Source organism: Hemiscyllium ocellatum, chromosome 4 (genome assembly GCF_020745735.1).
Source record: "Hemiscyllium ocellatum isolate sHemOce1 chromosome 4, sHemOce1.pat.X.cur, whole genome shotgun sequence".
In the NCBI taxonomy this organism is placed as follows: Eukaryota; Metazoa; Chordata; class Chondrichthyes; order Orectolobiformes; family Hemiscylliidae; genus Hemiscyllium; species Hemiscyllium ocellatum.
In genome coordinates this window covers 101,755,237-101,827,325 of record NC_083404.1, presented here as the reverse complement: position 1 = coordinate 101,827,325, position 72,089 = coordinate 101,755,237, and the positions used below count along the sequence as shown (strand labels likewise).

Sequence of the window (72,089 nt, the reverse complement as noted above, 5' to 3'; positions counted from 1 at the left end):
TCAGACGATGACATAGTCTAGCACAGAGGTGGGGAACCTTTTCATGTTGGAAGGCCACATTATGTTAGTTGTAATCTAATAAGGCCGCATCCAAGAAACTTCAATTATATATTCTTCAAAATTCACATTATTTTAAATTGTAGCAGTCAGTCTGTGAGGATTATTTTGTTGAATTTTCTTTTACTCACTGGTATTTTAAATATTTCAATTTAAGATTAAAATAAAAATAATAAAGGATGAAAAAAAAATAAAAGATTTGTTCCACAAAATTTGGATTTATTCAAAAGGCCACACACAATGGCCTAGAAGGTTGCAGGTTCCCCACCCCTGGTCTAGCACATGTTGCCATGGTTTTATTTCTAATAAAATGTTTTTTTCAAAATGACCGAACTCTCCCCCTTAGCAGTTTTGCCTAGAGGTGTCCATTGGTGTTTGCCTTCCCTAAGCCCTTATGCCAGTAGCATTTTTCTGATGCTTGTGTCCTTCCCAACTCTGGCATTCCCATCACCAAGGAGAACCAAATTGTCTCCCTTTAGGATACTGGGGAATGACTCATCAGGACTGCAGAAGGGTTCTTCTTCAACCTTATCTATTGTTTCTGGGATTGGGGCATATGCATTGATGACTATGGTGTACTGCTTATAGGTAAGTGTGAACAAAATGGTCATGAGGTGTTTCTTTATCTCACAACGAGGCTTACGGAGATAGTCAACAAGTTCATTCTTGTGACAAAGCCAACCCCATAGAGTTAGTATTCTTCTTCTGTATTATCTTTTCAGAAGATGGTGTGTCCATTACCTTGTCCTTTGAGCTGACCTGTTCCTGGCCACCACGTTTCACTTGGGGCAGCATTGCTCATGTTGGAAGTCCTAGGTTATGACAGCAGAGAATGATATTCAGCTCCACCACTGTTGGGGCTGTCCATGTGGTTCCTAAAATTCTAGATCACAGACATCATGAAAGAGGTTGGATTCTTCCAATGTTGGGTGGTCAATATGTGCAAATGACTAAATTTTCCTCGTGAGCAAATTAATCCAATTGTTGGATATCCAAGACAATTGGAGACCGGGCCTCACTGCAGAGACTTCAACTAACATGTAATGTTGCTGCCTCCAACCCCAACCCCTGCCTGGTACTTGATAATAGTAGTAAAGACTCAGCAATAGGCTGCACATTTCACAAAAGACCCAGCAGATCATGCCCCTGCCCAGATGCTACTTTTGGTTCCTAAGTGATGCTTCAAGCTCTGGGCCTGGAACGTCACTCCCCTCCTACACTGCATGAACTGACGAGCTCTGACTCTTCCCAGTGCTCCTGAGATTCAAGCAGACTGGAAGGAATGTAATGTAACATCTCAATTCATTAAAGTAGGGAGAGAGAAAAAGAATCTCAAACGATAGGCCCACTATTCTGACTTTGGTTGAGAAATTTTAAATTCATTGTCTAGTAATAAGAGACCACACCCATATTACTGTGCACACTTTTGGCTTCCTCAGTTAAGGCAAGATACAATTGAAATGGAGTTAGTACAACAAAAGGTTTACCGATTTAATTGTTGAGTCGTGCAGAACGTCAGCATTGCTAAAAACGTCAATCTCATGTCTCCTTTAATCTAGCACTCATCAAGACAAAAAAAACCACACAGAAAGGAAGTAGTCTTGCTGTGGCTTTCCAAATACTTTATTAGAGTTAGGTTTTATTGTCAGGTACTCAAGTACAGGGATACAGGATTACAGTGAAGAGCTTACAATATCACCAATATGATTTTATACTTATTTATTTTTATAGAAAAATAAAGAAAGTACAAAATCATAGATACAACGTAGAAAACTAAAGAAACAAGTTGAAAGTTCAACATTACAGTTCTCCTCGGTATAAAGTACTAAATCAAGTTAAAAGTTTCAGAATTACAGGCCTTACTTCCTCTAATTCAGGAGGCTGTTGCATGGTTCCTATACCATCAAGTGTCAATGTTATACAACTCAAATGTGCAGAACTCAGTGCTCACTTACAAACAGAGTTATTTTCAATACATTTATACTTCTTTAACAGTTCATTCAAAATATTTTACTTGGTTTGCATGACCTGTTGTGGAGATAATGGTTTTCCCAAATCAGCTTATCAACAGTGAAATATTAGTCAGATTATCTGCCTGTTTGGTTACTTGGTTGATCTATTAGTTTTTCCTAACTTCAAGGAGATTTCTTTTTGCCCTTAAAAGGTGTTTCTTAATAAGCACATACTAAAAGTCAGAAATATTCAAGACAGACATGATTTTAAAGATGTTAATATGGCCTAGTGAATGAACACTGCAACTTGTTCTCTGGATGTCAATGATGCATTGATTCCTTGTTGGACCAAAGCAACAAGCTGTCTTCTGCGCTTAGAAAACTAGAATCAATTAGACAATATTACACACAAACATAAGAGAGATATGGCCCAGATTCTATTCTCAGAGGAGTCACTGTGGCCATGGCAGTAATATCACTAGACTAGTAATCTAATGTTCTGGAAGTGTATTCAAACTCCATGATAACTGGTAAAATTGGAATGCAATAAAATCTGGAATTAAAGTCTAACCATGTCAATTGTCATCAGCAGCAATTACTGCAGCCCCCCCACCTCCCCCGCCCATATACCTGGTATAAACTCCAAACCCACAGCACTACGTTTGACCCTGAAGCAGCCAAGAAAGCCATTCAGCTTCAAACTGCTACAAAACAAAGGGTAGTGGCGATCTGCAGTGCACTGCCTGGCAGAGTAGCTGAGATGAGAAATCTCAAAACCTTTAAAAATCATGTAGAATAGCACTTAAAATGTCATAACATTCACAGCCGTGACTCAAGTACTGGAAAGTAGACTAGTGTAAATTTAGTTGTTTTTGACAGTGCAGATTCAATGGGCCTCTTCCTTATACTGATTCTATGATCTTCAGTTCACATCACTAACTCTGCTCCCTTCTCATTCTCCCTATTTGCCACCAATAGTACATTAGTGAGAAAGTGCTGTTGTGTTTCAGTTGAGATAGTAAATTGATATTTGTTACCCGCTCAGATGTGGAAAAGCTCAAGATGACCTAATCAATACTGATCAATCAAGTAACCAAAAAAGGCATACAATCTAATATTTCCACTTTGTGGTATCTTGCTGTGTATAAATATGCAGCCACATTGCAAAATATGTGCAACAATGACTAAACTTCAATGTCTGCAAAATGTGAGGACATTAACAATGCTACATAACTAGGAAGAAGTGAGGACTGCAAATGCTGAAGTATCAGAGCGAAAAGTGTAGCGCTGGAACAGCACAGCAGGTCAGGCAGCATCCGAGGAGCAGGAGAGTCGCATTTCGGGCAAAAACCCTTCATCAGGACTTTGCAAAAACATTGATTCTCCTGCTCCTACTGTGCTTTTCCAGCTCCACATTCTCAACATTTACCTTGAAGCCCCTCTCTCGGTAACTTCTCTATTAACATACTGGGTTTTTTTTAAACCATTGAAATACTGCACTTCTTACTGACTTTACTGAACCCCATTTCTGAACTGAATCGTTTGCTCGCAAACATTTCATCCATTGCCTCCTCTCGACACGGTTAGCTTACATACAATTTAACTTGCCCAAAATTCTTTGTATCTAATACTCAACAGGTCTACTTGCCATAACCAATATTTTCCCACACCTGCATTCACTGTCCATCATCTAACATACCAATGTTGTGGCATTTTCTCAGTGTCTCAATTCTACACTGCCTTTGCAAGGGAGTCCAACTATATATTTCTTTAAGGCTAGGTTCCTCTGATCCCAGCCTTCTGTACTTAATGTTCAGAGTAGAGCATTCAGCTTTGATTTACTTTCGACCATTTCCTTTTTGGTAAGTTGAAAATTTTGGTATTGCTAATATTTCACATTGATTGAAAACTTTTACAGAATCCAATTTATTTTTCTATGCAGAAAACCAGGCACCAACTGCACAAAAGCACGGTCCTTTGTTTCAGTATGATCAAGTATCCAATTATCCACGAAAACTCATTTAATTATCGAAAGCTTACAAGCATCAACTTAACAGTGTATACCAATCAAATTCATTATCTGGTTTTCACAAATTTTAAACTTTGTTTTTAAAAGTTCTTCTGAAATTGGATTCTACAGTAATTAGTACAATTTAAAAAGATACAACCTTTTCCTTTGGCACAAACTGAATTTTAAATGCAGCCCATTGAATGTACCATGCCTTTGCTTTATTCATAGACCAGCCAAAAATTTACTTATTAATAAAAACATTTATATCTGGATTATTCAGTCAACTTTACTCACTTTAACGCACTTCAGAAATGCAGAGCTTGGCGGCAAAGACAATGGTGTAGATCATAGCTACAATATGCTGTACACAAAATAATAGGATACAGGCCTAATCCCTATGAGTCATGACTTGTTCAAATTCTCAATTTCAACTAAGTGGTGGTTAAAGATGCCAAGGAAGAACCACGTACTTGGTTCCTACCAAAAAAGGGAAGGAAAATATGACTAAACATCTCAGCCCACACTTGCAGAGGTTAGCTATTATGCTATTTTGGTGGAGCTTTGAGTGTATATGCCCAAACACACACACACACAATTAGGTGATAAATGACTTGAATACATAGAAGTGAAGGCATTAACTTATTTTTATATTCAAAACTGGATGAAAATAAAACAGTTAATAACTTGGAACCAGATTTGAATTTGAGTCCATCACTGCCTGATCCAATTCTGTTTCTCAAAATAGACATTGTACTGTACCATTACAACAATCCCTTTCCAATTCATTCACGGGATTGGCATCTCTCTAGCAAGACTAATATTTATAACTCAAACAGTTAGCCTCAAGCAAGGTAACTTTCTGAAGTGCTGTAGTTCATACAGTGAAAATAATTTCTTAGTGCTGTTAGGAAGGCCATTCCTGAATTTTGACCCAATTACAAAGGAACAGCAATATAGCTGCAAGTCAGGATAATAAGTGACTCGGAACTGACTTTGTGGCCCTGTGCTCACGGTCCTTGCTCTTCTTTGTACAATTTGAACTTGCATTGCACCTTTATCATGAAAGAAAGGGGATCATGGCTACTGCTAATCTGTGCTGCCTTCCCATGGCAACATCCTGAACAGAGGTTGCCTGGTTAGTCGGAGCACCAACAATAACTCAACCAATCATAATGTAGAATTTGGTGACCCTTTCTTCAAGTTTGTCTCTTGGCATCATTGTTCAAATCATAGCTCTTGCCTCCTTTTTGCAACTATAGCTCTACTAACCAGGCAATTATTTAAAATAATAAATTTAAATAGGATGCAGCAGTAAAAGAATACTATAATTAACACACAACACAAAGTTGTGAGGCAGGTCAGTAAGGCCATTCACAGAAAGCAAATCCATTAGTGGGGTTCTGGAGGGATCAAATTCAACAGTCAAAAAGTTATGTTGAACTTGCAACATAGCTTAAACACTAACTCAGCGTAGTTCTGGTCAGCATATTATAACAATAACACTGCAGAGGGTGCAGAAAAGACTTCTCTGCCACAAAACTACTGATTACCTCGATATCTTTGTTCAAGTGCACAGATATAATTTCTTTATTAGTTAATTCTAAAGCCATCCCATGGACAAACATCAAGCTAACTGGCCTACAGATTACTATTTTCTACCTCCCTCCTTTCTTGAATTGAGGGGTTAGATGTACTCTCTCTGTTCGATGAAAACTTTCCAGAATCTAGAGAATTTTGCAAAATTAACCTCAACGCATTTATGACCTCATTAGAAACCTCTAGTGAAATATTAGGATAAAGTCATCTGGAGTCAGAATTTTCAGCCGGCAGCTCCTAAAGTTTGTTTGGTAATATCTTCCTCGATATGATTTTGGTAATTTTCTCTCCGTCTTTCACCTTCTAATTCACAACTATTATTGGAACTCTTGTATCCTTTAGTGAATTCAAAATCAAAATAGATGTTTATTTCATCTCCCATTTTCTTATTATCTATTAACTCCATTCTTATTTTCAAATGACCAACACTCACTTTATTGAATTCTTTTTTAAATACCTGTACAAACTCTGGCTATCCATTTTTACATTTTAATGAGCTTGTCCTTATTCTTTAATTTCTTTCTCCTATTTAACCATTTAGTCATTCTTTGCCACTTTTTTTAATATCGTTACCAATTGCCTGACTTGCTACCCCTTGCTGATTTGCAGTCATTAAAATGATAGATGTGAAGTTATCACTTTGATAACAAAAGCAGGAAGGTAAATTATCTGAATGGTGCAGAGTGACTTAGGTACGATCATGCACTATTCACTGAAACCAAGCTTGCAGGTGACAGAGGCAATGATATTATACTCTTCAGTGAGGATTTGAATACAGGGTTGCCTTGCTGCAATTGACAGGGTCTTGGTTAGAGTACCCAAAATATTATGTGCAGTTTTGGTCTCCTTATCAGAAGAAGGATGTTCCAGTTATAGTTGGAGTACAGCAAAGGTTTACCAGACTGATTCATGGGATAGCAGGACTGACATATGAGGAGACTCCATCAGTAAGTTTAGAAAAAGGGAATTCCCAAAAAATTCCAATAGGAACAAGGAAAATGGAGGAAGAATTTTCCTGTTGACCAGCAAGTCCAGAAACAGAGGTCAGTCCAAAGACACTAAGTAAATTATTTAGGACCAAGATGAGACATTTCTTCACCCAAAGAGTGGCAAGTCTATGGAACGATCTACAGTTGAAGCCAAATCATGTCTTCAAGGTGACATTAGGATATAGTTCACCTCTCCCCATTTTTTGATTCTATATTTCAATGTCACACCCTCCTTGAGTTACACTTTTTCCTTAAGTTCGCTTTCTCTAGCTTTAATTTTTCATGGATTGTGGGTTCTCGCTTTAGAATTTAAAGTGGCAATGTTCTTACTGAACATTCTAAACTTTGCCCTTAAAATGTGTGCCACTGTGTCATTATTGACCATTCATTTGGACTTGCACACCAGTTCACATCAGCTAGCTCACCTTCATGCTCATAAATTGTCCTTATTGATGTTCTCCTTTCCAAAATGGATGCTAAAAATCAATCATGTCATTGCTACCTCGGGATGTCTTAACTCTGAGGTCGTCAATTAATTCTGTCATATCACACACATCAAATCTAATATAGTCTGCTCTTTCATTAGTTCCAAGTGTGCCAGTCTAAAGAACTCTCTTCAAAGCATTTGATGAGCTGCTCACCCAGACCAATTTAATCTTTCCAATTTCTATGCAGGTTCTTGTTTGACCACTGATCAATTCAGAAGACTTTATCCAAAGGGGTACAAGAATACATTTGGATACATCTCCCCCCCAGTCATCTTGCAGAATCTGTAGATTGGCCTCCAGTTCATACTCAGAGCTGTTCAAGCTGCAAACACTTACTGAAGAGCTGTTTCACCTAGATCACAATGAGCCTCTATCTGGCATTAGTTGTTCAATTGTGCACACTCTGCAGATCTTCGACCCAATCTGTTGGTTAGGAATTACCCTGGCACAGTTTATTGCATGCTGTCTCCACTTTGGTTGTAGGTCTGTGCTGTATCTCCGTTTCACGTGAGACATGGCTAGGTTGGTCAATAGTATTTTACTGAGCCACTCGTGGTGGTGAATAATAAAGTACCTCACTCAGAGTGCCGTATAAGCCCCTGCTACCTCGGGTGCTTTTGTCAACTGCTGTTCAACATAGGGATGTGGACTCGTTAACTGAAAAGAGGCAGTTCTTTGCCTCAACTTGACCCTATCCTCATGAAGTCGACAGTCAATGTTGAAGAGTCATAGGGGAATTCCTTCCTGACTGTAGTGTACTGTTCTTCAACCTCTGCTGGATCTGTTCTGTGAGATGATAGCATCTGGGATATAATCATACTCAACAAATTTTACAATCCAGTTTAATTCCTTTGTTTCAACTCTGTAGCAGTTAACTAAATGATTTGATATGTCATTTCAGAGGGTAGTTAAGAGACAACCAACTGGAGTCACATGTAGGACAGACCAAAGATTGATGGAATTTAAACTCAAATATAAATCTATATCGTGAAAGACAGGCTGAAGTTGATGTCTAGGTTACCCTGCTAGTCACTACCTTCCACTCTATAAAAGACCCATTTGTTCCTACTGTTTCCTATCTGCTAATCAATGCTCAATCCATGCCAGTACATTAGCCACAATCCCCAAGTGCTTTAAGACTGTATACTAATATCTGGCAAGACGTTATCAAAAGCTTTCTGAAAATCCAAATACACTACCATTCAACTGTTCTCCCTAGTCTGTTCTACAAATTTCATCATTAAAAAGCTTCACTTTGTTCAATTTTGTTCATTACATAATTTCCGTGTTGGTTGTGTGGATTTAGAAAATATCAACCGATTTTACAAAATGCCCTGTAATCCTTTGTAATAGGCTCTAGTATAACCTACTGGTAATATTGGACTACCCAGTCTGCAATTCCCCCATTTGCTCGCTCCTCATTCTGGTAGTGGGGTTACATTTGCTAACCTTTAAATCTGCTATTGTTCCAGAGTCTCTGGAATTTTGCAAGGTCGTCTCCTGGCTATCTCCTTTAGAACGTAGGTCTTCACATGCCATAGATTTCAGTTTTCAGTCCCATTAATTTCTCCAGCTCATTTATTTTTAAATGAACACTAATTCTTTCAATTTCTCCTCCCCAATAGGCTCTTCTTTCACTAGCATTTCTAAAGAAGTTCTTTGTGTCCTCTTCTCTGGGGACAGCACTAAATTAAAAAGCAAAATTATAGATGCTGAAAACCTGAAATAAAAACACATGCACTCAAAAAGCTCAGCAGGTCTGATAGTGGGGTGAGAAACAGGAGTTAACGTTGAGTCTGATGGGACGCTGCTCAAGTTCTGAACAGCTGCATCAAGCTTGAAATCTTAACTTACCACTCTCCTCTCTCCACAGATGCTGCCACACCAGGTAAGATCCTCTACCATTTTGTGGAATAAAGTAGCAGTTGGTTTGCTCTAAAATATCTTTCCTCTCCATTAACACCTCTGCTATTTCAGATTATAAAGAACTTATATTTGTCTTCACTTTTGTTCTTTTTACATTCTTCTGGAAGCTTTTATACTCCATTTTCTGTACCTTGCAAGGTTATTCTTTTATTTTATTTCTCCCTTTTTAATCAACCTCTTCGGTCCTCTTCTGTTTAATTTTAAACTGCCAGGAGAAAGTGAGGACCGCAGATGCTGGAGACCAGAGTTTAAAAATGTGATGCTGGAAAAACACAGCAGGCCAGGCAGCATCCGAGGAGCAGGAGAATCGACGTTTCACGCATAAGCCCTTCTTCAGGAATGAGGCTGGTGTGTCAGGCGGGCTGAGATAAAAGGTGGGGGGAGGAGGGACGCTGGGAATACGATAGATGGAAGGAGGCGAGGGTGATAGGCCAGGGGTGGGGTCGGGACAGAGGGGTCGGGAAGATGATTGCAGGTCAAGAGGATGGTGCTGAATCCGGGTGTTAGGACAGAGAAAAGGTGGGGGGAGGGGAAATGAGGAAGCTGGAGAAATCTACATTCATCCTGTGTGGTTAGAGGGTTCCGAGGTGGAAGACGAGGCGCTCTTCCTCCAGGCATCGTGTGGTCAGGGTCTGGCGATGGAGGCGGCCAAGGACCTGCATGTCCTTGGCAGAGTGGGAGGGGGAGTTAAAGTGTTCAGCCATGGGACGGTTGAGTTGATTGGTGCGGGTGTCCCAGATGTGTTCTCTGAAACGTTCCGCAAGTAGGCGGCCTGTCTCCCTAATGTAGAGGAGACCACATCGGGTGCAACGGATACAGTAAATGATGTGTGTGGAGGTGCATTTGCAACGGATATGGAAGGATGCATTGGGGCCTTGGAGGGAGGTGAGGGGGGAGGTGTGGGCGTAAGTTTTGCACTTCTTGCGGTTGCAGGGGTAAGTGCCGGGAGTGGAGGTTGGGTTGGTGGACCTGACGAGGGAGTCGTGGAGGGAGTGGTCTCTCCGGAACGCTGATAGGGGTGGGGAGGGGAAATATATCCCTGGTGGTGGGGTCTGTTTGGAGGTGGCGGAAATGACAGCGGATGATACTATGTATCTGGAGGTTGGTGGGGTGGAAGGGGAGGACCAGTGGGGTTCTGACCTGGTGGCGATTGGAGGGGCGGGGCTCAAGGCCAGAGGTGCAGGAAGTGGAGGAGATGCGGTGGAGAGCATCGTCGACCCCCCAATCCTGAGGCTTGTAACTTTTTCTCGCAAGTTTTTTTGGATCTAAAACTATTCTTAATTTCCTTTGTTAACCAGGGTTGGTCACATTTCCTATTGTTGGAACTAGAATGGTATATACAACTATTGTCATGTATGCATTCATTCCTTAAATATTTGCCATTTCCTATCCACCATCGAGTAACGAACATTTGAGGACTCAGGGACTTTACTCAATGAACTTTAGAATAGTCAGGGGAAGACCATTTAGAACAAGGTAAGGAGCAACTTCTTCAGCCAGAGTGGTGAATCTGAGGAATTGATTGCCACAGAAGGCTATGGATGCCAAGTTATTCGGTCCATTTAAGATAAATAATTTCTTGATTGCCAAGGAGATCAAAGATTACGGGGAGAAAGTAGGAAAATGGGGTTGAAAAGCTCGGAGTCAGGATTGAATGGCACAGTAAACTCAATGGGCTGAATGGCCTAATTTCCACTCATGTCTTATAAAGTTACCCAATTTATCACAGCCGATTCATACCTCATACTTTCATAGTTTCCTTTACTTGTATTTAGGACCCTAGCATCAGACTGGATTACTTCATTTTCTATCTCAAATGAAGTTATGATAACTCTTTCCTGAAAGAACACACAAGATTAATTCCTTCCATTGCACAATACCAAATCTAGGATTGCCATTTCCCTAGTTGGTTTCTCAATATACTCATTTTAAAAAGCATCTTGTAAACACTCCAGGAATTCATCTGCCACCATATTATTACATAGTTTTGTCCAGTTTGTGTGTAATTTGTAAAGCCACCCATGATCATTGCATCACTTGTTAAGTGTATCTGTAATTTCCTGTTGAATGCCATCCCCTACCTTACTTCATTTTAGCCAGACCAATTCCACGTTCAGATATTGAGCCAATATCTTTTCTCAGCAATGTCCTTTGGTTAAGCTGGCCTGTATGAAACTCCAGACCTACAGCAATGAAATAAGGGATTCTCAGCTGCCCTCAAAACAACCAATTTAGTTCAAGGCCTGTAGTGATGGGTAATAAAGATGGTCATTGCACTTTCCATGAAAGATTATATAAAAAACAGAAGGATAGCAGATTTCCTTCTGTAAAGAGCATTAGAGAATCAGATAGGATTTTTAACATTAAAAAATGGTTACAAAGTCATCATTAGGCTAGCTGTTTTAAATTCTTGATTCTATTGCATTCAAATTCATCTACCATGGTGGCATTCAAATATTTCTCCAGATCATTAGCTTAGGGCTCCATCCAATGACATTATCTCCAAGCCAAGACTCCCCCAACATATGGTTGACAGCACTGTGAAACCTAACTCTGTATGCAGTTTACCATAACTCGTCATAAATTCACTTTAACTAGACGTTCCACTAACAAACTTAACAGGCAAGTAAACAATGGTCCCATTGTATAATTACTTCATGCTCATGCAATTATTCCATCAGATCAACTGACTGAAGCATTTTCAATTTCCCACAAGAACATAATAGCAAAACAGCAGTTTGTTTAAACATTTTCAATAAGGAAAGTAGTAGTGTTCTAATATTAAACTTATCCTACAGCCTAACAACACAAAGAATATTAATAAAACAAAACTCCACCTGACAAAAATATTTTCTTCCATACAGCTTTAAATGTTCTTAGTGATCGTATAGTCTCAATCCAATTCAGAATGTCCCAAGCTTGTCCTAAATTTGCTTGCTAAGGCCAAAAGGATGAATGATATGGGAAAAGCTATCCCAATGGAACTAAGATCACTCATACAAAAGGTGTTATTACTGGACAAGTCAGAACCAAATTGAAATCTGGTTTGATAGGTCAGATTTGGTTTTCTTTCAAATTAATGTGGCAATCTTTCACGAAATATAGGAATAGTTTAGATGGACTATTGCTGGTAAATGGGACTAGATTAGTCATAGAGATGCACAGCATGGAAACAGACCCTTCCAGTCCAAATCATCTATGCCGATCAGATATCCTAACCTAATCTAGTCCCATTTGCCAGCTCTTGGCCCATATCCCTCTAAATCCTTCCTATTCATATACCCATCCAGATGCCTTTTAAATGCTGTAATAGTACCAGTCTCCACCACTTCCTCTGGCATTTATTCCATACACGCCCACCCTCTGAAAAAGTTGCCCCTTCTTTATCTTTCTCCTCTCACCCTAAACCTATGCCCTCTAGTTCTGGACTCCCCCACCCCACTCTTCATTACTTCTTCCAAAAACTTTATCAAGTTAGTGAGACATGATTTCCCACACACAAAGTCATGTTGACTATCTTTAAGCAGTCCATGCTTTTCCAGATTAATTTAGGATATCTGGTTGGCATGGACAAGTTGGACCAAAGGGTCTGTTTCTGTGCTGTACATTTGTGACTCTAAGACACAAAGCTGCAGATTCCATTTCAACAATAAAACAAGTTTATTATGTAAAATCAAATCTAAACTAACCTAAATACAAGTTTGAAGGATTTCTAAACATATAGCAAAACAAAATACCAACTTACTTCCCAATACTATGACTACAGTTAATGATAATTCAGGGAAATTTTCCTTCCTTGTCCAATCTGTAGAGTTGACTTACCCACTTTGTCTCCAGTTCGTCTACCGTGAGCTGCGAGTTCTTTTCCATTGAATGTAGTCACAATTTTTAACAATCTACAGAATTCAAACCAAACACCTCTAGTCTGGAGCTCACCTTTCAGATTGCTCTCAACAATCTCCATTTTCTCAGAGAAAATATACTCATTTCTGACTCAGTTGGATTTCCTTAAAACTAAACAAAAAGAATACTGAACCAAATCAAAAAATAAAACCCGTTCATCCTAAACTTTTATTCAGTTAATGGCTTCATATTTTCTCTCCTACCCCCAACAATACAAACAGCTTCTATTAATACTCCAGGGGTCCCCTCAATTATATACGCTGTCTAACACATTTGTTTTAAGTTGAGTACTTCAGCAGAAAGGCTAACCTAATGATTTTGAAAATAACTTCACAAAAATAAACCAACACCTTATTCCACTAATTTAATATCAAAATATAGCACTGTGGTTTGTTACACTAATTTGGAGGAGAATGTTGGTGACACGATTCGTAAGTTTGCGGATAACACAGATTGGGGAGCTGCAGAGAGTGAGGATTACCCGAGGGTACAGCAGGATACAGATAGGCTGGATGCTTTTGTGGAAAAAAATCACAGATGGAGTTTAATCTGGACAATTGTATTGATGCATTTTGGAAGATCTAATGCAAGAGGCAAGTACACAGGAAATGGCAGAAACTTTAGCAGCATCAACATGCAGAGGGATCGCGGCGTTTCGGGAAATGCGGTTGTGTAAGCGGCTACACAAGTGGATAAGATGGTTAAAGCGATATATGGCATGCTTATCTTCATTGGTCCAGGCATAGAGTATAAAAATTGACGAGTCATATTGCAGTACATACAACTTTAATTAGGCCATATTTGAAAAATTATACACAGTTCTGGTCACCACCCTAACAGAAGGATGTGCAGGCTTTGGACAGGGTACAGAAATGGTCTACCAGGATGTTGCCTGGTTTGGACGGTATGATTTATGAGGAGAAACGTGTAAACATACCAAATACGTCCATTGAACAAAGTGAGGGGTGACCCGATAAAGGTTTCCAAAATTATGAGGGGCATGGATAGAATAAATAGTGCCTTTATCCCAGGGTGGAAATGTCAATTACTGAGGATCATAGCTTAAAGTGAAAGAAGGAAAGTTTTAAAGATTTGAGGGGCAAATTTTTCTTTAAACACAGCAGATGTTAAGTGCCTGAAATGCATTATGAGAGGTGATGATGTAAACCAATACAATAGCAATGTTTAAACAGCATCTTGACTGACATATGAATAGGCACAGAATAGAGCACTATGGACCATGTAGAGGAAAAAGGTTTTTAGTTTGGAAAGGCATTGTATCATTGCAGTCTTGGTGGGTTGAAGGGCATGTTTCTGCACTGTTCTCTTTGTTTGTTGAAACTCAAGATAATGATGCACACATTCACTCAAATTTTTCATTTTTCATCACAAAGACTGAAAGTAAAAGCAATTAGAAAAGTAGCAGGAATGGTTTTTTTTGCATATAATCTGAAAGTGACAATACCGACAAAAAAAGTTTAAAAAACTCGAACACCCTAAATCCAAGGTCGCTTTCACTGACATTAACATTTTAAAAGGATAATAGCTGACAGAAATGGCTCCAACAGTCAAATGGACATTTTTTCAACATTGTAACTAGAAAGCACAATTGCTGTGCACACCTGTTGCTTATTCCAATAACTACAAACTAATCTCAGGCTGAAGAACATTCACCATCTGTTTCCCGTCTTAGCCATGAAATGAATGCTTCCTTCACAAGCAAAAACAACCTCTATGCAGAAGCAATGACTAGCCACAGAACCAATGTCCAGTATGTACTGAATCACATTTATGACTCATATTTCCACTAGTACTTTCTCTTGAATTCACTTCTGGGATGTGGACATTGCTGGCTAGGCCAGCATTTACTGCCGATTCACAAGTGCCCTGTACGAGGCAACACTGAGTTGCCATCCTGGACCGCTGCAGTGAGTCTTTTTATTGCTATGTTAGGTGTCATTTTTGCCAAAGAAAATCGAATACAAAATATTTTTAACAATTAAACTTGTCGGTCTAAAATCGGACAAATATAAAAATCAACCCATCCATTTCACCATGTTAGCTTTGGCAATTCAAATCAGAGGACTTTTATGCTTGCTGTTGGATTGCAAAAAATTTATTACTCAAACCTCAGAAAATTGAATGTTTGAAGATACTAAAACATACTAATTTTATAATGTCTTTGAAGTCTTATTTTAGACTTGGAGCTGCTACATTTTTAATGTTTCCAAATGGACTACATAAAGCACGTTTAAGTTGTATTAAAATAAACTTTTCTTTTTTAAAAAGAATGAAATGTTATTATTGACATTTGTAAAATATTTATATTCTAGAAATTTTATATCCTGATTCACACTTCAGGACTGTGGCTTATTTCGAATCCAATCATGCATTTGACATCTTATCTCTAAATTTAATGATAATTAAATTTGCCGACTTAATTTCATATTAGTCTTCAAAATATCAGTAAAGTACGAATAATTCATACACAACATAACAATGTAATGCTACTGTGTCCTCTTAAAAGCAGTGGGATTTTTTTCAAATTAAAGGCTCTATACAAATGTTAGCAGTGTGAAGTATTACTTTGTTGGTAATACTTCACAGAAGGTGCAACATCAATGATTCTTCAGGTCTTTACTATGAAAGCATGTTAAATTTTACTAACTCTTCCAACCCCACCATAATGAAGAGCATTACGAATGACAAGGTTAACTTGATATGTAACATTTTATCCTGTGGGGTCTTTACTGAAGTGCGTTCTGTCAACAGAGAAGCATCAGAATAAATGTTGCATTCTGATCCACAAATACTCCCTGGGCTGTTGAGTATTTCCAGCACTTCTCATTCACCTGAGTTCACAACTATTAACCTGAACACGAACGTGTGAATTACAGGACTCTAATTGTTTTAAAGTTAAATCTAAATTTCACCATTTTAAACAATTTCTAGTTTTTCACACAGCGTGCACATAGTAAAATAATTAGATTAAGGATATGCCCTGGTGAAACCCAAATGATTTGATTAGATTAAATTACTTAGTGTGGAAATAGGTCCTTCAGCCCAACAAGTCCACACCAACCCTCCGAAGAGCAACCCACCCAGACCTATTCCCCTACACTTACCCCTTCAACTAACACTACGGGCAATTTAGCATGGCCAATTCACCTAACCTGCACGTCATTGTGACTATGGGAAGAAACCGGAGCATCTGGAGGAGACTCATGTGACACAGGGCGAATGTGCAAACTCCACACAGACAGTAGCCCGAGGCGGGAATTGAACCCAGGTCTCTCACACAGGCAGCAGTGCTAACCACTGTGCCACCGTGCTGCCCGTAATGGTTGTGTTCTTGAGGATTAAAAATGACAAATGTTTCAAACGTTTTACAGCACCACTGCACTTTGAAAATTGCAGTCCAATGGACAGTAGAGTGATCAGTTTGCTTCAAATGACAAGTTTATAATTACAAACATCGTATCTTCCCCGCACAACGTGGGATAAAGCGTTTTGTAGACAAACCATACTGAAGAAATGTTTCACTCACCTTACAAAAATGTTACACAAAATGTGAACTGGCAATTTATGTGTAGGTACCACTTTCCTTGCTGAATAGAAATTGGCCTGATAAAGAAACCACCGATAATCACAGGAACACAACTATTTACTTTGAAAAACTGAGATGCCAGAAAAAATGTGCATCAAGATCTGAACAATTGCAAACAGTTAAGAGAGTTTATTTTTAAAGACAATTTTAGTTGTATTTCATTACATAATCTGCCCTAAATCATCACTTCATAACTTGGTATTAGTGTCAGATATCCACTAAAAGTATTTTAAGTAATGTAATACTTAACAAAATACATCCGTTACAAAGTACTAAGCCCTTTCAAAAAAGATTAAAGTTTACACATTAATAGTCAACACCAAAACAAAAATCTACACCTCAGACTTAAAAATGAACTGAAGGAATTCTACACCAACATATACAAAAGGAACAGCTTGCACAAATATTTTAATCATTAACTGCAGATAATATACATTTAACCATGTTTAATTCAGACATTTCACCATCAAATCAGTGCAATATAGTGCAAGATTCTACATTTGCAAGGAAAAGCCTGAATGTAAAAGATAATATCACATTTATACTTTTTGGAAAATTCTTATGAAGCAACATACTTTGTCAGCAAAATAAAGTGCCAATTCTGAAAAAGTACATTTTATAGAAAAATGGTACATCTTAACAAAAGAACTGTAGATAAAGTTTTTTTTAAAAAAAGCCATTCCTTTATATTACAGAATACCTGTAGGATGCAAGCCAAAGGACAGGATAGTAATCTAACTCCTTTTGAAAATCTTACTTAAATTTATGTACCCTTTGTACACTGATCTTTCCTGAGGGAGAGTTTGGAAAGATTAGATTTTCAAACTGTAGACATCTTATTATTTTGCATAAGTGGAAGTAAAATGACTTCCTTGGGCAACTCAAACAGATCTAGCATAAAGAAAATTAAAAACTTAATTTCTCTTGGGTGCAAGTTGCTTTCTTTCTCTCTACTTCAACAGCTGAATGCACAAGAATGAGCATGGAAAATTGCATAGATTTTCTATTGACATTCCATATAATTCAGCTGATAAGCAACTGAAAAGTTTGAATTGAGAAAAGTTGTTTCTTAGGATTCTAAATCAATACAAACTTCAAAAAGGTCAGCTGGCTTCATGACCTCATGCTCTCATATTTCATATATGAAGGACTCAAAATACAACAGCTCCATCAAAAATTTAATCCTCAATGTAACTGCTGAACAACTTAAGTCTAGAAACCTCCATAAATCAGAACAGGACCTTAATAAAAGTTGCATATCCTAAATGCAATATTCAACTGAAGTTGGGGTGAGGGGTCATATCAATTTGATTTAACGGATCTGGTCACAGAATCAATAATCTAAACAAAAACCCTCTCACAGATAGATTAACACCATTCACAAGGTCACTGCATACAAGCACAGTTGAGACATTGACAAGCTCAATTACAGCCCATTAGGAATATCAGCCAAATGGAACTCAGCAACTTTCATCAAAACTTGTTTTGTATTTACATGGGTGTCAAACTGGAGACAATAAGTAAAATTCCTGCTACTTTAAAAAAGTTACATCAAAGCTGAATAAATATAGTGATTACAAATGAAAAGAGGTTAAACAGTGCAGTTAAGTATTAAAATGATTATATTTCACGCTACTCCACATTACTAATTAACCAACCAAGGAGAATAAAACATACTCCACCAAAAACAAGACAAAGGAACAGAAGGATCTAAAGTCACTCTTATCAAAAAAGAACCACCAATTTAGCAGAGCTCAGCTTCCTCCAAAAATGTTGCAATAAAAATTTGGATTTTGCAAAGTGTCACAGCTGTCTGTTTTTCTTTTAATACTCATTTCTCAGTTTAAAATACAATTTGGTGCAGCAGATGGAAACCCATAATACTGCCCATCAACCCCATTTTTACTGATATTTTGTATAAACAAAAGTGGTTTCTAAGCAGGTCAGATGTAAGACACAGTAACAGAGTATGGTTAAAGCTGTGGCTTTAAGGACAAGATAAGATCTGAACAAATCTAATGTGATTTGTTGCTGCACCTTTGATATTACCACAAAATGAACCACACTACGAGAGTGGATAATTTCAGTTTCCTGGCACTGGACACCACTACAAAAGTGTAAGCTTATTCACGATAATTAGCATTTAGGAAATAATGGAATATGGCTTCTGCTTATGTTTGCTTTTACAAATGCTTTACATCATGAAGATAGCTGCTTCATATCAAAGTTAGTAAAAAAAAAATCATAAGCCAAAGGTCAACAACCTTTCCAATACACACTCACCACAAACTTGCATCCTGCACCATAGATGGCAGTACAGCTATTACGGTATTATTCAAATTTAATTTAAATACGCTGATCGAATCAGGTTTACAAAAGGGAAAGCCAAAGATGAACGGTTTTGTACAGGACTATGCCCCTGTTACCAGAAAAATTACACTTACCTAGATAGCAATAAAACTTTAAAATTTAACCAGTGTACAAAGGGTTTGCTTTCTTGTAACACACTTTTGTCAAGGCACTACATGGTCTAAGGAATTCTCATTTCCAATTTGCTGCCTCCTCTCCTCCAAATTCCCCTGCCAACTTGCTCGCATTCATGAATTTGTTAACAAATAATCAGCTAATTACATTTATTCACTGCTTCTGGAATATAAAACAAACCCGAATGCCAGGTTTCAGTGACCTTATAGTACAACCCAACTAAATAAGTGTTTCAGTAACTGAAGTAATGCGTGCCTCATTTTAAAAAAAAGTTTTACCAAATTTAATTACACCACAGAAAATAATACGTAACACGGTATTTAGTCTTACCTCTGCTTTACTACAAAAGTTGGAATAGAAATTTCTCAGCCAAACTGATAAGAAAATTGTTACCATACCAGTCACTGGAAATCACAGTACTCCAAATGTGATCATGCAATTCAGATTTTCAAATGGCAATAACGGTCTTATTGGCCATATATACTGACAAATGGTTTGTACTTGACCACGTGAGAAAGCAAATAAATTAATTTCTCCAATCATGCTTTCCAGTCAGTTAATATACTGAGACTTTGTTGTTAATTCTATGAAAGTCAATAACTACTTCACTCTACAGATGCTACCTGAATTAATTATTTCCACAATGGTCCACTTTATTTCAAATTTCTAGCAAGTGCGGCACTTTGCTTTCCATAAATCGTTTTTGTATTCAATGTGCTGCGCAAATAAAAGATTAATATCAAGACAAGTTCCAGCTCTTTTTCCTAAAGAGTTAATAATTTGGTAGCGAAGCTGGAACAGGCTATGTAAAGAAGAGAGGAAATTACCTTTTAAATGTAACCTGGACTATCTAAATTGCATTAAAGAAACACAATTCATAAAGTACTCTAGAATAAGAGAGATTTCTCTACAACGTATTAACTGATATTTGGTCAGGAATAAAACTGCTTCCCAAAATAATCTTTAGTAAGCTCAATACTATTTGAAAGAATGACTTCAGACTTATTTATGAAACATACTATCTTACCACCTGAGGGAAAGCTTCATATCATGTGATTTGATTTTTGAAATTAAACAAGATATTCAGGACATGACAAGAGATTGGAAAGGAAATCTACAAATTTGCAACATAAAACATTTCCTTCATTCAGGTCCCACCTAGATGTGCAAGATTAAATTCAACTTGTCTGTATTATTTAGGTCAGACATTTAGTTTTGATTACGTACAAGCCACTGTCCTAATTACAAAACTTCAAGATTTTTTTAAAATCTGGCCAATATTGACATTTGACAGTAACATACAACTGAACTTTTCATCTGGCCCAATCAGAATATTCTTTCCCCACTTTTAAATCAAAATTACTGCATCCATCATGAACATTTTTAGTAATAAATGAAATTTCTAATTTAAAATATTTGGGTGAACAGACAGAATAATGTAAATGGAACACAGCAATATTTATTTATTTTTGTGCAGTCAGGAAGCAAATCAGTTAAAAATTATGATTACAAACAGTCAAGAATTATATTTTTCAACCAGCATGTGTTTCAGCAAAAGACAGAGTACGAACCAGGAGTACATCCAATATTTAGGCACAAGTTTTGTATTAAGGTTTGTCGGTATAACTTATGGCTAATTGTCATGGGAGGACATTTAGATAAAGTTAATTCATCTCAAAAGCAGTTCTACCCCAATTATTTAAATACCAAAGCTGATATTTCACTTCTTAATCACTGCTGTCTTCATCATCATCTTCATCTGATAAATTTCTAGGGGACTGGAGGGAGCCACGGTAAAACTCAGAACGATTTGGCAGAGTTGCAGTCAGCTGGCCAGTAGAGAGCAGATCATAGCAGAAGGAGCAGACACGTACTGGTTTGGAGGATTGGCTGGGAAGAAGAAATCGTTTTTCTGAACAAGGCCCACAAACGACAAATCCACATTTTCGGCAATGATGTCGGCGGCTGACTGGTGTGAATTTGACTTTCTGGCAACGCATGCATATATTTGCCTCTGAATCAGGCACCCAAACAGCAGCGTGCTCATTACTGGGTACTTTCCCACTTTTTGACAACAAATCAGTAACACACTTGTTAATATGATTCATCCATTCAGATTTCTCAGTGGCAGTAGCAGCATAAACAGCAAAAGATTTAGTTGGTGTCTTAATAAGCCAGCCATTACGCAACTCACCATCATCTTCAATGGAATCAATTGTAACGTTCTCCAATGGAATTATATGCTGTTTGTTGTATTTTTTCTTTTGGATGACAATATTACCATAAACAAGAATGTCATTGAATAGGAAAAATTGCCTTGCTTTCGGCTTCTTTCGACAAAGCTTTGTAAGAACACCCTCGCCTATAAGTACACGACCTGGAATAGTTAGAGGTTGGCCAGCTGCTCCAAAACAACTCTCAACCATGCCAATGCGGCGAGCATTTGCCTCACTGTTTGCTAAACGGTCCACCATCTTGCTCTCTGTAAGGGAGAAAGACATGAATTACATGGTATATTTAGATAGAACTAACATTTGGCTAGGGAAAAAAAACTGATCTCTACCAGAGACAAAACGATTAAAAAATAATTACAATCTATAGCATCCACTTCTCAGCCTAGGCATGTACCTATATTACAAGACAAGACAGCAGGAATAAGTATTATAATGCAGATGAATGAAAAAGCTACTGGAGTATATCTGGGCAGTATACAACTCATTTGCCATTCTTTCATTAAATTCAAAGATTGTTAGACAATTAAACACAACTAGAAACATGATGGAATCAGAACTCTTAGTGTTTAAAACTAGAGAAATATCTGTGGAAGAAAGAATAGAAAGGGAACAAGTGGATAGCTCTTTTAGCAAGTTGGCATGTTTGACAGTTTAAATTATCTCCTTCTACTCTATAACTGGAACAACTGAATACCAACCATACATTCATAACCATTAGTTATTTGATTTACACAATCAATTAAGCTTTGGATCCTTAATTAGCAGTAATGTACAAACTTGATAGTTTCAAAGTCTTCATCTAATCTTACATATGATTTGGTAGCATTTAAAATACATTATCTGTCCAAATTCTTAGCCTTCCTTTCAAATATAATAGTGGACTCAAAAATCTGCTTCAAAAGCTGTGTTCAAAATTTTAATCTGTGCATTCCAGTCACAGCTTATATTTACATCTGTGCTATCAAGTGTAGTTAGACATCAAACCATTAAAAACTATTAAGGGCATTTGGTCAAATGTTTTGTCAGAGGGGCAGAAGTTAAGGAGCATCTTAAACAGGAACAATGAGGTACAAAGGAGATATTTAGCATGGAACAAATATTTTAAACAACTCAGTATGAGCGTTGGTGGCTAGGCCAGCATTTATTGTTCATTCCTAATTATGCAGAGGCCAGCTCAGAGTTAACTACATTGTTGGGTGTCTGGAGTCACATTTAAACCAATTGCTTACTCCAACTGATAAAAGTGAACTATTGTGCAAATGGTTGTGCTCATGTGGGCTTTCCTTAATCAGAGGGTAAAGTCCCTGCTTCTGACTAGAAATTCAAATTCTTCTTTTCCTCTTTCACACATTTATCTTATCTCTTTAAAAGTTATTATTCAATCTGCTAATGTTTCCCCTTTAAAGAATGCATTTCTCTGCTGATAACTCATTTCACCACTTGTCTGCTACTAACAGAAGGCTTCATGACACTTTCACTTTAAACTCCATTTCTCTCTACAGACAAATCTGAACCATTGAGTATTTCCAGAATTTTGTTTCTTTTCAACAATTCACTTCAGCTTAGCTGCTGGATTCCAGTTAAGCATATGCATTCCATTTTGCTCCAATCATCTGCAACACCTGTAACTTATCACAAGTGGGATGTGAGTTTTCTACAGCAGCTAGGATTGACAATGAGGACATTGATAAAATATCAGCAAGCACTGTATTTCAAATAAGCAATTACTTTATGACAGAATTAATTTGATGCGACTCTTTGAAAACGCCAACTCTCAACAAACGGATGCATTTTTCAATTAAAATACAAAAGTACAGCACATAAATCCTTCAAACTCACCATATCTGCACTGACCATAATGCCAATTTAACCTCAATTGCCTGTGCATGGTCCATAACCCTCTAACTTCATGTGTCTAAATGCTTCAACTTTGCTAATATCTTCTTTCCTGGTAATATGCTCCAGGCACCTATGACCCCAAGTATTTGACATTTTTGCTTGCTCCCCATCCATGCCTCCTTTTATATACTTCTATCAGGGTCACCCCTCAGCCTCCTAAACTCTAACAAAAACAATCCAAGTTTGTCCAACCTTTCCTTGTAGCCAATGGGCTCCAATCTAGGCAACTTCCTGGCAAACTGCCTTTGCACTCTCTCCAAAGGTAATTCCCTTACTGATTAATAATTCTAAACCTAACGTTTAGTTATGATCTCAACAGCCCTGTGCAGTAAAGAATTCCAGCATTAAATTAACCTCAGAGATACAAGTGAGACAGAATTACATATTAAATGTGTAATCCCTTATTTTGAGATTACATCGTTTGGTTAAACAACCTCTCTGCATCTACTCTGTCAAGTCACCTAATAATCTTTTATATTTCAATGAGGTCACATCTCATTCTTCTAAATTCCAACAAGTAAAAGCCTAACTTATTCAACCTCATTGTAAAATCTCTTCATACATGAAATCAACCTAATGAACCTTCTCTAGACTCTCTCCAATCCCAGTACATCTTTCCTTCAAGAAACTGTTTACAGTACTTCAGCTGTGGTCCAACTTCAGCATAATTTTAGCAAGACCTCATTTTTATACACCATTCCATTTGAAATAAAGGCCAACAATCCACATATACTCCCCAATACTGATTCAACTTGGATGCAACCTTCTGATTCACACACAAGGTTCTCCCACATGTGTGCAGCTTTCTGCAGTGTTTCACCACTTCAATAATATTCAGCTTTTCTGTTCTTCCTGCAAAAGTGGACAGCCTCACTTTGCCACATTATTTTCTGCCATGCTCTTGCTCACAACCTTTATATCTCTCTCTAGACTTCTGGATCACCCTCACTACTTGCCTTATTGTATTATCTGTTGGCAACAGTACATTCGCTTCAGTCATGCAAGTCACCAATATAAATTATAAATAATTGTGCAATGATCCCTGTAGCGCTCTACGAGTTACAAGTTGCTATCCTTTAAAATCCCCCTTTTATCCCAATTGTCTTCTATTAATTAGCCAATCCACTATAATTGCTAATATACAAGCCCCATTACCAACAGGGAATTTTATTAAATTGCCTCATGTCTATTATATCAAAAGCTTTCCAAGGATCCAAATATCAGCTGGATCCTTTTTGTCACTGCTGCTTATTACCTCCTCAAAAAACTGTTCTGTTTGTTGGCATGATTTCTTCATGAAATCATGCTACTCTGCTTGCATTTATGTATTCCTAAATGTTCTGCTATTACCTAATTTACATTACAGTCCAACATTTACCCAACAAATGTTAAGCTAACTGGCACAAAATCAAACTACTGGAGAAACTCAGCAAGTCTGGCAGCATCTACGGAGAGAAAACAGAGTTAACCTTTTGAGAAAGGAAGATGAGATTAATATGTTTAGTTGGCTGGATGTTGGTTTGTGATGCAGAGTGATAACAATTCCTCCACTGGCTGAAGTTTCCACAAAGGACCCCTTCATGGGGTCAGGCTAAACCACAAGCAGTTGTCTCTCTCCAATGAGAAAATAGCCCTGTCGTCTGGTATGACGACAGTGACATTAAAGGGTCACTGGATTTGAAACAAACTCAATATTCTGTGTAAAGCATGACATCATATTGGTACAACTCACACGCAAGGACTTTAAGCATGCTTAGATTATATAAAGTTTTAATATTACCTCAAAGGTCAAACAGTCAATATAAGGTACTTTGAATCTATACTCTACAGATATTAAAAATATTAAGACTTTTTCTGTATCCCCTACAAAACCCTCAAATTTATAGGTGGAGCAATCAAATTAAAAAGGAGAATAAAATATTTACAAAGTTATAATCTTTTCCCGATAGAAACAGAGATTCAATTTTCATTAACAAGAGTAAAAACTCTTCCCAGTAGCAAGGGCCGAGTATGTCTATCTTCGTAACAGATCTTCGTCAACTGAAGAGGTCATCTGACACAAATAGAATTGATGATACATATTAAATTTTTAAAGAAGATAAAGCTCTACAAAACTGATTAGCTTGCAATCTTTACATTGAATACACTTTATCCACTTGCTTCAGTGCTCACTGCAGCAAATATATATTGAAAAGGATACAGCAAATTTAAAAATGTTTCAAACACAACTGATTTGGAAATAATGTTCAGACGAAAGGCTCCTTTTTATTTATTCATGAGATGTGGGCGTTGCTGTATAGGCCAGCATTTATTTCTCCCTCCAATCACCCAAAGGGCAATTAAAGTCAACTACAATGTTGTGGGTCTGTGAGACTCATGTAGGACAGACCAAGTATGGACAGCAATTTGCTTCCCGAAAGGAAATTAGCGAATCAGATGGGTTTTTCTGGCAATTGGTAACGGTTTCATGGTCACTCGACTCTGATTTTTAAACTCAAATTCCACCATTTGCCATGGCAGGATTTGAACCAGACAACACTGGCTAGGTCTCTGATTTAATATAGTCTAGAGATAATACCAGTAAATCAGCGCTTCCCCTAGCCGTAAAGATTAACTTTTGCTTCTATTCAAAGATACTGCCTGATTTGCTTAACATTTAAAATAAAAAAATTACAGATCCAACAGGTTGCTTCCTCTAGCTCTAAATAACAGTAATCTGAAGTAAATCCAAGCGTCAATCCAAATTTTATGTTAATTCGTCAGAGCAGCACAAACTCACCTGTTGACAAAATGTGCCAAATTTTGATTAAGTAGAATTTAGTGAGTAGGTATGACAGGAATTGTGGACAGATTAAACAGTGTCCAATATGACACCTCTTCTGAGCAAACAGCATCAATGTAGTTCTATGAATGCAAAGTTGACAACCGTTAGACAAACTTAGATTTTTGAGATTGTAAAGAATCACGTGTTCCAAAGAACGGTCATATCAATTTCAAAATATTAATGGCTCATCTCTCCATTGAAAACTGCCAGACTCTAATTGCTCCATATCTTGGATTTTTCACCATTTGCAGTATTTTTCTTTTATAAAAATCATTTGCCTCTTGCACACTTAGATTTTTAAATTCTTTGAAAATGATACATTGCCAAAAGTATAAGCCACTTGTAAGAATGAAGAGCAACTGGGACTTGAACAAACAGGGCAAGTAATTCATGTCTCCTTTGTGGGCGGCACGGTGGCACAGTGGTTAGCACTGCTGCCTCACAGCGCCTGAAGACCCGGGTTCAATTCCCGACTCAGGCGACTGACTGTGTGGAGTTTGCACGTTCTCCCCGTGTCTGCGTGGGTTTCCTCCGGGTGCTCCGGTTTCCTCCCACAGTCCAAAGATGTGTGGGTCAGGTGAATTGGCCATGCTAAATTGCCCATAGTGTTAGGTAAGGGGTAATGTAGGGGTATGGGTGGGTTTCGCTTCGGCGGGTCGGTGTGGACTTGTTGGGCCGAAGGGCCTGTTTCCACACTGTAAGTCTAATCTAATCTTAACTGAAACAGATTGAGAGATTGTCAAATCAGCATTGCAAGAATGGAAAATGAAGACAAATTGGAGTAGGGGAATTCAATGTCAAATCATGTACAATCACGTATTAAAAAAACAAAAAAAAAAGGTGGAGTAAGAAACAAGTAAAAATTGTTCAATTTTAAATGTGACATTTTTTAAATTGACAATGAGTGAAGCATATGGAGTGAAGCTTCTCCTTATCATGGTTAATGTCCAAAGCCTAAGATTAATAAGTTGAAATGATACTTCGACTGAAACAGACGAGTCTTAACTTTGTCAGGTTTAGTTCATATCTGCCTCACAAATGGAGCGTCTATATGCCAATTAAGGGTAAAGCAAGATGCTCTTTTGACATAGCTAACAACAGAGCAGTGCAGGTCATACAGCTTTTCTCCTCAAATTAGAGTCAGAGATGATAAGCACAGAAACAGATCCTTCAGTCCAACTCATCCATGCTGACCAGTTATCCCAACCAAAATCTAGTCTCAACTGCCAGCACCCAGCCCATATCTCTCCAAACCCTTCCTAATCATATATCCATGCAAACACCTTTTAAAATGTTGCAATTGTACCAGCCTCCACCACTTCCTCTGGCTGCTTGTTCCATATACATACTACCCTCTACATGAAAAAGTTGCTCCTTTGGTCTTTTATCTCTTTCCCCTTGCACCCTAAACCTATGCCCTCTTGTTCTGGACTCCCCCACCCCAGGAAAAATACTTCATCCATTTATCCTATCCATGCCCCTCATGATTTTATAAGCCTCTAAAGGTCACTCCTCAGCCTCCGAAACTCCAGGGAAACAGCCCTAACCTATTCAACCTCTCCCTATAAATCAAATCCTCCAACTTTGGCAACATACTTGTAAATCTTTTCTGAACCCTTTCAAGTTTCACAATAGGAAGGAGACCAGAATTGCATGCAATATTCCAAAAGTGGCCTAAACAATGTCCTGTACAGCTGCAACATGACCTCCCAACTCCTGTACTCAATGCTCTGACCAATAAAGGAAAGCATGCCAAACATCGTCTTCACTATCCTATCTACCTGCGACTCCACTTTCAAGGAGCTATGAATCTGCATTCCAAGGTCTCTTTGTTCAGCAACACTTCCAAGGTCATTACCCAAGGTCCTGCTAAGATTTGCTTTCCCAAAATGCAGCACCTCGCCGTTATCTGAATTAAACTCCATCTGCCACTTCTCAGCCCATTGGCCCATCTGGTCAAGATCCTGTTGTAATCAGAGGTAACCCTCTTCGCTGTCCACTACACCTCCAATTTTGGTGTCATCTGCAAACTTACTAACTATTCCTCTTATGCTCACATCCAAATTATTTATATAAATGACACAAAGTAGTGGACCCAACACTAATCCTTATGGCACACCACCGGTCATAGGCCTCCAGTCTGAAAAACAACCCTCCACCACCACCCTGTCTTCTACCTTTGAGCCAGTTCTATATCCAAATGGCTAGTTCTCCCTGTATTCTGTGAGATCTAACCTGTCTCCTACAAAGAACCTTGTCAAATACCTTACTGAAGTCCATACAGATCATGTCCACTGCTCTGCCCTCATCAATCCTCTGTTAGTTCTTCAAAAAACTCAATCAAGTTTTAAGGCATTCCCCACGAACTATCCCTAATCAGTCCTTGCCTTTCCAAACACATGAACATCCTTATCCCTCAGGATTCCCTCCAATAACTTGCTCACCACCGAAATCAGACTCACCGGTTAATAGATTAGATTTAGATCTTAGATTACTTACAGTGTGGAAATAGGCCCTTCGGCCCAACAAGTCCACACTGACCCACCGAAGCGCAACCCACCCAGACCCATTCCCCTACATTTACCCCATTCACCTCAACCATGGGCAATTTTGCATGGCCAATTCACCTAACCTGCACATTTTTGGACTGTGGGAGTAAACCAGAGAACCCAGTGGAATCCCACGCAGACACGAGGAGAATGTGAATTTATCCACTTTTATACACTTCAAGACATCCAGCATCTCCTCCTCTGTAATATGAACATTTTTCAAGATGTCACCATCTATTTCCCACATTCTATACCTTCCATGTCTTTCTCCACAGTAAACACTGATGCAAAATACTCGTTTAGTATCTCCGCCCATCTTCTGTGGCTCCACACAAAGGTCGCCTTGCTGATTTTTGAGGGGCCCTATTCTCTCCCTAGTTACCCTTTTGTCCTTAACGCATTTGTAAAAAAAACCTTTGGATTCTCCTTAACTCTATTCGCCAAGCTATCTCACATCTCCTTTTTGCCCTCCAACTTCCCTCTTAAGTGTACACCTACTGCCTTTACACTCTTCCAAGGATTCACTCGATCTATCCTGTCTACACCTTTCATATGCTTCCTTCTTTATCTTAACCAAACCCTCAAGTGTCATGCTCTTATTTGGCTCCACCTCCTTCCTCAGAAATTTTAATTTGGTATCTGACATTGCTTGCTGGGATCGTTTAGCTCAGTTGGCTGATGTGCGCCGCAGAGTGATACCAACAGCATGGGTTCAATTCCTGCAACAGCTGAGTATGCCATGAAGAATTTCCTTAACCATTACCCTTGGCTGAAATATGGTGGCCCTCAGGTTAAACCAACACCAGTTTTTTTTTTCTCTTTAATGAGAGTGCAGCCCTATGGTCTGGTGCACAATAATCTTAGGAAAGAAAGAAAAGGTGGAGGGATAGGTTTGTTTTACAAGGCTGTTGCCTAATGGCTTGAGCCCTTAGGGGAGAGGTTAAATAGGGCTGGGGTATTTTCCCTGGACAGTCAGAGGTTTTGGGGTGACCTAATAGAGGTTTATGAAAGTATGAGGGGCATGGATAGCGTGAATAGCCAAAGTCTTTTTTTTAAACCAAGGTAGGGAAGTCCAAAACTAGAGGGCATCAGGTTTAAGGTGAGAGGGGAAAGATTTAAAAGGGATTTAAGGGGCATCATTTTCAAGCAGAGAGTGGTGCATGTATGGAATGAGCTGCCAGAGGAAGTGATGGAGGCTGGTACAATTACAACATTCAAAAGGCAACTGCATAGATACATGAATAGGAAGGATTGAAAGGAATATAGGCCAAATGCTGGCAAATAGTTAGGTTAATTTAGGATATCTGGTCAGCATGGACAATTTGGACTGAAGGGTCTGTTTTTGTGCTGTAAAATTCTATAACTCTATTCCCTACACCTATCAGCCTTTCCTTTCACCCTAACAGGAATATACCGTCTCTGGATTCTTGTTATCTCATTTCTGAAGACTTCCCATTTTCCAGCCGTCCCTTTACCTGTGAACATCTGCCTGCAATCAACTTTCAAAAGTTCCTGCCTAACAGTATTGTCAAAATTGGCCTTACTCCAATCTAGAACTTCAACTTTTAGATTGGTCTATCCTTTTCAATCACTATTTTAAAACTAATAGAATTATGGCTGCTGGCCCTGAAGTGTTCCCCCACTGATGCCTCAGTCACCTACCGTGCCTTACTTCCCAAGAGGTCAGGTTTTGCACCTTCATCCACATACCAAATCAGAAAAATTTCTTGTACACACCTAACAAATTCCTCTCCATCTGAACCCTTAACACAATGGCAGACCCAGTCTATGTTTGGAAAGTTAAAATCCCCTACCATAACCACCCTATTATTCTTACAGGTAACGGAAATCTCCTTACAAATTTGTTTCTCAATTACCCGCTGACTATTAAGGGGCCGATAATACAATCCCAACATGATCACCCTTTCTTATTTTTCAGTTCCACCCAAACAACATGCCTGGATGTATTTCCAGAAATATTCACCGTTAGCATTACAGCTGTACTATCCCTGATCAAAAACACTTCTCCCCCTCCTTTCTTGCCTCCCTTTCTATCCTTCCTGTGGCATTTGTATTCTGGAACATTAAGCTACCAGTCCTGTCCATCCCTAAGCCACATTTCTGTTATTGCTATGATATCCTGGTCCCATGTTCCAAACCATGCCTAGCGTTCAAGTGCATTCCCTTTTAGGCCTCTTGCATGGAAATAAGTGCAGATTAATTTATCAGTCCTACCTTGTTCTCTGCTTTGTCCTTGCTTGATTCACTTCTCTTCTCAACCAGTCCCAGATTGCTCCAGCTTTTTTTAATATAACTAATGGCAATTATTAGCTTTAACATTATATTGACAAAAAAAATTACAATGCTCACAAAGCTAGCAAATTTGCATTAACTAGTCACAACAATTATGGCTTCACAGCTGAGGAAAATGTATTGAAGTATTTCTATTTTTATATAATTTGTTATTGTTTAGGCAGGGAAGGAAAAAGATTTGAATTGTGTGATGTCACCACATGGAAAAACATTACAGCCAATTAAGTACTTTTCAGAAGGGCATTCACTTTATAACGTAGAAGATATGCGAGCCAAATTGGACACAGCAGGGTCCTATAATGGAAATGCAATGATAACACTGAAATAAACTAGTGGTTGTTAATGGAACTATAAAACTGTTAGAACATTGTATTCTTTACAATAGCAGAGAATCTTTTAAGGTGAAAGTGAGTACTGCAGAGGCTGGAGATCAGAGTCAAGATTAGTGTGGTGCTGGAAAAGCACAGGTCAGGCAGCATCCAAGGAGCAGGAAAAAATCAACGTTTTGGGCAAAGGCCCTTCGGCTTTTGCCTGATTTTCCTGCTCCTCCAATGCTGCCTGACTTGCTTTGCTTTTCCAGCACCACATTAATCTTGACAGAATCTTTTAAGTCTACCTGATAAATTAGACAGTGGCTTAGCTTAGCATCTCAGCTAAAACGTGGTACTGCAGGTGGTGTTACGTTTCTTCAGTGATGCACTGTAGCATTGATCTAGACTAGATGCACTTGAATGGAACTTGAAGTCAATTTTGACAAAGACAATATAGCCCTACCATTGAGCCCAATCTTATTTATGAACTTGACAGTTTGTTTATAATCAATATGATAAGTTGAGTTCAAGAACATTACAAATCACATCATAATGAAACAAACTTGTATTAGTTCCAACACAAAAGCCACATACGTTAAGATCGGTTTCTATCCCTTCCATTCACAGACTGTTCAAAATGTATTTAAAATTGAGAAACATTGCTGGTTCAGAGCAAAAAACAAAAGAAAAGTTAACAGTACTACCACCTCAAGAAACGTCTGAACAAAAGTACATTGTGCATTAATTCTTGCATTTTCACTGGTACACTAAAATCTAGGTTAATAATAATGCCGTTCTTTGAAATGAAATATATAGTGGGTTGAAGCAAAACAATATATGCACATAAAAGCAGGAATATTAGAAGCATATACTTAAAATTACTATTTTGGGCAATCAATAGACAGCAATTAAGGGGTTGTCAAGTTTGAGCTATCCAAAACCAGAAAAGACCCAGCAATGCGATTATGAACACTGTTTTTTTGCACTTAGGTTATGCTCGAAAACAGCATCCAAATATATTATACCAAAAATGGCTTAATTTCTGTCTCTACTACAGACAGGAATGAAAAATAAAATAAATTAACTATAACAATAAATTGGCTCAAATGTAGAAGACAGAGGGTAGTGGTGGAAGGTTGTTTTTCAGACTGGAGGCCTGTGACCAGTGGATTGTCACAAGGTTCAGTACTGGGTCCACTACTTTTGAACTTTTATATAAATGATTTGGATGCGAGCATAACAGGTACAGTTAGTAAGTTTGCAGATGACACGAAAATTGGAGGAATAGTGGACAGCAAAAAAGGTTACCTCAGAGTACAACAGGATCTTGATCAGATGGGCCAATGGGCTGATGGGTGGCAGATGGAGTTTAAATTCAGATAAATGCGAGATGCTGCATTTTAGGAAAGCAAATCTTAGCAGGACTTATACACTTCATGGTAAGGTCCCATGGAGTATTACTAAACAAAGAGACCTTGGAGTGCAGGTTCATAGCTCCTTCAAAGTAGGGTCACAGGTAGATAGGATAGTGAAGATGGCATTTGGTATGCTTTCCTTTATTGGTCAGAGTATTGAGTACACAAGTTGGGAGGTCACCATGTTGCAGCTGTACAGGGCATTGACTAGGCCACTGTTGGAATATTGCATGCAATTCTGGTCTCCTTCCCATCGGAAAACTGTTGTGAAACTTGAAAGGGTTCAGAAAAGATTTACAAGGATGTTGCCAGGGTTGGAGAATTTGAGCTACATGGAGAAGTTTAGCTATATGGAGAAGTTGAATAGGCTAGGGCTGTTTTCCCTGGAATATCGGAGGCTGAGGGGTGACTTCTAGAGGTTTACAAAATCACGAGGGGCAAGGATAGGACAGTCTTTTCCCTGGGGTGGGGGAGTCAAGAACTAGAGGGGTGAGTGGGGGAAAGATATAAAAGAGACCTATGGGGCAACTTTTTCACGCAGAGGGTACATGTATGGAATGAGCTGCCAGAGGAAGTGGTGGAGAATAGTACGATTGCAACATTTAAAAGGCATTTGAATGGGTACATGAACAGGAAGGGTTTAGAGGGATATGGGCCACGTGCTGTCAGGTGAGACTAGATTGGGTTGGGATATCAATCGGCATGGACAGGTTGAACTAAAGGATCTGTTTCTGTGTTGCACATCTCTATGACTCTAAAAACCTTCTTAAAATTAAGAGAAAGCACTTAATACTCTTCAACATGGCGCCACTATTGATATACTTCGTAATCTTGCTCAGAATACTGTCTAATCTTAACACAAGCTTTAAGATTCATATGAAACATTAAAAGCAGGATATAAACTTAAAAATTGAGCTTTAAGAGTCAGAGAATTTTTTTAAAAATCACAAAAACTTGATCTTGATCTTTCTCCAAACTAATGAATCTAGGCTAAGGGTATTGTTTCACTGTGAAAGCATGCAAAGGAATGAGCCACACTGTTGTTGCAAATTTTAACGTCAGGCATTTATTTACAAATCTCAGAGTCAAAAGTCGTACAGCATGGAAACAGATCCTTCAGTTCAACAAATCCGTTTTACCAAACTGAAGTACAGCAACCCCCCAGGTTACGAACAAGTTCCATTTTTTCCGTTGTTCCTAAGCCGAATTTGTGCATAAGTCGGAAGAGATATGGGCTAATTAGTCCGTGCATTTGTTAGGATGAAACATTGTTCGGAACTATTTTTTAAAATAATTTTTTAAAATGAGGTTGGTTAGTAAATACAGGACGTTCGTAAGTCAGGAGTTCATAACCTGGGGACTTCCTGTAGTCCCACATGGAAGCATTTGGCTGATATCTTTCCAAAACTTTCCTATTTGCGTACTTATCCAAATGTTTTTTAACCAATGTAACCGTACCTGCATCTATCACTTCCTTTGGCAAATCATTCCACAGATGAATCACCATCTGTGTGAAGACGTTGCCGCTAAGATGTCTTTTAAATCTTCTCCTCTCACTTAAACTTATGCTCTATAGTTTTGTACTCCTTTAGCATGGGAAAAAGACCTTGGCTTTTCACCTTATTGATGTCCCTCATGATTTTATAAACTTCTAGCACAAAACATGGAATTGATTAATCACTCAAGAGAATTGCTGTTTTTAAAACAGTATGTACATATGCATAGTTAGTCTCAATAAATTAGTTCAACTATAGATGCATGCAATTCTGAGTATTGCAATATTTAGGAATAATACAAATCCATGAAAAATGTACAGCCAAAATAAAGATTCACAAGAATAGTGGTTAGAAGTCAGATAAAGGCAATTTTGAAAAGTTGGGTTTTGTTTTTAAATTATTTTTTAGATCAGATTAGATCCCCTACAGTGTGGGAACAGGTCCTTCAGCCCATCAGGTTCACACCGACCCTCCGAAGAGCAACCCACCCAGCCCCATTTCCCTACATTTACCCCTGACTAATGCACCTAACACTATGGGCAATTTAGCATGGCCAATTCACCTAACCTGCACAATTTTGTGATGAATCCCATGCAGACACGGGGAGAATGTGCAAACTCCACAAAGACAGTTGCCCAAGGCGGGAATTGAACCCAGGTCCCTGGCACTGTGAGGCAGCAGTGCTAACCACTGAGCCACCGTGCTGCCCTATGGAAAAGAAAGGTTTCTAAAACATGAGAATTTGCAACATTAACAGTGGAAATATGTTTCCACTGATTCAGACGAACAGAGTATATATTATGCCTTATTACCATCAAAAGAAGAAGAAAGCTCAAAAAAAAAGTTAATCCTTCACCAACATACACACCTTGCATGTGTATTTATCAAGATTTAAACTACAGTGTATTTAAAAAGGAACGTGTTATAATGGACAAACGAATTCAGGGAAAGGCTGGATATTAAACGCAGAAAACAATGGAAATCACACTGTTCAATCAGCATCTGCGAAAGGATGAAGGAGGTCAACAGGTATGGTCAAAATCAATTAACATTGTTGCTGGGTTTCCAGACTTCACTGCCCCACTTAACCTGGCCATTTTGCATCAATTTCTGAACCAAAGTTAGAAATGGTAATGATCAAAAAAAGCAACTGAAACACTTTGCTTAGAATCATTCACCAAATAGCGGTGAAATTCCTAACAAATACCCTTTGTTATCCCCCGTAACTTTCCAGGCCTTAGATGCTCAATCCAGTATCGATATTACCCTAGCCACATGCACTGATCCTGTCTGTTGCTGGACTCGCAGTCATTTTAACTGTGATGAATCAAAATCCAAGTCTATTCCTAATACCCTCCATGGAAGCCAGAGCGGTTCCCGGAAGCCTCAACAAAACATGTATTTGACTGGGTGCCCAGATCTTATTTCTGAGTAGTGCGTCCAAACCAGAGTCCGATGCTGACTTCCCCATGAGCACTAATGCTATGACGAGCCACCCTGATCAGAGGTCCCACCGTTCAGAACCCCCACTTGATTAAAATTTCTGCTGTCGATACCTCCTTTAACGCAGGTAACATTTCCACCCAGTTCAATGCACTCTTGATGCAGTATCTCCCCGATGAAATAGGTAAATCCATCCATTCTCATGCCCTAGATTGGTCGGAAAAAAACTAGTCACCCACATCTGAAGTTTGAATAAATCGGGCCTGCCTGTGCCTGTTAAGCACAAAATGGTTCAGAGACCTGTCTGCAATAATGGCTTCACAATATCAAGTGGGGCTAGTACCCTATATTCCAGAGTGTGTTGATCCACACAGCAATGGCTGTGCCAAATACCTTAATGATCCTGTGGCACCCCCTTTACACCAGGTGCCTCTCCTTGCCCTGTCCCAAACACACCGGACTTTCGAGATCAGGGTTGGGGACTTCAATTTAACCCCAGGTAGGTTGTTTCACTTGTGGTTCCTTTGGTCGCCGGAGGAGTGACTGTCCACATAAACAGCCCTTTGCCAGGCCTATCGGACTTTCTTCCCGAAAACTCAGGCAGAGTCCCGACCGCCTTGCTCCTTTCTCCACCCACAATCCATTCTGTCACTGACAAGCACTCGGCAGACAAGACCCCGCTCTAAGATGCAGTAATTTTCCCCGTCCTCACCTCTTCTGAGGAGGAACCCATCCTTTACCTTGGTGTCAAGTCTGCCCACTTACTCTTCCTCTTGGATACTGGCACTATATCCTCTATGCTATATCTGCTGACATCTGCTCACAGTATGAATTCCCCTCAACTGATTAAAAACTGCTCCTCTCAGCCCTTTCCTCCCAGGTCCAGGAATTCCCCCAACCTCTCAACTCATGGTTCATTATGGACAACAGAGTTCCCTTATTCAGTTTGCGGTCACTCCCTCTCTGCGCCTCAACCTTGCTGGTAGAGACATTTTCTGTCATTTGAATCTATCAGTCGCTTGTGCTGATGGGGGAAATTAGTATTTCCAGTGCTGCTGACCATCACGCCCATTCGTGGTCCTTGGGCATCTCCAACTTTTCCCTGCCTCCTGATGCCTACCCAGGACATGTGAAATGTCAAGACAGATCTGATGGCATTCCCTTCAAAAGAGGGTAACAGTTCCTATGTGGTAAAGTCAATCGTACCCACCTCACAGCGGATACCTGTGTCTTTGTCCTTCTTCAATACAGAGGAATTAGGAAAGCTTCGTGTCCCACTGCTGCCACATTTGCCTCGATTAACCTTGTTTACTCTCACGATAAAGGCTGTTCGGAAACCCTTTTTACACACCTGGGCTATTTTTTCTTCTTTAACAGTACAGCCACAAACTTCCTAAAGTCCCCTTACCCTCACTCGGTGACCACTGACACCTACTTCCCAGGACAGTACCCTGTCTGGGGCATTGGGGACCAGCACACAACTGTCAGAAGCGCGATGTCTCAGAGGAATTTTGAGCTGCCTATAAAGAACTTCCCACCCTTCCTGCAGGGCAGACTGCTGGTTACAGTGCAGCAGGCTTTTTCTCTCCCTTGTGGCTTCTGAGGCTAACATGGCCGCCCACAACCCTAACTAACTTGTGGACTTACCATGTTGGGCAACACTACTCGCAGAGCCTCAAGGTCATCTTCCAGAACCTGAACCAACTCAGACTTTTCTTCATGCAAAGTCACTATACATTGGATCACCTCCTCACCTGTCAGGGTGATGCTTGCTCTATAGTACAGGACAAATGCATCATGAGTCTGGATGACATCACAGCTAATGTCACCCACTATGTCCACAAGCTAGATGAATAATTAGGGTCTATGAAGGAGGGCAATGGATGGGCTGGATGGGGGAACTGGGGGCTCAGAGGATGGAAGGACTGGTGAGTGAACATGGCTATTTACGCAAGGGTGATTATAATGGGAAGCTTCCTGGAAATAGCGGCTCTGAAATGCATCTTACATCGAGTATAGACTCCATGCAGGGAATATTTCCAACAGGACGGGCTTTGGTGACATGATACTCAGCTGTTGAGGATTCAAACAACAGCACCAAGGTCGGCCCCTACGCCATTGATAAAAGGGAATGAGAATACATATAAGGTATGAGCAGGTAGGGAAAGAGTTAAGTTTTGGGTTGTATGAGACAAAGACTCAGCTTGCATGACTTGGTACAGATGAGAAATTGCAGTGAACAATGAGGTGTTAGAGGCAAGGGCAGTGGGTTAATGAGGTGAAAAGCATTCATTGTGTGAAGCCAACTAACAAGGTTAAGAACATCCATTGTATGATGCCAGATGGCTTAATCTTTACGCTTGCTGATTGTAACGGTTACCCAATCAATATAGATGTTGCCTTACTTAGAAGCTGCTCCCTGTAAGTGACTGTATAATTTTGGGGTGTCACGGTGGCTGGCACTGCTGCCTCACAGCGCCAGGCACCCAGGTTCGATTCCCGCCTCCAGCAACTGTGTAGAGTTTACACATTCTCCCAGTGTCCACATGGGTTTCCTCCCACAATCCAAAGATGTACAGGTCAGGTGAATTGGCCATGCTAAATTGCCTATATGTTAATATATAACAGTGTTAGATGCATTAGTCAGAGGGAAATGGGTCTGGGTGGGTGATCATTCACAAGGTCTGTGTGGACTTTTGGGCCAAATGGCCTGTTTCCACACCGTAGGGAATCTAATCAAACCTAATAATTCCTTAAGAATTTCAAGAGAAGACCAAGAACTCATGTCTCTGTGCACACGGGCGATCGTTCTCTCTCCCTCCAGGGCACAGGATAAAGATGAAGGAGGTTTCTCAGTGTTTGCTTCAACTGATAGGGAAATAGGGAAACAGGACGACAACAGAGACAAGCTAGCATCAGCCTGGCTTTAAAAAACATAAATTATAAACTTTAAATCCTAAACTTTATCAATAGTCAGAGACCATAATATAAGAAAACACTAATAAATCTATACACAAAAGACAGCTGCCAGATAGCCAACCATTTCAGAGAGTTTGCTCATTCATTTAATCTCATTAAAGAGTTTAAATGTTACTAACTTTTGGCTACTGATTGGGATGCTCTCTCAATCCAATGAACGGAAAAATTTGTAGCACAATTTAATAATGATTAGATAAAGTTTACATTAAAAATTATTACACAGAGTAAAATCCTCTGCTAATTTAAACCAGCAACGCAGGAAAGATTCACCCTGTGCTGTAAACTTAAAATTTTAGAGGCAAAGAACTACCCAAAAGTCACTATTTAAAGTAAAAATTAACAACTTTATTCTTTAAGTCTAACAGAGAATATTAACTAACATCTTTCTGTTAAATCTCCCACTCTATAATACTAGTCTGAAAAAAAATCTAGATTATTTACTAAAAAAAAATCATGTTTCAAAACCAGCCAGCTTTGCTGAATCTCCTTTGTAGATTCTCTCCTGGTCAGTTGCAATGTTTTGTTGCGCAGACTTCTTCCACAGAGAGGCAGCTCAGAAAGCTCTTAAACTAGCACCCTACACCTGTTGGTCTTTTGGCAGTTCTCTTAATTGTCCAAAATGTCCAGCTTAATACCTCATAACATTAGATTGTTTCATAGTATTTTGATAATGTTAAAACCAAAGTTCAAACACGATTGAAGTTTGGTATCTTGGGGCATAATTTAAAATGATTGGCCGAAGTTGAATTAGTTTTTGTCTCATGGCAACCCAGTTATTCTATTGGTGTTGACCATGTTACATTGTTACCTTGTTCAGAACACTATGCTGTGTCAGGCAGTTTTGCTAGATTTTCAACTCTCAAAAGGTACGTACATCTACACCTTCATGACAAATGTACAACAAAACAATCAATGCTCAAGGGAATATGTACAACCCCTTTATCTTTGTCAAACTATTTAATGTCACAAAGAGTACAAAAATGAAGTCAATCATTTACAAATCAAATAAAAACCTCTTTCACAATCAAATTACATCCCATTGCCTTAGGTCAGAACGTTGAAGACCAAACAGCCTCCAAATGATTGTAGCAAGTGGAAAATAAATTTGTGACTTCATGGTCAGGCCTCTCTTGTATAGTAACAAAGATCCTCCTTATAAAACAACTCTTCAGCAAACTGTGCTGAAAAATAACAAGATATAAATATACACATGAATTGACATGGCCCTTCATGACATTGAAGATTAAAGTGTCATGTAATTTATATTACATAGGTGGCACAGTGGTTACCACTGAAGCTTCACAGCAGCAGAGACCCAGGCTTGTTTGATTGTCTATGTGAAGTTTGCAAGTTCTCCCATGTCTGCACAGATTTCCATCAGATGCTCCAGTTTCCTCTCAAAGATGTGCAGGTTAGGTGGATTGGCCATGGTAAATTGCCCAATAATGTCCAGGGATGTGTAGAGTAGGTGGGTTAGCCATGGTTAGGTTCCATGGATAGGTTTGGGGAGGGAGGTTGGTGTAGACCCAATGGGCTAAACGGTCTCTACCTGCACTGTAGAGATTCTATGATTCAATATAGAGGTGGGAGAGTAAGGCTGGCTGAATTATATGCCTATGCTCTTGAAAACTGGTGACAGCTTATTTTTCCATTTAATTTCATTAAGTTGTATGAATGTATTGTAAATGGTACAAAATTAGTTCATTTATCTGACAATCCCAATTGGTTAAACTGCCAAGTGAAACGGACTATTTTACCTATTATTTTGTGAAAGTACATACATACTCATGTAAAAGTAAAGTTTCTTGAACATTTTTAAAGGTTAAATTTATGGGGTCAACTATTACATGGATACTACTTTTGAGGGGCTGAAATTCATACTACAGTCCAAAATATCTATTTGCAAAATCCCAAACGAATAAAGAAAACAACACAAAGAGGTTGTCAACGGACTCTACCTGATGCATCTTAAATTTTTGCACCAAATTCTTCCACTTCCCTCTATTTTTTTCTTGTCCACTGTTTTAATTTTTCAAACTGACAAATTTATTTCCTCATAACACTTATGTATAGGATAATATCTTGATTCACAAATGTTGATCTGCTATCTGAAGAACTAGGGTCAACTTTTACAGGAGATAATGAAAAATTTGACATTTGTTGGCCAAAATAGGGGGTCAGCTTTTACGAGATTGATTTTTACTTCAGCATATACAGAGGAACCTCAACTATTTAAATACCAATTATCCGAAGGAGATCTTGAGGTCCCAACAGAAACATTACATCAAAGACGTGTGTCCAACACCGAGTGTCTTTTGTTTACAGTGATTAAAAGTGCTGCCGAGTCCTGGACTGATGGAAGATGTTCAAACAGAGTGGAATATTGTGTATCCTTGTTTGTTTTTTTAAAAGTGAGGACTGAAACAGAAAAGAACTGCTTTATAAACCAGGTTCAAAAGCAAAAGACTGCAATTTTGAAAGCAAATAACCTGATACCAAATAACTATGATACCTATGGTAAACAACTATCTGAATAAGCAGAAATTGCAGCTTAAATTGGAGATGGTCTGGAGCAGAGGGTTTGTACTGATACAGCTCGTTAGAAATAAGTTGGAATTGGTCTTTTCCTGGGGTGAGGGAGTCCAGAACAAGAGGGCATTGGTTTAGGGTGAGAGGGGAAAGAGATCAGAGAGACCTACTGGGCAACTTTTTCAAGCAGAGGGTGGTACGTGTATGGAATGAGCTGCCAGAGGAAGTAGAGGAGGCTGGTACAATTGCAACATTTAAGAGGCATTTGGATAGGTATATGAACAGGAAGGGTTTGGAGGGATATGGGCCGGGTGCTGGACTAGACTGGGTTGGGATATCTGGTCGGAATGGACAGGTTGGACCGAAGGGTCTGTTTCCATGCTGTACATCGCTATGACTCTATGGTCCACAGACGACTAAGTTTTTGATGCCTGAAACCTTTTGCTTGCTAACAACTGTGACTCATCCTCACGTGGCTGAGCAGCTTGGAGTTGAAAACAAGTCACAGAGAAACAGTGGGAAAAGAGAAAAAGGTGTAAACCTTGTCCCAGCCTAGAAGCTACTGCGCTCTTTCAAATTCAGTTCAAATCTGAATAAAACTAGTTAGCTTTCCTGCAGCAGGTGCTTCCGCTATAACTTCTGATTTGATAAATCAGAGACGTCTTCCAAGTGAATCAGTTATTCTGTACTTCTTACAAGCCAATGGAAGCATACAGAGAAAGACATCTGAACAAGGGGTCTGGCCACTCAAAGAAGTAGCCAGACAACAGAATTGGGAAACAAATTCCAATGAACTGACATTCTAGTTTTTCTACCTCCCATAATCTATTTTCTTTTTGTTCATCTGTGCACAGGCTTGTTTAAGGGGATTAGAATTTTATTTAATAGTTTATATGCCAAGGGTTTACATCTATTTAATAACTGTTGTCTAATTACTTCTAATAAATAATAATTCTCGATCATGCTGAAACCTGTTTATACTTCGGTCTGAAAGTCAGGTAAATTGGGATAGTGCACTTCTGCTTAAAAAAAAACATTGGCACAACTCAGAACATCAAGGCTAATAAACAATACACTATTCAAAGTTTGTGCGAAGATTTGTAGCTCAGGTGCTTGTTGTAGTGGTTCTGTTCGCCGAGCTGGAAGTTTTTGTTGCAAATGTTTCGTCCCCTGGCTAGGAGACATCATCAGTGCTGTGGAGTCTCCTGCGAAGCGCTTCTTTGATGTTTCTTCCGGCATTTATAGTGGTCTGTCCTTGCCGCTTCCAGGTGTCAGTTTCAGCTGTCCGCTGTAGTGATTGGTATATTGGGTCCAGGTCGATGTGTCTGTTGATGGAATTTGTGGATGAATGCCATGCCTCTAGGAATTCCCTGGCTGTTCTCTGTCTGGCTTGCCCTATGATAGTAGTGTTTTCCCAGTCGAATTCATGTTGCTTGTTGTCTGAGTGTGTGGCTACTAGGGATAGCTGGTCATGTCGTTTCGTGGCTAGTTGGTGTTCATGTATGCGGATTGTTAGCTGTCTTCCTGTTTGTCCTATATAGTGTTTTGTGCAGTCCTTGCATGGTATTTTATAAACTACATTAGTTTTGCTCATGTTGGGTATTGGCTCATTTGTTCTAGTAAGTTGTTGTCTGAGCGTGGCTGTTGGTTTGTGTGCCGTTATGAGTCTTAGGGGTCGCAGTAGTCTGGCTGTCAGTTCTGAAACGCTCCTGACGTATGGTAGTGTGGCTAGTCCTTTTGGTTGTGGCATGTCCTCGTTCCGTAGTCTATCTCTTAGGCATCTGTTGATAAAGTTGCACGGGTATCCGTTTTTGGCGAATACCTTGTATAGGTGTTCCTCTTCTCGCAGTTCTGGTGTACTGCAGTGTGTTGTAGCTCTTTTGAATAGTGTCCTGATGCAGCTTCGTTTGTGTGTGTGTTGGGGTGGTTACTTTCATAATTTAGGACTTGGTCTGTGTGTGTTGTTTTCCTGTGTACCCTTGTGGTGAATTCTCCGTTCGGTGTTCTCTGTACTATCACGTCTAGGAATGGGAGTTGGTTTTCCTTTTCTACTTCTCTCGTGAATCGGATGCCTGTGAGTGTGGTGTTGATGATCCGGTGTGTTTTTTCTATTTCCGTGTTTTTGATGATTACGAAAGTGTCATCGACATATCTGACCCAGAGTTTGGGTTGAATTTGTGGTAGGGCTGTTTGTTCTAACCTTTGCATAACTGCCTCTGCTATGAGTCCCGAGATTGGTGATCCCATGGGTGTTCCGTTGATTTGTTCGTATATCTGATTGTTGAATGTAAAGTGTGTAGTGAGGCATAAGTCCAGTAGTTTAAGTATGCCGTCTTTGTTGATAGGTCCCGCCTCCTGTTTTCTGTTATGTATGTCCAGTAGGTTGGCTATTGTTTCTCTGGCTAGGGTTTTGTCAATCGAAGTGAACAGTGCTGTCACGTCCAACAGGTGTATTTTAAATCACAAGTTTTCAGAGCACTGCTCTTCATTAAGTGACTAGTCCAGACTAGAATCAAGAGGTAGATTTTGACAGGTAGGTGGAGAAATAAATCATGTAAAATAAAAGGAAGCAATTCACCTGATAAAGGAGCAGTGCACCAAAAGCCTGTGATTTCAAATAAACTGTTGGACTTTAACCTGGTGTCATGTGACTTCTGACCTTGCCCAGCCCAGTCCAACACCAGCATCTCCACAAAGCTATGGAAATGATTAGGTGTGGCGGCAGGGATACAACTTTTGCAGTCACAGGCAACAGTAATGATGAATAGTTGTTTTTCAAGACTTGAGGAAATTATATAGTGGTTTCCCTCAGGGGTTGGAATTAGGATAATTGTTTTTCTTAACCTACATTAATGACCTTGTGTGTGAAGGGTTTAACTTCAATATTGTATTTGCTCATGTTACAATTTGGATGCAGCATAAACTTGTGACTGACCATAAGAGAACACAGACAAGATATTGAAATGGGTAGCTGAGCATGTAGTGGGTAGAATTTTGTGCAGACTAGTATGAAGAGATGGATTTTGATAGGGAGGAGGAGGAGGAATAAATAATGTAAAATAAAAGGATGCAATTTATAATGGGATGTAGGAATACAGGGACTTGAGTACAAGTGCACAAATTATTGAAGGCTGCAGAGCACATTAAGATAATGGTTAAGAAGTGTTTTCTCAAGAATCAAAACAGGTAAAAGGAAGGAGATATTAATAAATCCTTAATAATGATAATATTAATTAATTAGACAAGTTTTGAGTAGATTTGTAACTCAGGTTCGGGTTCTGGATGTAGATTTGCTTGCTGAGCTAGAAGGTTCGTTTTCAGTTGTCTCAGCTCAGCATGTCTGAAAACGAATGTTCAGCGAACAAACTTACATCCATTAACTAAATATATCAGCTTCAACTGGGCAAGCTGCAGTATACTGGTCAAGTCACTGCACTAATAATCCAGAGACCAAGATTTGGGATCATCGAATCCCTACAAAGTGGAAACAGGCCATTTCGCCCAATAAGTCCACATCAACCCTCCAAATAGCAACCCACCCAGTTCCATTCCCCTACCCTATTACTCTAAACATCACCTGACTAATGAACCTAACCGACACATCCCCAAACACTATGGACAATTTAGCACAAGTCAAAAGTGTGGTGCTGGAAAAGCACAGCTGGTCAGGCAGCATTTGAGAAGCAGGAGAAATCGACATTTCAAGCACAAGCTCTTCATGAGGAATCTCAGATTTGTGGACGTAGAGGAGCATTAGAGTTGTTCCCCTTGAAGAGAAGATCAAGAGGAATTGATATCAATATTTAAACTCATGGAGGAATATGGGCAAAGTAGATAGGGTGAGCAGAGACCAAGAATTACCAGACACCAATTTAAGGTCATGGCAATGTACCAAAAATGAGTTTTTTCTTTTTATTAACACACACACAATGATCAGGATTTGGAGTGCATTGCCTGAAAAGTGTGTTAGAGGCAACTTAATTGCAGCTTTTTAAAGAGAACTATGCAATTATCTGAAAGGAAAGAAATAGTAGCAAGACAAGAAAAGTATATGATGAGCCGGACAAGCTGAATTGCCCTTGCAGGGAGACAGCATGTACAAACATGCACAACATTCTTCTTCCACATTGTAACTATTCTATGATTAACGATTGTTTCGTAGTATAGAACCTCAACAAAACTAAAAGGAGACAAAGAAAAATCAAAGCTTTCTCATCTTGCATTCATCAAGACTATGCAAGGGACAAACTTAAAAAGGGAAACCATTTACACAATGGGCTATTATTAATAGGATGATGCAGCAAGAACAATTAACTGTTCCTCCAGAGGAACATCAGTGGGATCGAAGGACTATCAACCGAGAGCCGACGTTCACTGGGCAATGTGTGTTAGGATTCCTAATTTTCCACAAATGACACAATAACTTATTGATAATCATGTCAACAGGGCCGTAGCCATCTGCTCAATGTAGGCTTAATGTCAAGTCAGGGCATATTAAAGCTATCCTGCATAATACAAATTCCAACGCCAGAGGATCAGTTTATATTGCAAAACCCCACCAAAGAGCCCACGTTCACCACTTTTGGCCCTTGAGCGGTGCTCACTCTACCTCTGGTTGTCCCAGAAAGGGAAAGTGTCGCAATAAATTGAACAGGAGAAACAAGTTGTCTCATGCTTCTCCCATACACTGCTAGTTTAAATAAGATGCTACCATTAAGCCAAAATGACATTCTGCCTATCATACAAATGAATAATCAAATGCATGTCAGTGCTGGTGTGCTGTCAGGTATGTAGGTCATTTGTTCCAGTAACTAACCAACCATTTTAAGCAACATGCCCCATTGAACATTCGCCACAGGCATAATAATAAGTAATTTCAACATTGGCTATGTTTGTAAGCCCCAGTTAAGTGTGAATGCTATCAGATGTATTTCTGCCAGTGAAAATCACTAAATAATCCAACAGTACTAAGTGTTTTGATCTCCTTATGTTAAAAGATTAAATGTGAATGTCTCTCTGGACATTAATGTAATATTAAAGGGTTAAACTGCACTATCTTTGGGTGGGGATAACAATGAAAGAATGCAGATGACTATCCATTGTAATTTATACTTCATCTCGACAGTCATTTGCTATTACTCCCCTGCTATTGTCAAGTTAAACTATAATGCAAACTCTTCCATCCAGAATTGCTTTCTGGCCAGAGGTATGTTGCACCTGCATTGTCTTGAGGAATCACCGTCAGGAAATCGTCTGCACTGGGCGACACAGTGGCTAGCACTGCTACCTCACAGCACCAGGGCCCCAAGTTCAATTCCTGGGTGACTGTCTGTGTGGAGTTTGCACATTCTCCCCGTGTCTGTGTGGGTTTCCTCCAGATGCTCCAGCTTCCTCCCACAGTCCAAAGATGTGCAGGTCAGGTGAATTGGCCATGCTAAATTGCCCAAAATGTTAGGTGCATTAGTCAGAGGGAATGGGTCTGGGTAGGTTACGCTTCGGAGGGTCGGTGTGGACTCGTTGGGCTGAAGGGCCTGTTTCCACACTGTAGGGAACCTAATCTAATCGTAACGATTCCCTAGGATTAGGGCATTAGCATTATCTCGGAGGATGATCTCATCCTGCCATTGTACCTGGGGTAACATGACAGAGTAACTGAGTTGTCTTGAGTGGCACGTGACTGTGGGAGAGCGGCCAGAGCATCTGTCAGCATGGCCAACTTACCTGGTTAAAGGGGATGGGTTTGTTCAAGGCCTTACTTTGACCTGACTTCACATGCCTGCAAAGAGGGCCAAAGGGGGTCACCTAGCTTGTACAAGCTTTAATAAATATGAACTGTTTGCAGAAGTTGGTGTGCGAGTTACATCTCGTATGTGAAACCTCAGGAAAAGAACCCAACATATGAAAGGAAGAATGTTCTGGCTTTACAGGAAGAGCAAGAAAAGTTTAACAAACTGATTCCTGGGATAGTAAGACTGACCTTTGAAAAGAGACTGGATTGGTTAAAACTATATTGATTAGAATATAGAAGAATGAGGGGTATCTTGTTGAAACCTATAACAGGACAAGACAGTGCAAACATAGAATGGATGCTCCCGATAACCAAATGGTTCCGAACCGGGATCCTAGTCTAAAGATACAGGGTAGACCATTTTGAACTGGAACAAGGAGAAATTTCTTCAGTCAGCCTGTGAAATTCTCTGCAACAGAAGCAATTGAGGCCAAGATAGGTTTTTAAAAATGAGATACAGTTCTCAGGGCTGAAGGGAGTAAAGGGTATGGGGAGGAAGCAGAAATAGAGTCGAGTTGATTGATGAGCTCGAATCATACTTAATGGTGTAGCAGGCTAGTGCCTATAACTGCTCCATTTTTCTGTTTCTACAAGTCCAATAAAGAGAACCAACTTAAGATTTGAAAAAAAAGAGATGATCTTTTAGTAATCTAATTCAATTATTTTGTGAGTAGCAAAAGATTTAAGGCAGGCAGGCTACACAATGGATGATGTATTGATTTTAGTAAGCATTTGGCAAAGTCTGATTATCACAATTGACACACAGGGAATGGAGAATCAGCTTAACTTAAAAATAAGTTTAAGGACAAACAAAGTTAAGTCATGTAGGATGTAAATTGAGAGATTTTGTAATTGTATAATGCTGTGTGAAATGCTAAAAATTAACTTCAAAATATTTCTGCAACCATGGTGATTTCTTTTCAACAATCTTGAAGGTCCAGCCTTTGAATTAATAGATTTCTTCTTACCTTACAATTGTTTCACAAATCAGCCAGGTAAATAATCAGTCCTTAAGGTCTGTTATAGTGATTTCTGCCACTTCGAATATTTTCTAAGGGAAATACCCATACCTTAGAGAGATTTTATTTTTTGTTTTAGTTTTGCTCAGTCTTATAACTTGATTGGAGTTTTTGGAAGAAGTAACAAAGAGGATTAAGGGCAGAGTGGTGGATGGGATCTACGTGGACTTCAGTACGGCATTCGACAAAGTTTCCCAGGGTCATGGTAGACTGGTTAGCAAGATTAGATAATGTGGAATACAGGGAGATGGAACCATTTGGATACAGAACTGACTTGAAGGTAGGAGAGAGAGTGATAGCGGAAAGTTGCTTTTCAGACTGGAGGCCTGTCACAAGCAGTCTGCCATGAGGATTCATAATGGGTCTACAGTTTTTTTTTCATTTATATAAATAACTTGGATGTGAACATAGGAGGTATGGTTAGTAAGTTTGCAGGTGACACCAAAATTGGCAGTGTAGTGGAACAGCGAAGAAGGTTACCTCAGAGTACAACAGGACCTTGAGCAGATGGACCAAGTGGGCTGAACAGTGGCAGATGGAGTTTATTTTTGATCAATGTGAGATGCTACATTTTGGAAAGGTGAACCTTTCCAAGTAATGTAAAGGCCCTAGGGAGTGTTGCTGAATAAAGAGAACTTGGGAGTGCAGGTTCATAGCTCCTTGAAAGTGGAGGTGCAGGTAGATAGGATAGTGAAGGCAGCACTCAGTATGCTTTCTTTAATAGTCAGTGCATGGATGTAGGAGTTGGGAGGTCATGTTGCAGCTGTACAGCAGTTGGTTAGGTCACTTTTGGAATACTGTGCGAAATTCTGGTCTCCTTCCAATAGGAAGGATGTTGTGAAACTTGAAAGGGTTCAGAAAAGATTTACAAAGGATGTTGCCAGGTTGGAGGGGTTGAGCCATAGGGAGTGACTGAATAAGCTGGGGCTATTTTCCCTGAAAAGGTCGGAGGCTGAGGGTGACCTTATGGAAGTTTATAAAATCATGAGGGGCATGGATATGGTAAATAGCCAAGGCCTTTTCCCTGGTTTTGGGAGGGGGAGGAGAATCCAAAACTGGAGGACATAGGTTTAAGGTGAGAGGGAAAGATTTAAAAGAGGATCTACTGGCCTCTTTGCAGAGAGGATGGTGCTTGTATGGAATGAGTTACCAGAGGAAGTGACGGTGGCTGGTACAATTACAACATTTAAAAGGCATCTAGATGGATATAAATACAAGGGGTTGAGAGAGATATGGATGAAATGCTGACAAATGGAACTGGATTAATTTAGGATATCTGGTCGGCATGGACGAATTGGACCGAAAGTTCTGTTTCCGTGCTCTATAAGTCCTTGGATGAAGAAGTCTGTAAACAAGCAATCCTGGGAAGGAAAGGATATAATGAAGTAGGTTACTGCAGAGTAAAGAGTTAAGATTTGCCCCAGGTCAAAAATGTTGGGATAAAACCTAGAAGAGGTTATTTAAAGTTGACTATTGACTATTGCCGATTGACTACATTTAAGATCATGTTTACAATAGCTCCAGGAATAAGCTACATGCAGTTCAAATCCATAAGGTGAAGTCACAAGTGAAAGAAACAACAAGCTGTTAGGGACTTGGACTCATGAGTACTGCAAAGTAACAAGTTTGGATATTATGCGACGTGTCTTTTGGGTTCTATACCCAACCTAATAATTTTCTTCATTTATAAAGTAGCATTTTGACATTAATGAGATTGTACATATTAATGTGATCATACATATACTATGTAGTTAAAAATGCATGAACTTCTGTTCCGAGTAAATTGCTTGGATTATTCTATCTTCATTTCTTTTTTCAACTCTTCAGCACTGAATGCAAGAGGCCATTTCAATAAAACTGTAGCACACCACAATATGATACAGGATATCCAGAATTCAATCTGGAATTCAACTTGTCCAGCAATAACATCAGCTGGGATCATAGATAATTAATGAATCTTTTTCAGACTGCAGCATGATCGAGAGTGGCATTTCCTAAGGGTCGATGCTCCAGCCACAGCTTTTATTTGTGACACAGATAAAAGGCTTAGTTTGCAGAATACAGTTAAAAATTAAATATTCATTATGCCAAACCTCGATGATACTACTCAGCTATCAGACAAGATACATTATTAAAACACAGACAATGGTAGATAAAATTCAAAATCAAGAGGTGAAAGGTGATGTATTTGGCAGAAGAGGCATGAAGCAAAACAAACTAATTGACAGTTCTGCTGAGCATGCAGAAACAGAGCATACTGAGGGTTTGTGTTTATCAGTCTTTGAAGGTGAAAGACCACACTGGTAGCCTAGTCGATTCTAAGGAAGTTATGTCAAAATTTGGGTGAGAGCATAAGTAAGGTGCTGCAACTCTGCTAATCACCATAGTTTAGGAAGTAGTTTTGAACTTTTGACAGGTTGAGAGAAGATTCACTGGAATTGTTCCAGGTATGGACATGTCAGCTACAAGGTTGGGTCATAAATAAAGCAACTGAAGGAGTCAATGACAGCATCATCAAGCAACAGGTACACACTTAAAAATCTCTCTCTATTGACTCTACTAGAGTTTAGATCTTAAAGTTCATTAAGTCAGACATGGGCACAACAGCTAAAAGTCCAGAAACACGACAGTAACCACACGATACCATTTGACTAAGAATAGAACCAAGCAGCCTTAAAATCAAAACCAGTGGAAATTCAACTGAAAAATCATCTCATGGTCAGAAATACACAAAGCAAAAAATTTGGCAATGGCTATTATTGGCCAATCATCACACCCTGAGGCAAACATCTTTGGCTGAACGACCTTCGATCTTTGACAATGTCAGGTCACCTGCTGACATTTCTGCAATTCAATTTGCAACTCCTTTAATAATAAAACAAACCATGCCAGCCAACAACAGAACTTTTATAACGTTTAGGCTTTTGTTAATAAGTAACTGGTAACAATTACAAGTCGTGACTACCTTCGATAAAAGAAAGGCCAGATTAATTTGATTTTTCATGGCACCATCACCCCCAAGCCTATCTCTATGAACACCTTGAAATGCAAGCTGTGAGAAAGACTGCATAATCTGGTTTCACCACGTACACAGAGTGCTTTCCATCATCAATTTTCTGACCTTTCTTCCTCTACAAATTATCCCAGTGACTCAATGAAGTTGCTCACCTTCCAGACACTATCTTTTTCTTTCACAAGAAAATGCTTCAAAACATTTTCACAGAAGGAAAAAATGGTAACCAAGTCTCACGGATTGAAATAGGGATTACTTTAGAACAATTTGGAGGAACAACACCAGAGAAATATTTAATAAATGTACCTATGCTACAATTAGAACCTTAGGAATTATCCTGAATTTTAACAGGAAAAATAACATCCCACAATTGATTTGGATTCTAAGCTTTTAAACACATTTATCCAAGATCTATAGAGTACTTTTGGCGTGGACAAAAACTCCAAATGCAGCTTAACTCATTTAAATTACTATCACAAACAGAAACAAATTGCAGGAGAGGCTGGATCAGTGGGCTCAAAACATTAACTCTGCTTTCTCTTCACAGATGATGCCAGATGTGCTGGGTTGTTTTAGAAATTTCCATTTTTTGTTTCAATTCCCAGCATCCACAGTTGTTTGTTTTACTATATGTCACAAACCAAACTTAATCATGTAAAGCAGTTTTTCAATCACAACAGTCAAGAACACAACTGAAACAATGCTGCATTAAAAAATCATTTAAACTTTGTACCCACAAAGCTCAAGCTCTTTGCATCGCAAACATTCCCTTAAACATCCTAAGTTGCCTTCAGAAAGTCACTAAAATCAATAAACTATCCCTTAGCCATTAAAGTTAATGGCACTGGTGAACAAAAGATGATGAAGTACTCACAATTCCAATGTAAATATTTTAAACTTAAATGTTAACCTGACAAAGAAATTAAATTAAGAAAAATAAACTCAAGTATTAATGTGCTTTTATTTGAAGATATCTTCAAATAACAAGCCATTTCAAATGTTCTGCTAAATTGGAAGTGTTAGTAGATGAATACACAGTGAATTTCATGAAATAAGGATAATTATAAATTGACTGTTTATGACATTTAAGAGTTAAACTGAAACATACGGAAATGGGAGTGGATCCATACCTGAAATTCCATTTACCCGTCTTTGCTCAGTACCTCAATATAGACACGTAACAAGCTTTCTTTGAAGTTAAAAATCACAACCCCAGGTTATAGTCCAACACGTTTATTTGTAAGTACTAGCTTTCGGACGTACTTAGCTACCTAACAAAGCAGCGCTCCGAAAATTACTTCCAAATAGACCTGTTGGACTACAACCTGATGTTATGTGATTTTTAACTTCGTCCACCCCAGTCCAACACCGGCACCTCATCAAGTTTTTTTTATGACAGAGTTGACCAATTCAAGTCACATTCACAGCCTTTTGAATCTCTAATTTGGTCGAGCGTTTGCATGAAGCGCTTCCTGATTTCAGTCCGGATAACTTAGTTCACATTCAGATCCTCAATTAACATTAGGTTGAGACACGGTAGAAACTTGGTTAGTTAAAAAAAATTCTGTCCGGGATGCTTGAATTATATATGTGCTGTCAACCACTGTACCTTTTACTCTGACATGTTTAAACACAATTTATTTTTTGACGGCAAGCGTGCCAATTTCAAACAGTGGCGTTCAATCTGAACAACTCCAGTTCTAGATGCAACCGACAAATTTAAGCGCAGTTAAAGCTCGCATTACCAGTTCGACCAGAAGCATACGCCCAGAAACGACAACTTGAGAAAACAAGGACTTGTTGCTCCGACTTTTTTTTTAGGAAAACGAAAAGTCAACGCCTATGATCTGAAAGTACAATTAACTCGGGAGCGGCACAAGGCGAATTGCAACAGATCCCCAGTGAACCCCTTATAGGACACAGAAGGTGTCAAAGAACAGCGATTCTTTTAAAAAATAAAGAAAAAATTGCAACGCGGCCTGTGGACGAAAACATGTGAACATTTCACGAAATGAAGTGGACCGACAGCCCCAGGAACTTTTCCGGGGAAAACAATCCCCAACAGGCGAATGCCCTGGAAACGGGGACCGGGGCGGCCACCCCATCTCCCGGGTACCCAGGACTGCCCCAGGACCTCTCCCACCCCCGGGCCCCCGGACCTCTCCCACCCCCGGGCCCCCCCTCTCCCCCAAATATTGTTGATTTTCCTTTGGAGCACGACCACGGACAGGACACAAGTTCCCGAGGTGACCATTTTCGCGACCCTTTTAGCGGGCGGGACTGGCTGGATGTTACCGCTTGCCCGGAGCCTGACCTCCCCGCTCCGCCAAGCTCCCGGGGACGCGGGGCAGCAGTCCCTCCTCCACCACCCTCTCCTCCGCCTCCTCCTTCTCACTTAAATTCCCACAAACGGCCAGCGTGGACTCGCAACTTCTACAAACGACAACGGCCGCCTCCCCTCGCTCACCATTGAGTTCGCCAGGCGTCAAACTGGGTGCAGTTCGCTTCAGCCTGAAGTGGGCGTCGACTCCCCGAGCTTCTCTCCAAAGTTTTGCCTTCGCCTCCCCGTCCGGGCTCTCTCACTTTCTTTCTCTATCCCCAAAGGATCGCAATATGGCGCCGACGGAATTGGCCTCAGGATCGCGAGCGCCCAGGCGTCGCTCGCGACGTTCGTACGCACAATCCGGCCGCGGTGGCGTCATCACGCCGACGCGAGGGAATCCCCAGCGCATCACGTGAGGAAGAGGTTACATCACCGAGCAGACCACTGTTACCCAAGGCTAGAAACCACATTCCACAGACTCATCGCCGTCACATCACACTTTCAACAGCAAGCAAACTGTGATCCGACCAGAACAGAATACAGAAATCAAAGAAGATTATCCCTGACCACACCGGCTCAGATATAAAAAAAACAAGAGAATATACACTTCTAAATGAAGAGGTCTGAAATAAACTGAAAACAAAAATATTGCTGGAAATCACAACGGGTCAGGCAGCACCCATGGAGACAGAGCAAGCTAACGTTTCGACTCTAGATGGCAATTCATCAGACCTCTGAAATAAAATTTATTTTCTTGTTTTGAAAAGGAGAACCACTGTAGGTTTAAAAAACGCAAAGAACTTTGGACGCTGGAAATCTGAAACAAAATCGAAATTGCTATAAATACTCAACAGGTCTAGCAACAAAAAGAGAAAATGCTGGAAAATCTCAGCAGGTCTGGCAGCATCTGTTAGGAGAGAAAAGGGCTGACGTTTCTAGTCTAACTGACTCTTTGTCAAAGTTCCGTAGAGGTCTGGCAACATCTATGGAGAGAAATAGCGATAACGTTTCGACAACTGTGACCTTTCATCAGAAATGAGAGTCACTGAACCAAAATTAGAGGTCACTGGACTAGAAACGTTAACTCTGCTTTCTTAATAGGCAGCCCCTATTTTTAAGCTCGAATCCCCAAAACTTGGACTTTGGGATTCCATTAGAACTGAGTTCTTTTTGTATTCCATATTTAGTACTTCCTGAGACCTCACTTAACTGTTACAATTGAAATTAACCTTCCACAAAGATAAACAAAAGATTTATCAAGCACCACACTACCCAATTATGAATACAGTGGTTTTGAAAATAAAAATATTTTGTTCTGTGAAGAAATTACTACCAATCTTCAAATGGTGGTGGGCAGAGGGGACAACAGTCATCCTGGCATTATGAGTATCTCCGTACGATCATTGATTGAAAGGGTTTAGGCAATTGATTGACACAGCAGAGATGACCAGTCCCAAAATAAGATACATCCACAGGGACAGGTGGGAAGAAAGAAAGAGGATCCATGACTTTGTTGGAATCAGGAGCTCCTCACATTAGCCCGAGAGACGAACAAAGACCATTTTACCACAGACTGCATGATATGAGGCCAAACCGTCGCATCCCAAAACCAACAGTACTACTCCTCCATTCTACAGAACAGTTTCAAGATCAGTGAAACATTGTCATCTGTCACAGTTGAGAGTTTTTTTTGCAAAACTAACTAATGTATCATATCTAATCTGTTGCTTCTTAACAAACCCAAGAAAATATTTTAAAAAGTGCTCCAAATTATTGATACTGGTCAGGCAGCATCCAAGGAACAGGAGAATCGACGTTTCGGGCATACGCCCTTCTTCAGGAATCTGAAGAAGGGCTTATGCCCGAAACGTCGATTCTCCTGTTCCTTGGATGTTGCCTGACCTGCTGCGCTTTTCCAGCAACACATTTTCAGCTCTGATCTCCAGCACCTGCAGTCCTCACTTTCTCCTCCAAATTATTGACAGCCTATATTACGTAATTGTTGTCATGAATATCCAAAATTAGCAGGGTGTCAGAAGTAATATATCAGAATCAGATATCAGACATCTGAATAGAAGTCAAGACTTGATTGGCTGTAAATTTGGGAAGCCAGGAAGCAGCAATATTAGATTGTAGTGAAACATGTATGGAATAACCATAAGAGAAATGAGAAAAGTCCAATGGTTCTAGCCGTTTCTAGACAGAGTTAAAAAAAAAGTTTGAGTTACAAGTCTATTTTGAGAGACTCTGTCAGGAGGTTTTGAAGGGTAAGATTAAGATAAAGAAAATCTGTAATAAATTGGCCTGCAGCGCCCACATGTGTGCTGAGCAGCTGAATAAAAAATACAAGGAGTCAAGTTACAAAGTTAAAGAAGGGGAAGTGACATCTTACACAGAATTAAGATAGGAGATAGAAACACATAATGAGGAACACTGTAAGAAGAAACAGAGAAAAAAATTGGAATAAAACACTGAGTTGAGAGCAGAGAATGCAGCATTGAGGGAAGAACTAGAGGTTGAAAGGGCTACAGCAAAATTGAAATGACTCCAGACAGAAATTAGCCCACAACAAGCAATGACAGATGCATTCTCTGCAAATATGACAAGCAACCTTGACATTTATTGGGAAAGCAACTGCAAGAGTTGTTTCCTTGGTGATTTCAGCCTTGTTGGGCCAGTGCAATTGAAAGCAATCTCTCCTTCTCTCATAACGTGAAGCAAAGCCAGGATGTGTCGTCACAAGAGCCTTGCCGAAAAGGGAGGTGAGGGAGCCCTGCTGTGGTTAAAGAGGAATTGAAAGTCATGCACAGACTTCAGTCACCAGATGAAGCTAGAGCATTTAAGGAAGAATTGGTTATAATAGTAGATATGAATTTTGAAATCCTTCTTATATAAAAAAAGGAAATGTTTAGAATCCCATATCCTGGAGTGACGATTTCAAATGGATTATCCTTGCTACCTGCCTGACTAAAAAAGAACTGAAGTAGGATATTCTGAGAAAACAAAACTACTCAGTGAATTAGAAAATGACATTAGAAGGGCACTGGGGCTAGTAGGTATTGATTTCCACAAGCATTTGTTTCAAACGGTCCCTTCTGAAAAGCCCAATGTATTTGGAGAGAGGCTTCATGACTGCCACCGATATGTTCCTTTATGAACGATGCTACCCCACCACCATTTCGTTTTTGCCTATCCTTCCTGACTATCAAATCCCTTGAATACAGAGTTCACACTACTGATCACCGTGCAACCACATCTCTGTAATAGCTACATGACATATTCATTTATTTCTGGTTTCCTTTCAAGCCATTGAACTTGTTACAAATGCTGTGAGCAGATAAACAGACTTGAGCTTTAATTTTTCAATTTTATTACTTATTCTGGTTTTACTTTCTGCTGTGCTCTTCTGCATATATTTTTCATCCTTTCCTATCCAAAGCTCCAAAATTAAATTCTGAATCCTAATACCTACCTCACTTGCAGTCACACCCTCCTGTCCCTGACCATGGACTACATTTCATTTAATTAATGGATGTGAGTGTCTCCTGAAGCACATTATCCATGCACCTCTTCCCCTTCCTGATGTGGTATTGCTGTGTCCATTACAGTTCAGATTCCACTCATCAGCTTTGAGCCAAAGTTCCCCAAGGAGCCAACACTTGCTGCGTATTCATCACACTGAATCATATTGGCATCCATAAGGTCTCACATACTACTGTCACAACATATCACTTACAAGGCTTTCTCTCCTCTATTTAATTAATTAATTTGGATGTTAAGTATTTTAAAAATTAATTTGCTAACTGTACTCTTCAGCTGTGATAACATCTCCTGATTCAAAACATTGACTCACTCAAAAGAGACACACAAGAAATATCCAAACATTGCCTAGCTATTTTCCACCATAATTTAGCTCTGATAGATAGAACAGGTAAATGAGACTCTCTGCCACTACTGCCCACTTCATGAAATCTTTTCTCCCAGTCTGCTTCACAATGATGCTGACCTGCAGCACATTCCTTCCAGTCAGTTTCATAATGATATCAACTTGATGCAAACTCCTCCCAGCCAAATCCCTGTCTTCGAGGTTCTTAACATCAAGGATGTTTCACCAGTATGGGCATGGAAACAAGGCAGAAGGGAGATTGCAAATGCAATAGTGAAAGAGGATTAATTGTTAGAAGAATAGTATAAATCAATTTCATACATTGCTTCTCTGGTAGCTGGATTCAAGATGTTACTGAGCAGCTTAAGTGTATTCTGAAAGAAAGGATAAACAGCCAATGAAGGGACCTTTGTTGCACAGTGGCAGTGTCCATGTACCTGGACGAGGAGGTCCAGGTTCAAGTCTGACCTGCTTAAAAGGTATGTAATAACATTTCTGAACAAGTTCAAGAGAAAATAGGCTAATTGTTTAAAAAAAAACAGTGATTGACATCCAAATTGGTACTAATAACATAGACATAAGTATTGTGTTCTGATCCTGGGGTAGACCACCAAATTTATGTTATGATCTGGCCAGGGACTAGTAACTTGGTTTTCCCAAGTCAACAAAATGTGAGATCCAGAGGACTCAAAGAAAGACAGAAGATTTCACAATGTTGGACAAACTGTTAATGATGCAACATTAGTAAAACAATAGTAATATAAATTCAAATTATATTCTAGCACTTAGAATAAACATTTGTCTCAGATTATGATCAAACAACCCACAGCACACATCAAATGGCAGAAGCAAAAAAACCACGCCCCCACCATTTTCTCTGCAAAATCTCTCCCCCCTCCCCCATGGTAATTAGATAGTGGGTTACCAAATCTCATTAAATTTGACAGGGGATTTCAATTCTTCACATTTACTGATCTTGCCTCTCTTGAAACTCCTTCTCTCTCACAGCTCCATCATGAACAGCCTCAATGACAGATTGTTCTCTGGTACCTCTATGCTCCACTGGACATCAAAACTCGCTCCCCACTGCTCATTCACCTGTATAACTCCAGCTCTTCCCTGACAGCTATCTTCATCAAGCTAAAACTTTCCTTTTTTTTCCCTGAGGTCCAGTCTTACTTAGTTGCATCCAGCAAATATTCCTCATGGGCTTTATAATTTACATTCACTCAGCTGTACTGAATTTAAAACACTGTCTCTGAATCCCTCATAGTTTTCCTCAACACAGTCAATGAGCTTCTCATTTTCTTAATTCCTTAGGACTTCTTCTGAAACCTGACTCCAATACTTAGCTGCCGAGTAACTCATAGATGAAGAGTCATCTAGATTGAAACACTAGCTTGTTCCCTCTCCATGGATGCTGTCTGACCCACTGTGATCTCCATCATTTGTTATTTTCAACTCGAAGAAAATCCTTCTCAGTTCAAACAACACTGAGCCATCCAACTGGTCTTGACTTCTTACTGACTTCCCTATCCAGAATCTTTGTGGTTCAGCTGCCTTCTTGGCAATACTGCCAACTGCAGCACTCTTAACATGTAGTCAGCATCTCTCCCTCTCCTTTCCTCTTACACACGCTTGCACACTGACTGTAATATTTGAATGCTTCTTTCATGACCCCTGCACGTTCTGAGTTACATGTGTGGTGCTGGAAAAGCACAGCAGGTCAGGAAGGGCTTTTGCCTGAAAAGTCAATTTTCCTGCTCCTCGGATTCTGCCTGACCTGCTGTGCTTTTCCAGCACCACACTCTTGACTCTAACCTCCAGCATCTGCAGTACTCACTTTCCTGCATTACATAACATGACTTTGCAATAAACCCTTCTCTGTACCTGGGTAGAATTGAATGTTACTCACTTGTTTAAACAGACAAATGTAGCATCTTCCTGAATGTGCCCCAAAAGGCTACATTCTCACTCATTTTAATGAGCCAAAAAGGAGACTATTCCAGGTGTAAAATGCTAATGACCATAGGAACAGGAGGGTAGGACAAATCTGTAGAATCCAGTTCTTTGTTTTATTTTTAGAATAAAACAAATATTAGTTTGGCATATCTTCATGCTCTTTTGTCTCTTGGTGAATGATACAGAGTATTAGAAGGAATTTGTAGCCTCAGTAACATCTTGCTTTGAAATATATAAACACTCTTGCTGTGTTCAATAGTCTTAATTGAGACTTGAAGCTGCTGTCTTCTGGCCTAGGCAGAGCAGCCAACTGAGCCTATCAGGCTGCCAGAGCAGCCAAATGAGAGATGGTGCAGGAGGGAGGGTTTTAGATTCCTGGGACATTGGACCAATTGTTGGGAAGTGGGACCTATGGAGACTGGACAGCTTGTACCTCAACAGTGCCATGATCAGTTTCATGGGTGATGTGCTAGTGCTGTTGGAAAATTATTAAACAATTTTGGCAGGGAATTTTAACCAGGATTTAGCAAAAGAAACAACATGCACAAAAAACTGGGAGAGAGATTGTACAAAAAATTGTAAGGTATTAGGTGAGGTCAAAAGATGTACAATTGTAGCATGATCTGAATAAGGTTTGGAATGGAACTGGATGAATCACCTAGTATTTGCCATTGGCACAAGAAATTACATATCAAAACTTGAAGACCCTGCAAAGTCCTCCTTACAAATATTTAGGAGCTAACTGATGAAATTCAGAAATGTCCCACAGCCTACTCAATCAACAGCCTGAAATTAGTATGTTCACTGAATCGTACTTCCTGTAAATACCCCAAACAAAACCATCACCATCCCTATGTAGGTCAGACCTAGCAGAGGTGGGAGTACAGTGGGATACAGTCAGAGGGGAGTACCCTCAGAGTCACTAACATTGATTTCATGCCCTGTAAAGTCTCATGGCCTCAGGCCAGTCCTGGCCAAGGAAACCTCATGCTGATTATCATGTACTGTCCTCCACTATCCAGCTGCTGCATCCATACTGTGCCATGTTGAACACCATTTGCAATGAACATGGCAAGGGCACAGATAGTATTCTGATTGAGAGACATCAATGTCCATCACTAAAAGTAGCTCAGCAGCTCAATTACTGATTGAGATGATTGAGTCCTAAAGGACGTAACTCTGAGACTGGGTATGTGGCAGGTGGTAGATTAATCATCAAAAGGGTAAAACAAAATTGATCTCATCTTCACCAGTCTGCCTTGAAAATATCAGCAGGAGTGACTAAAATGCAGTCCTTGTGGAGAGAAAGTCCCCTTTTCACAACTGAGGATACCCTTTATTGTGTTATGCAGCATTAGCACTGTGATAAAAGGGACAGGCTTGGAACAGATCTAGCAACTCAGGACTGGGCATCCATGAGGCACTGTGGCTATCAACAGGAACAGCATCATGTTCCAACACAATCTGCAACCTGGCATATCCCCTACTCTACAGTGCCTGATCGGCCTTCCTGTTTTGAAAGCCTGCTCACTGATGGCAAGCCCTCCATTTGGGTATTCATTTTGCAGCTGCAAGGAAACCCACTAAGTGGCTGTTTCCTCATGGTGTGGACTTCTGACAGATGATTGAATCTGACAACTGAGTTCAGATGCCTACTGGGAACATTCTGCCTTTTCTGAGCTCTGCGTTGAATTCTGATTGACAGATTATTGAAGGATATAGTGGTATTGGAGAATATGCAAAAATAATTTACAAGAATAAAAATGGAACTGCAACACAAACAAATTTTAAAAAACGAACAGGTTGTGTTTCCTGAAAAGACAAGCCGGCAAGGTCTTATAGAAGATTACAAAGTGACTATAGCACAAAGCCTGGTCCAACCAGTCCATATAAGTGTTTATGCCCAACTCAAATCTCTACCCATCTGTTACAATATATGTCAATCTTCATAAGCATATATTCCCTCTTCCCTCACATGTTTGTCTAATTTCCCTTTAAGTATAACTATACTTTCACTTCACCTTCTGTTTATGAGAGTGAGTTCCACATTCTCACCCTTCATTGAGTAAGGAAATTTCCCTTGAATTCCCCAGCAGATTTCATTGATGGTCTTTTTCTCACAAAATTTACCTCTATATCCAGGCAATCAAAACTAGTCATAACTTAAAAGACCTCTACTACATCATTTGTCAGCCTTCTTTTTCAACAAAGAAGACATCTAATCTGTGAATCTGTTCCTGATATTGGTTTAGGTTGAGGACGTCATTCTTACATTTCAATTCTAGCATTCTCAAAATAAATCTCCATACGAGGTAAACTTTTTTAATGATTTGGAGATGCCGGTGTTGGACTGGGGTGTACAAAGTTAAAAATCACACAACACCAGGTTATGGTCCAACAGATTTATTTGGAAGCACTGGCTTTCAGAGCACTGCTCCTTCATCAGGTGATTGTAGGGAATAAGACTGTAAGAAAGCTAATGCTTCCAAACAACCTGTTGGACTATAACCTGGTGTTGTGTGATTTTTAACTTTTTTAACGCTTTCCTCCTGTGGCCTAATTTTCAGTGATCATTGTAATTGTACTCAAGGATCTTTTCGTTACATGACCCCACACAAATTGCACCTTCCAATTAATAAGTGATGTTCCTACTCTTCCTACGAAAGTATGCTCCCTCATATTTATCTCTGTTCAATATCACTTGCAAATAATTTCCCACTCTGCGGATTTGTTAACATCTACCTGATAAGTTCTTGTAATCCTCCTCAGTATTGAGTATTCTCCCAGCTTTATCCCATTCCTGAATTCAGAATTTTTTTGATTCAACATTTTAAACAGTCAGAGAGAGAGAAGAGAAAAGCTATGGCAAACAATACAAGATTATAATACAGGGTAGATAAAAAAAATTATGAAGAAACTTACTAGCTCAGAAACTAGCTGAAGCAAATTTCATGCATATATTTTAGGAGAAGCTAGCAAAATAACTAAAGAAGAATGTATCAAGGTGTAATGCTGATACAGTAAGATGAGGAAGGATGGGGGAAATGGTTCAAGTTGAGCATAAGCATTAGTTTTCAACTGGGCTAAATGGTCTCATGATCAATCAATTTTATGTGCCCCTTTATTAACAAAATGAATCTACGGGGATCTGGGGTGGAGGGTGCGGCATGCAGCAGTCTCCTGCAACCGCAGATTGCAGTGGTTCACGGACTCCCAGCCCAACTGCTTGTTCTGTGGTGCTGTGGAGTCCGTGGACCATGTGTATATTGGATGTGGGCATTTGCCCTCCCTCTTTGATTTTCTGAAAAACCTTCTCCTCTGCTTTTGGTAGCACTTCAGTCCCACGCTCCTGATCTTCGGGCGCCCGGTACGGAGGAGGGAGGGCAGGTCTGGCCAAACTGGCCATAAACAGGTCCAGGCAGCGGGCCATGGAGGGGGTCGTTAGGGCCGACTGCCTGCCCCTATTCCGCGGTTACGTTAGAGCCCAGGTGTCCTTGGAGAAGGAGCACGCGGTGTCCACCAACACCCTGGAGTTGTTCAGGGAGAGGTGGGTGCCACAGGGAGTGGAGTGCATCATTTCCCCCTTCAACTCTATTTTGATTTAGTCCCTGCCATCCCCTTCACTGTTTTGATCACAAAGCATTGCCCTTTGATGTGAAGGGCACTGCTTGTCACAGGCCACTCGGGTGTTTCCTTTCTTCCTGGTGGTGGAAATTAAATAAAGATTTGTGCACTTTGTGTCTCTCACTGCATCTCATAACTGCACACACACACCATGGGCGCTAGGGAAAAATAAGCACTACCGCAGTTAGGCAGTAGTGCGGGGGTTAATAATAAAAAAAAATTAACAGGAGTCTCAAGGGCACTGCTTGTCAAAAAAATTATTTTTTAATCTAAAAAAAGAAAAAAATTTTTAAAAATCTTAAAAAAAATAACAGAAAATGTCTCACTGTGTCTCAGAAAGAAAGGAAATAAAAACAAAAACAAAATGAATCTAATCCATGATCAATCATTGTAAACATTTCTGGAAATGTTTGAAGAATTCTAAGAAATGTTTCCTCAGTAAGTAATCAATATCATGTTAACTTCAGGTGTTTCTCTTCAAAAATTAATATCAAAATGTTTTTATCAAAGAACCGGCTCACATTGCCATCTAGCAATTGGAGTTGGAATAAAGTTAAAAATCACACAACACCAGGTTATAGTCCAACAGGTTTAATTGGAAGCACACTAGCTTTCGGAGCGTCGCTCCTTCATCAGGTGCTCAGAAAGCTAATGTGCTTCCAATTAAACCTGTTGGACTATAACCTGGTGTTGTGTGATTTTTAACGTTGTATATCCCAGTCCAAGGAGAAAGTGAGGACTGCAGATGCTGGAGATCAGAGCTGAAAATGTGTTGCTGGAAAAGCGCAGCAGGTCAGGCAGCATCCTTGGATGCTGCCTGACCTGCTGCGCTTTTCCAGCAACTCATTTACATCTCAGTCCAACACCGGCAGCTCCAAATCAGGAATTGGAATAAGCTGTTAATGTTAACAAATACTGTGCAAAACTAATGTTCTCAGTTTTTCATGTCTTTTTAAAAAATGAAGTATTTACATCTCCATATTATTCAAAAAATAAATTGATAATGTCAATGAAGTTCTGATACATTTCATTTGGATATTTTTCATTGGGTTAAAAGATCCAAAAATGTGTTCTGAACTAATCCAGTGGGAATTCAGTGGATGGAATATTTTCCAAAAGGATGGCAGTGTGTGAAAACTCAGGGCACCTGAGTGTTTGCAGACTGAAGGATTGATTTTGTGGCTTTGTTTTCTGGTGGCAAGGACACATGGTGGTTGGGGGGGGGGGCGGGGGGACAGTGATCTGGATGTTTCCTTTTCTTTTGACTGGTTCTGCCATTTCTGCTTCTGTTTTTAATCCTGTCTTTTGTACACTAAGATGGGGCCGGAGTATAGCAACTTTGTACACTGTTCACTATTCTCCTGTATTCCAGTACTTGATTGCATGTGACAATAAAAATCTAAATCTAAATCTACGCCACCAGCCAGACAAACAGTGCCAAGATTGTATCACTAAGCTGACTTTTTGTTGTGAACTATTATACACAGGTGGCTTAAAAAGTTAGCCAGAACTTTTTTTTAAACTTTCCCTTCTTTTAAGCTAGATCCTCGATTAGATTTCTGCATTCCTAATTTTATGAAGCTGTTCTGCCTGAAGAAAAGTTTGCCAACTGGCAGTGCACAACAGATAAATATGTTGCCATTATTTCCTGAATATTGAATATGAATTTTAATCCAGAATGTAACTTAGTTAAATCATTCCTTACTATGAATCTCCCAATTTATTTCAGTCAGTTGAGAAAATCAGATTGTGTATTTGATCAAATGTTTAAAAGTCAGTTCGGTGTACTCTCCCTCACTTTATCTGAACTTTAAAGGAGAGATTAGCCATGACCCCACACCCAGAGGGAAGCGTTGCACATTCTAAATGCACAACATGTTCCAGATTAATGTGATTTTCTGATGTTCATTCATTTGCAAGCAAACACTCTGAAAGTCTTTATTTTTTGGGGGGGTGACAGAATTCTGGAAGACCTGTTACATATCATAATTAATGCCCTTCAGTCCGGTGTGTTTGTGCAAGTCATCAAATTTCTAATTCCATTTAGCAGCACCTGACCTGTAGCCTTGTATGCTAGGATCATAAAATCATGCAGTACAGGAAAGGCCTTTCAGCCCATTAGGTCTGTCCTGCCAACATAACACTAAATCTACTCCAGTCCCACTTTCCAGCACTTCAGCCATAGCCTTGAATATTATGATACTTCAAGTGCTGATCCAAGTATTTTTTAAAGGTTGTGAGATTATCCACCTCAACAACCCTCCCAAACAGTGCATTCCAGACTCACATCCTTTCTGGGCAAAAGACATTTTCCTCAATACCTCTTTAAAGCTTATGCTTTTCACCTTAAAAGTATGTCCCCTTGTTATTAACCCTTTAATAATTTCCTGGTTCATCCCTAATTGAATAATGGAACCATATTAGCTGTTCTCCAGTCCTCTGGCACCCCTTCTATGACAAAAGAGGTTTCAAAAACTAATGTCAAAGCCCCTGCAATCTTTTCCCTTGCCTCCCATAGCAGCCTGGGATGCATCTCATTTGGTTCTGAGGATGTATTCACTTTCAAGCCTAATAAAATGGTTAATGCCTCCTCTCTCTCAGTGCTAATTAATTCAAGTATTTCACAATCCCATTCCCTGATCTCTATACCTTCGTAATCCTTCTGTTTAGTGAATACCGATGCAATGTATTCATTAGGAAACTCAACTTGTCTTTCAGTTAATCCTACCCTTCATCTCTACAGGAACCTTTGGCCTGCACTCTCACTGTTACCCTTTTGAATGTGTCCCATACTCTAATGTACATTCCCCTTCAAGTAGCTGCTCACATTCCATTTTGCCCAGATCTTGTCTTATCTCATTAAAATTGGCCTTTCCCCAAATTAGGAGCTTTTTTTCTGGTGCATTTTTGTCCTTATCTACAATTACCTTAAATTTATTGAGTTATCATCGCTATCATCAAAAATGCCATCCCCATGTACATGGTCTTCTTCAGCCACACAAAGGTCTTTGACACCATCAATTGGGAAGCATCATGGAGCATCCTTCTCTGCTTTGGTTGCACCATGAAGTTTTTCACCATCTTTCACCTGTTCCACAATGATATGAAAATCATGGTCATGACAAATGGCTCCACCACTGACCCATTCGCCTTCGGACCGGTGTCAGCAGAGCTGTGTTATCTCCCCAACGTTGTTCTTGATCTACCTCACTGCAATGTTTCACCTCACCTGCTGGAGTAGAGCTAGCTTACAGAACCTGTGGGAAATAATTCTACCCCCGCTGCCTTCAAGCCAAAATCAAAGTCACCTCAACCAGTGTCATTCAGCTGCCGTACGCAGATAGAGTCATAGAGTCATAGAGATGTACAGCATGGAAACAGACCCTTCGGTCCAACCTGTCCATGCCGACCAGATATCCCAACCCAATCTAGTCCCACCTGCCAGCACCCACCCCATATGCCTCCAAACCCTTCCTATTCATGTACCCATCCAAATGCCTCTTAAATGTTGCAATTGTACCAGCCTCATGAATGTATATAAGCAGTCTCTGAGGACGCACTCCTGATCATGGTCAGCATCTTTACAGAGTCATTTGTGAGTATACATGTCACCCTGAATATCCACAAGACAAAGATCCTTCTTCAACATGGCCTGTTATTGTGGAGCAAACCCCATATCATGATGGTCCATTGGGAGGCCTTGGAGAATGTTGACCACTTCCAATCCCTTGGAGATGTCCTGTTGGCCAAAGCAGCTATTGATGAAGGGATGCAGCACCTCCTCCAATATGCTAGTGTTGCCTTTGGCTGCCTGAGACAAAGGGTGTTTGATGATGATAATATCAGACCCAACTCCAAGATCATGGTTTACAGATCTGTGGTGGTTCCCGTTTTCCTATAGGGGTCTGAGGCATGGATTGTCTGCAGCAGACACCTCAAGGCTCTGGAGCAGTAGCACTAATGCTGCCTGCGCAAGATCCTGCAAATCGCTGGGAAGAAAGATGCACCGACTCCAGCGTCCTTGACCAGGCCAACATCCCCAGCATCAAAGCACTGACCACCCTTGATCAGCTACAATGGGCTGCACATGTCATACATGACTGACACAAGACTCCCCAAACAGGTGGTCTACTCCAAACTCCAAAATGGCAGGTGGGCCCAAGGTGGACAGAGCATGCTCTTCAGGAATACCCTCAATTTCTCACTGGCGAAGTGTAATATTCTCACAGATATCACTGGCCCAAGACCATCCAAAGTGGAGGAGGAGCCTCCAGGAAGTCATCGAGTACTTTGAGACTTGCCACAGGCAAAAGAATGGAAGGCAAGTGAAAACAGCTGCCATACCAATGTCCCACCAACCCACTTCCTGCGACCACCACCTGCATCAAGTGTAACAGATCCTGCGCTTGCTGTATCAGTCTATACAGTCTATACAGACTTACCCGGCAAGCAGAAGAGGGTCATCCTCACCTGCGAGAGACCGCTGATGACGATGATAATGCTGGCCACTGCAATATCTACCACTTGCTTGTCTTTGTTTCCTCAAACTCGTTTGGGTACCACCTCCTCTCTTGTAAGACTTTGGCTGGCTTAAAAACTCTCCTGGATGCTTCTTAAGAATTGCATTACCTCTAAGCCTTTCACACTTTGTCCATCGTAGTCAATTCTGGTGAATTTGAAATCTTCCATTACCTTATTATTTTTACATTTCTTTTAGATTTGCAATATGTAGATGGTCCTAACAGCAGATTATTACAAGCCAATGAATTTATAGATTTTCTGTGATGTCACTCTTGTTTTTCCATGAAGAACTGACTCCAGGACGCTCTTCCCAGACTGCTTCACTGACTGCAGGTCAGTCTTCCCACACTGCTTCACTGACTGCAGGTCAGTCTTCCCAGGCTGCTTCATCGCGATGCTAACTCCAGGACACTCTTCCCAGACTGCTTCACTGACTGCAGGTCAATCTTCCCAGACTGCTTCATCGTGATGCTAACTCCAGGACACTCTTCCCAGACTGCTTCACTGACTGCAGGACAGTCTTCCCAGGCTGCTTCATCGCGATGCTAACTCCAGGACATTCTTCCCAGACTGCTTCACTGACTGCAGGACAGTCTTCCCAGGCTGCTTCGCTGCAATGCTAACTCTAGGACACTCTTCCCAGACTGCTTCACTGCAATGCTAACTCTAGGACACTCTTCCCAGACTTTATTTTTATTTCAAAAATATACTTTATTCATAAAATATTTTGATGATCTGTACGATTGGTCATGCCATACATACGTAAACATTCCATTTCTTGGTATACAGAGACAGAGTAATCATTCACAAATACAGGTCTGTACGATTACTATCCACATATTTAGCAGGGGGGTCAGCGGAGCTCTCTTACTGTGTCGGACCCCTGTGTTTAGGCAGGGAGACGTTACACGGTGGTCTTTCCCCACTGCGCCTTGGCGGCAGCTGCCCCAAGCTTCAGCGTGTCCCTCAACACGTAGTCCTGGACCTTGGAATGTGCCAGTCTGCAACACTCAGTCGGGGTCAACTCCTTCAGCTGGAAGATCAACAGGTTTCGGACTGCCCGGAGAGCGTCCTTCACTGAGTTGATGATCCTCCAGGCACAGTTGATGTTCGTCTCGGTGTGCATCCCAAGGAACAGACTGTAGAGTACGGAGTCCTGTGTCACGGAGCTGCTCGGAATGAACCTTGACAAACACCACTGCATTCCTCTCCAGACTTCTTCTGCTTAGGCACATTCCAGAAGGAGGTGTGTGACAGTCTCGTCCCCCCTGCAGCCGCTTCGAGGGCAGCGTGCGGTGTGGGAGAGAGTCCGGGCGTGCATAAAGGATCTCACAGTCAGAGCCCTTCTCACCACCAGCCAAGCCATGTCTTGGTGCTTGTTGGAAAGTCCTGGTGATGAGGCATTCTGCCAAATGGCTTTGAAAGTCTGCTCAGAGAACCACTCGATAGGATCTGCCCTCTCCTTTTCCCGAAGGATCTCGAGGACACTACGTGCTGACCACTTCCTGATGGACTTGTGGTCAAAGGTGTTTTTCTTCATAAACTTTTCCACGAAGGACAGGTGGTACAGAACAGTCCAACTACTCGGAGCGTTCCACGGCAGAGAGGCCAGGCCTATCCTTCGCAACACCGGGCCAGGTAGAACCTCAGTATGTAGTGACACTTGATGTTTGCGTATCGGGGATCCACGCACAGTTTGGCACACAAAGTTGGCCATCAGGATGAGGGTGGCATTGGGTGTATTTTTTCCCCTGTTGCCCAGATCTTTATATTTCAGTGATGCTGACAGCAGGAAACTCTTCCCAGAATGCTTCACTGCAGGTCACTCCTTCCAGGCAGCTTCATTGTAAAGGTGACTGCAGAACACTTTTCTTGCACTACTTTATAATGATGGTAACTGCAGGAAACTCTACACAGTCTCACTCCACATAGAGTTGTTATATATCAATCAGAGAGACAGCAGAGCCATTTTATTTTACTGTATTTGATAATATTTCAATGAAACTGAGAAAGAGCAAGGAGAAGGAGCTTGAAGAACAAACAAACTCACATTTGAGCTTATTTCTTTTCTTGGCTACTGAGTCAACAAAGCATTCCAGAATATTTTTATTTATGAAGATAAATATTTGAGAAGCTATTGGATGCTGTCCAATTCATTTACAAGGTGTGCTAAAGAGTATGGAGCTGATATTTATTGCATTTCTGCAGTTTAACTCTTACCAGCACTTCAGATCATCATGTTCTTTAAACGGTTTAGAGGTTCAAAACAAAAAGCCCTCCTTTCATCAATTCCTAAAGCAAAAGTGTCATATAAATGTATATGATCTATTAATTAGCTGGAAAGAATGAACATAATCTTTAGGAAGGTAAACACACTTTACTGTAGGTGACTATTTCATGCTTTTCAATAACTATGGCTTTCTTTTAAATGGAATTGAGTATAAAAATGGGGGTTCTTACTAAAACTATACAAAGTCAAACCACAGCTAAAATACTGTGTACATTCCTGGTTCTCCTATTTAAGAAAAAATATACTGACATTGTAGGGGCAGAAGGTTCGCTCAGTTGATCCCAGGTACAGAGGAATTTTCTTACGAGAGGGAGTTGAGTAAATTATGATTGTAGAAGTGAGAGAGGAAATCTGATTGAATTATATAAGATTCTTCATGGGCTTGGCAAGTTAGACTCAGAGAGTTTATCCTCGTGGAAGAATCGAGGGCCAGAGGACAGAGTATTAAAGACACAGATGAGGAGACTTTTTTCCCAGAAAATAATGAATCTGTGGAATTTTTTCACTACAGAAGGCTATCATTAGGATTTTATGGGTCATTAGGTATAGTCAAAGCTGAGGTAGACAGATTTTTAATCAGTAAGAGAATCAAAGGTTGTTGGGATATGGCAGGAAGGTTGAGTTAAGCATTGTCAGATCAGCCATGATCTCAATATATGGTGGAGCAGACCTAATGGGCAATGTGATCTGCTTCTGCTCTGAAGTTTTAAGGTCTTGTGATCTTAATTTCAACTCCACTCTGCAAGGTCCAGTAGAGCCATAGAGATGTACAACACGGAAACAGATCCTTCTGTCCAACTCGTCCATGCTGACCAGATATCCTAAATTAATCTAATCCCAGTTGGCAGCATTTGACCCATATTCCTCTAAACCTTTCCTATTCATGTACTCAGCAAGATGCCTTTTAAATATTGTAATTGTACCAGCGTCCACCACCTCCCCTGGTAGTTCATTCCATTCATGCACCACCCTCTGTGTGGAAACGTTGCCCCTTAGGTCTCTTTTAAATCTTTCACCTGTCATCTGAAGTTTATGCCCTCTGGTTTTGGACTCGCCTATCATTGGGAAAATACCTTGGCTATTCACTAGCTTGATAAACCTCCATAAGGTCGCCCCTTGGCTGCCAATGCTCCAGAGAAAATAGACCCGCCTAGTCAGCCTCTCCCTAAAGCTCAAACCCTTCAATTCCAGCAACATCCATGTAAATATGTTCTGAACCCTTTTAGGTTTCACGACATCTTTCCTATAACAGGGAGAGCAGAATTGAATGCAGTTTTCCAAAAGTGGCGGAACCAATGTCCTGTAAGGCCACAAAAGACATTTCAACTCATTTGGAATGCACTGACCAATTAAGGCAAGCACACCAAATGCCTCTTTACTACTCTATCTACCTCTGACTCCACTTTCAAGGAACTATGAACCTGCACTTGAAGGTCTCTTTATTCGGCAATGTTTCCCAGGACTTTATCATTAAATGCGTGAGTCCTGCCTTAATTTGCCTTACCAAAATGCAGTACCTCACATTTATCTAAATTAAACCCCATCTGCCACTCCTCAGCCCATTTGCCCATCTGCTCAAGGTCCTGTATTATTCAGAGGTAACCTTTTTCGTTGTCTACTGCACCACTAATTTTGGTGTCATCTGCAAATTACTGGCAGCTTAATGTTCCAGGATACAAATGCTACAGAAAAGATAGAAAGTGAGGCAAGAGAGATGGGGGAGAGGTTGATAAAGAATAGCAACACAGCTGTGCTGAGGGAGGATATTCCCGAAAATACATCCAGGCAAGTTATTTGGGGGGAACTGAGAAATAAGAAAGGGATGATCACCTTATTGGGATTGTATTATAGACCCCCTAACAGTCAGAGGGAAATTGAGAAATAAACTTGTAAGGATATCTCAGCTATCTGTAAGAATAATAGGGTGGTTATGTCAGAGATATTAACTTTCCAAACATAGACTGGGACTGCCATAGTGTTAAGGGTTTGGATGGAGAGGAATTTGTTAAGTGTGTACAAGACAACTTTCTGATTTAGTATGTGGATGTACCTACTCGAGAAGGTGTTAAAACTTGAGCTACTCTTGGGAAATAAGGCAGGGCAGGTGACTGAGGTGTCAGTGGGGGAGCACTTTGGGGCCAGCGACCATAAGCCTATTAGATTTAAAATAATGATGGAAAAGGATAGACCAGATCTAAAAGTTGAAGTTCTAAATTGGAGAAAGGCCAATTTTGATGTATTAGGCAAGAACTTTTGAAAGCTGATTGGGGGCAGATGTTCGCAGGTAAAGGGACGGCTGGAAAATGGGAAGCCTTCCGAAATGAGATAACGAGAATCCAGAGAAAGTATATTCCTGTCAGGGTGAAAGGAAAGGCTGGTAGGTATAATGAATGCTGGATGACTAAAGAAATTGAGGGTTTGGTTAAGAAAAAGAAGGAAGCATATGTAAGGTATAAACAGGATAGATCAAGTGACTCCTTAGAAGAGTATAAAGGAAGTAGAAGTATACTTAAGAGGGATATAAGGAGGGCAAAAAGGGGACATGATATAGCTTCGGTAAATAGAATTAAGGAAAATCCAAAGAGTTTTTATAAATATGTTGAGGACAAAAGAGTAACTAGGGAGAGAATAGGGCCCCTCAAAGATCAGCAAGGCAGC

General features: G+C 40.0%; 1 protein-coding gene across 4 annotated transcripts; it reads right to left on the bottom strand.

Annotated features, from left to right (window-relative positions):
• Positions 1-16,920: 16,920 nt before the first annotated feature.
• On the bottom strand, positions 16,921-53,478 carry plekhf2 (pleckstrin homology domain containing, family F (with FYVE domain) member 2). 4 transcript variants are annotated; one of them, XM_060823692.1, is made up of 4 exons: positions 53,293-53,478; positions 30,755-30,833; positions 25,926-26,050; positions 16,921-21,495 (listed from the first exon to the last, which is right to left on the bottom strand). In XM_060823692.1, the coding sequence occupies exons 3-4, from the start codon at positions 26,038-26,040 to the stop codon at positions 20,741-20,743; spliced, it is 870 nt and encodes a 289-aa protein (XP_060679675.1). In that variant the 5' UTR covers positions 26,041-26,050; positions 30,755-30,833; positions 53,293-53,478; the 3' UTR covers positions 16,921-20,740. The 4 variants fall into 4 exon arrangements, with proteins under 4 accessions (XP_060679675.1, XP_060679676.1, XP_060679677.1 ...); XM_060823693.1 differs by lacking the exons at positions 25,926-26,050; positions 30,755-30,833 and having other exon boundaries at positions 53,293-53,477; XM_060823694.1 differs by lacking the exons at positions 25,926-26,050; positions 30,755-30,833; positions 53,293-53,478 and adding an exon at positions 53,221-53,241.
• Positions 53,479-72,089: the final 18,611 nt, after the last annotated feature.

Bases quoted from the DNA above. Each gene is read 5' to 3' on its own strand.
- plekhf2 (XM_060823692.1), bottom strand. From the start codon at position 26,040: ATGCTGTTTGCTCAGAAGAGGTGTCATATTGGACACTGTTTAATCTGT. The intron at 21,496-25,925 runs GTGAGTTTGTGC...TCTCCCTTACAG, and splicing joins TTGGCACATTTTGTCAACAG to AGAGCAAGATGGTGGACCGT.